The sequence below is a fragment of the Arvicola amphibius genome, chromosome 12 (assembly GCF_903992535.2).
Source record: "Arvicola amphibius chromosome 12, mArvAmp1.2, whole genome shotgun sequence".
NCBI lineage: Eukaryota > Metazoa > Chordata > Mammalia > Rodentia > Cricetidae > Arvicola > Arvicola amphibius.
In genome coordinates this window covers 14,673,032-14,728,031 of record NC_052058.2, presented here as the reverse complement: position 1 = coordinate 14,728,031, position 55,000 = coordinate 14,673,032, and the positions used below count along the sequence as shown (strand labels likewise).

Genomic DNA, 55,000 nt, shown 5'->3' with positions numbered 1-55,000 from the left:
TTGGCCTGTGCTCGGTCTGTTGGCCCAAGGGTTCCGAGTGGGGTCATAGTAAGTTACCTTGAAGAAATCGTGGTGAACAGAAATGTCGCCAGAAGGCTAAAGAGGCCTGCATTGTCAACTTGATTGTTGAAAAGACGACAAAATCTGAATCTTAGAAGTATCCACTGGTGAACTAGACATTAACATGGAAGTGCTCTAAAGAGATGATTGGATGAACAGACCCGAATGTTCAGAGGGGTGAAAACCGACCCCTAAGAGCCAGGATGTCATCCAGGGGAACTTTGTTTCCTCCTTTTTAAAAGAGTTAGCTTTAACAATATCCATATTCTTACTAAGTTTATCCTATGTAGATAATTTAAAGCTTTGTAGAGGATACAGGTCCTTACACACACGGATAAACACTAGGGAAACCAGGAGAGTTAAACACACATGCTTGTCTCTTTAAAGGAAGGGTATGTCTACATGTCTTCTTCCAGGAATGTTGGCAACAGATGTAGTTTACAACCTGGTGATATTTTGCTATCTATAGGGCCAGGCTTTACCCGAATCCCCCAGACTATTATGTTTGTTTATCCTAAACTATCCCCTTCTAGATCTTGAGCGTTGCTTCTCAGTCCATAAACCCATTCTTATGAAAGATATCACTTGCACTTTCCAACAGCCTAAGTGATTTCTGTGTTATCTTAGGGCCAGGCCAATCCTGACTCCCACACGCACTGTTTGCCTCAGTCATTCTCCCTAGACCCTTCTCTTGAGCATTGTTTCTGAGTCAACAGAACCCATCTTGATGAAAGAAGCCACATGTACTTTGCAAAGAGTTTCAGTGCTAACATGTCTTCAGCTTTGTTGTACACACAGGACTGAGTTAATTATCATCAGGAAACATTTTCCCAAAATTGTGCTGTGTTTAAGTATGGCTAAAATAAACTGCCTGGTGTCAGACCCCAGAAGTTTGAACCAGCCTGCTAACTAAGTCATACTGAACTAGATTTCCTCTCTGCCTCTCATGGACAGTTTCTCCTGCCCACTGTACCCCCACAAAAAAGGAAAAAAGTTATTTTTGCATAAAAAAGTTGGTTGTATATTTATTCATAACAGCAAAAATGTTAACCTAAAAGTCTAGTAGTAAATGAATGGTTATGAAAAGTATTAATCATTGATGTAGTAAACTATAATACAGCCTTCAAAGTTACTTCTGTAGATGTTTAATGACACAAGGGGTTATTTATAGTGGGTTGGGGAGAGGGCTCAGCGGGTAAATGAAAGCATTTGCCATTGGGCTGGAGAGATGGCTCAGAGGTTAAGAGCATTGCCTGCTCTTCGAAAGGTCCTGAGTTCAATTCCCAGCAACCACATGGTGGCTTACAGCCATCTGTAATGGGGTCTGGTGACCTCTTCTGGCCTGCAATCATACACACAGACAGAATATTGTATACATAATAAATAAATGCAGGTGTGAAGAAGACCTGAGTTCAAATCCCAGAGCCCATATGAAGCTGAGCACAGTGCACGTCTGTAACGGTAATGCTCCTATGGTATGGCAGAAGGTGGGGACAAGAGAATCCCTGGAAGCTCATGGGCCAGCTAGCATACACACAGTGAGGCTGTGTCTCACCGAGGTGGAAGGCAAGGTCTTACTGCCAAGATTGTTCTCTGACATCCATATACATAACATGATATGTGCCCACACTCACATGTAAGGATCATATACAGACATATGCAAAAGACGTTTATGAAATATCATCAATGAAAAAAGAAAACACTAAAGAGAGGTTCAAAACTACCCCAGCAGAGAATATATCTGAAGAAAATGGAATTGGCTGCCTAAAGCTCTCTCTCTTGTTAATCGCAGCCAAGAAATGGGTACAACCTAAGTGCCCATCAGTGAATGAATGGCTGGGGAAAATATGGGATATACATACAATGCAATGCCCTAAAATAAAGCAACCTTAGCAAGAAGGAACTCTTATAATTTTCTGTAATATAGCTAAACCTGGGAGACATTGAGTTAAGTGAGCCAGGCACAGAAAGACAAATACCAGATGATCTTGCTTATGTGCGGAATCTAAACAGGTTGGATTTAGAGAGGCAGAAAGCAGAGCAGTAGTTAGCAGGGGCTGAGATGGGGGGCCAAAGGGTATAAAACCCCACAGGACAAACTTGTACAAGACAGCTATTGTACAACATAGCGATAATACTTAAAAACAGTACATTCTTTAAGGTGGCTAAGCGTGGGGCTGGAGATAGAGCTCCAGCTAGACCTGGAGATAAATACTGGTAAAATGCTCGCCTGACATGCACAACAGTCCTGGATTCAGTCCCTCAGCACTGCATAAAAATAGGTGTGATGGTGCACACCTGTAACCCCAGCACTTAGAAGGCTAAGAAATTCAAGGTCATCCTCAGGAACAAGGCAAGTTCAAGGCCAGTCAAGACTACGTGAAACCCTGTCTCAAAATAGAAGTACATTTCAAACGCAGCACTGGGCATAGCCTGTTGAGCCCTTGCTACCATCCAAGCACCGACTTAATCTCTGTAGATGCCTTCTGCTATATGATTCTCATAGCTCTGTATTATTATTGCCTCTGGCAGTAGAGGAGACAGAAACTCTGATGGGGGAGGGTCATCTGTCTATGTGTTACTCTCATTGCTTAATTAATAAAGAAAACTGCTTGGCCTGATAGGTCAGAACATAGGTATGTGGGGAAGACAGAACAGAATGTCGGGAGGAAGAAGGCAGTGAGGCAGATGCCAAAGCTCTCCTCTCTGAGATGGGCGCTGGTTAGAATCTTCCTGGTAAGCCACGGCCTCATGGTGCTACACACATTAATAGAAATGGGTTAATCAAGATGTGAGAGTTAGCCAATAAGAGGCTGGAACTAATGGGCCAGGCAGTGTTTAAATGAATACAATTTGTGTGTTGTTATTTCGGGTGTAAAGCTAGTCATGCGGGAGCCGGGCGGGACAAAAAGCAGGCCTGCTCACCTCCTCACTACAAAACTCAAAGTTAGGCCCCTTGTCCTGGCCCACACAGCTTACATATGGTAGAAGCAGGACCACAACATTGCCTTGACCTTCAAAGCCTGCATTAGCAAGGACTAGTGATTTCTATGTATCACTGGGGTGACCAACCCTGGTAGTGAATACCTAGAGGGGTGGGGAATCGTATGGAGGCCAGACCACGGTGATGGAGAAAGAGATGGAGAAAGAGCATGGACCACAAACTGAGCAGGGTGGGACTTGGACCCTTGTCTTGTGACTTTGCTTCTCCTGGCCCTCATTTGAGCCAGCTCACTCACACTGGGTTGCTTTAAGGCTGTTTGGATAAGTCTCTAAGGGGAAGCTAAAAGACTGCCTTAAGTAGCCGACAATCCCTGCTTCCCGTTCCTAGAGAGCCCCATGACTTGTTCTGGAGTCAACATGAGGCTCTGGTTATGGGTAAAATTTCACCTGTTCCCTCTCCTTCTACCTTCACCCGAACCTGGGTAAAAAAAGGCAGGTAACATGCCTGCACCTCCTCTTCCCTCCCCACGTCTACTGCCCCATGTGTTAAAGTAGTGGTTCTCCACCTTCTGAAGGCCGTGACACTTGAAGCCAGTTCTTCATGTTGTGGTGACCCCCAACCATAAAACGATTTTCATTGCTACTTCATAACTGTAATTTTGCTATTGTTATGGATGGTAATATAAGGATATCTGATATGCCGCCCCTGTGAAAGGGTCATTCAATCCTAAAGGGCTCACAGCCCACAGACTGAGAACCACTGGCCAAAATTCTTTCTCTCTAAATATGTTTGCTGCCAAGTCTCAGACCATAGATTCTTCTGCTCAGATGGCTCACCTCATGGCATGGTAGTGGCCTGTCTGTTCTAATCCTGGAAGGTGGAGCATTGCTGGCAGCCACAAGGTGAATAGAGTTCTCCCATAGCACCCACGTTTCTGCCAGGATGCACTGTGCTGTAACGAGCCCCAGAGCAACAAAGCAAGCAAACATGGACCAAAGCCGCTGAAATCACAATCCAGAATAAGGCCTGATCTCTTAAACTCAGGTACTGTCACTGTGATGGGAAACTCGCTAGCCCAGGGCGATTAACTGTGTGCTATTGAACACTGTGTGGTCCAGGGTGCTCTTCCAGAAGACAATTCCCACAAGAACCAACACTTTCAGGTCAAAGTTAAGACTAGAGAGGGGCTCTAGGACCCGTTCTGTCACACTGAGCTAAGGCGGCTTCCCCAAATATTCCCAGCAAAGTAGCGAGGCTCTTGCCTGATCCCCTGGACCAATCCTCCTTCAATGCTTCTCCAGGGATATAGGTGGGAAACCAGGGCTAAGTCTCCCCCGTGCAAGGCCCCAGTTATGACTTTGTCCAGCACCTGGGCCAGATACTGGAAGAGGCTGGAGGCAGCAGGACTTAGTGAACCCCTGGGGTGAAGGCCTGTGGAGCTTGTGGCAGAATCTGCTGCCCTCCTGTGGCATGCTACTGTGAAGCCAGCAGAAAGGACACAAAGAGTGAAGGACAGCTTCAAAACCACCATGAGCGCAGCAGCCTTCTTAGGGACAGCAGCCCTCAAAAAGGAGGCTGTAAGCAGCCAGGCGGGTGCTGGGGACCAAACCCAGGTCCTAGGTCCTCTGGAAGAGCATCACTCTTTCTTCTTCTTAATTTTTTGTATATGGGTCATTTGCCTGAATGTATATCTGTGCACTATGTGCATGCCTTGTGTCCAAAGAGAAAGGCATTAGATCCCCTAGAAATGGAGTGACGATAGTTATAAGCTGCCGTGTGTGTGTGTGTGTGTGTGTGTGTGTGTGTGTGTGTGTGTGTGCTAAAAATCAAACTGAGTCCTCTGGAAGAGCAGTTAGTGCTCTTAAGCCATGAGCCATCTCTCCAACCCCACTCTTGCAATTTTTCTAAAGTTCTTTTTAACATTTAATTATTGTGTATGTATGCACACAAACATGTGTGCACATGCAGGTACATGCCATGGCACATGTATAAGGGTCAGAGAACAACTTATATGAGTCAATTCTCGGTGTCCATTATGAGGAACCCGGGAATCAATCTCAGGTCACCAGGCTTGGCAGCAAGTGCCTTTTCCCAACGAACCATGTTGATGTAATTGTCTTTTAATAGAACAGAATAGTCTTCCAGAAGACAACTGTGCTCCTTTCAGCACTCAGTCCCTTATGATATCCTGTATCCTACAGCTTCTGGGAAACCTGTGTACTCTGGGAGAGAAGGAGAAGGGGACTCCAATGTCACCTGACATTACTGGCATCCTTTTACCTCCCAGACCCCTTAGACCACATTTTGAAAGTCATTGCCACAGAGTTTAAGCTAGGTATTGAGCAGACTGAGGTTTCTCCTATCAGGTCGTCAATTCCTCAGGTAGTAACAAGCCTGGAGCAGAGGGCCCCAGGCAGGGAGACTACCCAGACCACTGAGGAGTAAGGTTCACCTGCAGCTGGGGAAAGAGCTGCCGTGTCCCAACCCCCCCCCCACTTCACCCATCTCACCCATGCTGAGGCTGGGCAGTACCCCAGGTGGCCTGCCTCCAAGGGGAAGCTTCCAGCATGAAGAGTAGAGCCTGCCAATTGTTTTTCTCTCATGGACTTTAGATGTGGGACAGAAAGAACTGGGTAAGAGCCAGCATGGTGGCATATGCATAAAATCCCAGCATTTAGGAGATAGAGGCAGGCAGAACTGGAGATTAATGTCATCCTGGGCAATAAAACCAGACATTAGCCTGGACTGTGTGACACCCTGCCTTGACTCTCCTCCTAGCTAACTCTGCCTCACACCATCCCTCCCCACAAAAGAAGAACTAGATGGAAAAACTAGAGAGGAACGGGCTGACATGGTATTTCCCCAACAGGGCCATGGGTTTGAACTCTGTAGGCTGATGCTGGGAGAGGGGAGTAAGACATAGGCAGAATGAGGTACGGTTCCAGGTCTCTAGGACTGTAGGCCCATTGTGCTCTTCTCTCTCTCCAGGTTTCTAACAGGCCAGTAGAACCTCAGGCAATAGAGGGAACCTGTCTGTCCTGCCTGGGACCCTGGGGGATACAGGCTACAGAAGACCTTGTCAGCCCTCCATCCGGGACTCAAGAACAGAAATGTCCACGGGGGGGGGGTGGTGGTGGTGGAGGAGGAGGCCCCCAGAGACCCGTAGGTTTCCTATAGGCCTGGCAAGTGGAGCCCTCCCTACGTCCATATAAAGAGCCCAGAAGTCAGTGGATGGGGAAGGAGGGGGTAAACTAGAAGACCTACCATCAGGTAAAAGAAACATGGTCTAGATCTTGAGACCAGGAGTTATCTTGGCCACCACTAAAGCAGACAGACAGTAAACAATTTGGAAAAGGCCTAAAAAAAAAAAAAATACTGTTGGCAGTCACATTGAAAAAATAAAATGTGCCGGGTGGTGGTGGCACATGCCTTTAATCCCAGCACTCGGGAGGCACAGGCAGGTGGATTTTTGTGAGTTCGAGGCTAGCTTGGTCTACAGAGCTAGTTCCAAGACAGCTGGGGTGTTACACAGAGAAACCCTATCTTGAAAACCAAAAAAAGAAAAAAGAAAATGCTTAGGTTATAAACTTAACAAAAAAAAAAAACTACTTGCATATTAAAAACCACAGAAGATTGCTAGGAGAAATAAAAGATGGCATGAACAGGACGGCACCCTGAGTCATGGATTCGAAGACTTCATACCAGCCAAATCGGCCTACACGGGATTTCAGTTCAGGAAAGGGTTTAATTCCTTACACTTTATATCACTGTCCGTCAGCAGAGGAAGTCAGAGCGGGAACTCAAACAGGGCAGTGATGTAGGTGGGTCTTCTTTCTATGTGTTACTTTCATTGGTTAATAAAGAAACTGCCTTGGCCCTTTAATAGGACAGAAAATTAGGTAGGCAGAGTAGACAGAACAGAATTGTGGGAGAAAGAAAGCAGAGTCGGGCAGACGCCTCAGGCAGACGCCATAGCTCTCCTCTCCAAGATGGACACAGGCTAAGATCCTTCCTGGTAAGCCACCACCTCGTGGTGCTACACAGATTACTAAATATGGGTTAAAGCAAGATATGAGAATTAGCCAATAAGACGCTTGCACTAATGGGCCAGGCAGTGTTTAAAAGAATACAGTTTCCATGTAATTATTTTGGGTAAAGCTAGCCGGGTGGCGGGAAGCAGCCCACTGCTCCTACTACAGGGCAGAAGCCTGTAGGCAGGAGCTGATGCAGAGACCATGAAGGAACGCTGCTTACTGGATTGCTCAGCTTGCTTCCTTATAGAACTCAGGACCACCTGCCCAGCGGGGGTCCACCCACAATCGGCTGGGCCCTCCCCCATTAGTCACTAATTAAGAAAATGCCTTACAGATGGATCTTATGGAAGCATTTTCTAGACTGAGGTTCCCTTCTTTCAGAAGACTCCAGTTTATGCCAAGTTGACATAAGACTAGCCAGCACAATAATCAAATAATCTCCCACAAGAGAACCTCATCCACTCCATGAAGAAAGACGGCTTCCTCGATGAATAGTGATACGAAAACTGAGAGCAAAATTGCAGTCTGTGGAAAGGGAGAAAATACTTGCAAATCGTGTGTGTGTGCCTCACATGCACAAAGAACATCCACAGCCCAACAACAAACTGGTCTAGTGTAGCATGAAAAATAAAAACCCAGAGACAGATATTGCGGTTCAACCTGAAGATCAGAAAAGCAAAGCAGCCAGCCACTGGCTCTTACCACTACCTCATAGCAAAAATGGGCAAGATCCTGTCTCCAAGAATCCTGAAGACTCCACACCACAGACTCCACACCCCACTCAGTTCCTGTCTCTTCCCCTTTATATTCCTCTCTTCACCCAGCCATATCTCTCCTATCTCCACCTCCCTAGTGCTGGGATTAAAGGCATCTGATCCCAAGTGCTGGCATCACCTTTGTGTGAGCTCTGTTTCTTTTTCAGACAGATTCAATCTTGTGTAGCCCAGGGTGGCTTTGAACTCACAGAGATCTGTCTGCATCTGTCTCTCAAATCCTGGGATTAAAAGTGTGTGCCACCACTCCCTGGCCTGTACGGCTGACTAGTATGGCTGCTTTGCTCTCTGATCTTCAGGCAGGGTTTATTTATTAAAACACAAATAATATACCACTATAGTCTGGCTAAAAAATAAGGCGCAGGAAAAATGGTGTTATTGGGCTCTCTAGTGGCCTGCCTCTTCATCAACTATCCACACATGAAAATAGTTTTCCAATGCTAAGAAAACCAGCTACCGAAAGCCTGTGGCCATGAGTTCACACTGCATTTTGGTCTGAAGCCTGCCATACTGTTTGTGAAGATATAATTGGTGAAAGACACCCTGCTTGACCTTAGAGAAGTGTACTCTAGAAAACACACTGTCCTAGTGAGCCAAAAAGTTGACCTGGAACCTGTAATTCTTTTATTTTAAAGATTTATTTTTGTGTGTCTATGTATGTGTATGTGTGTCTATGTGTGCACTGGCAGAGCGTTCACAGGCAGGTGAGAGACCTTGGGGGGTTGGCAGCCCGAGGAGCCGCAGAGGGTAAGAGACAAAGAGAGACAGAGACAGAGAGGGGGGAGGGAGGAGAGGAGAGGAGCCATGGCAGCAGCCACCTCTTTTAAAGAGGCATAGAAGGGAGGGAGTGGGCGGGCTTGTCTCTTAATGGCACAGGACTGACCATTAGAGTGCATACTTGCAGGTCCCCACAGAGGTCAGAAGAGGGTCCCAGGTCCCTGGAACTGGAGTTGCAGGCAGTTGCCTGGTGCTGGGAACCAAGTCATGGTCCTATGCAAGTGTCCTTAACTGCTGAGCCGTCATTTTCAGTTCTCGTCATCATCAGGACAAGATAAAAGATTCATGACTCCCTTGTGGCCCTGCAATGATGCGAAATGGGAGTGTGGAGAAGTGCATGCAAGAGGAAGCCTGCTGCCTACAGAGGAGTTTAGAAGCCCAATGGCCTCTCGTCACAACCTCACAGCCTTCTTTCATCCCGAGCTATGATCTGAGCAGTATGATCTGTGCAATGCAGTCAGTGCAGTGCAATCCCTGCAGTGCAATCTGTGCAGTGCAATCCGTGCAGTGCAATCTGTGCAGTGTAATCTGTGCAGTGCAATCTGAGCAGTGCAATCCATGCAGTGTGATCCACACAGTGTGATCCATGCAGTGTGATCTGCTCCATTTTTTTTCCCAGAAAGTTTTCACTGACACACATGAGAATTTTCTTGACTAAAAGTGTCATAAGCCACACGTTGGGGTGACAGCTGTCATGGTCCAGCCTCAATGGGTTTGTATGTTCCAGACAGAAATACAAAAGAAATACGGAGACATAGGATAATACTGGGAGAGCAACTCAGTGAATACTGAATACTGAATGTGCCCGCATTTATTTGCCATACATTTGTATACCCCAATCCAAAAAGGGGGAAGGCAGCAAAAGACCACTTTACCATGACACAAAGGACAGCAGAGCAGTTACTCGCTTCAGTACTTGAGACATTAGCCATTGCTTCCTGAGTTAGGCATTCTGATGTTTGGGGCAGGATATGCAGCGAAGACACCCTAGAACAAGTATCCTGTAGGCAGCTACTTACTATGTCAAACATGTTTTTTTTAAAGGAGCAGGATAGGCTTGAATTCTTGGACCTTTGGTCAAGGTGAACCGGACCCACCTCTATGGGCCATCTTAATGTCCAAAATACCAAGTAACCACACCCTAGGTCAGGACACCTTGATTGTAGCCACACCTGCTGTCACCAACTTTGAAAGAGTAAAAACAAGCTTCCACTCTCTGACCTTTAGTCAAGGTGGACAGGACTCATACCTGTGCACCCCCATATGGAAGGAAACCTGAAATGAACGTCAGGATTACGAATTACCCACATAGCCAGGACTCCAACTCCTTCCCTGCTTTCCCCGATTATCTCCCAGGGATTCACAACAGAGCTCTTTTGGAAAAAGTAAATGAACACCAAGAATCCCTGGATATTAACAACACTTATTGTTATGGTTTAAGTAAAATGCTGCAGATCCCCAAAGGACTACAGCGGACAGCAGGTCATGATACCATGCCGCAGGTCCCCAAAGTGGTGGCAGGCAGCAGGCAGCAGGTCCCAAGAGCAGCCAGTCCCAGGCAGGGATGGCGCAGTTCCCCAAGTGGTTGCAGTGGGCCACGAGTTCCAGGCAGGGAGCTGCGTGGCGGGTGAGAGATCTCTATGGGGCAGCCAGTCCCATGAGAAGAGACAGACAGATGGGTATGCCACTAGACCACACCACAGCTCTTCAAAGATGGCTGGTCCCCAGCAGGGAGCTACGTGGCAGGCGAGAGACAGAGACACACCATGAATAGGCACACCATGCAGAGGGAAGTTGGATATTTATTTAGTGGATTAAGGAAGGGGAAAAGTAGGGAGAAGGGAGAGACAGAAGCTGCCTCTTTGAGATAGAGACACAGAAAAGAAAGGACTCTGGCTGCAAGCAGGAAGAAAGATCTGCCTGCCTTGGTGGTAGATGGGGGAGGGACTGGGCAGGGCTTGTCTCTTAAAGGGACAGGACAGACCATTACACTTAAGACTGTACCAACTGTGTTCCAAAGGGAAAAATGCAACAGGAGAGACAGGACAGTGGCTCAGCAGTTAAGGACTTGCCACCAGAGCCGATGACCTAAGTTCAATCCCCAGGACCCACAGTGGAAGGAGAGAACAATTCCCCCAAGCAGGTCATCCTCTGAGTGCCACACATGCACTGTGGCATGCATGTCCCTGTGCCCACCCCCCACATATGCTAAATGTAAGAAGAAATCTTTAAACCGCAACAAGAGGAGCACAATGAGCAGCATGACACCGTGTTGAAAGCGTCGTCCACCATGAGTAATGTGGGTGGGGGTGAGGTGGACACTGGCACAGGGAGTCCTGCCCCCCGGCAGACACCAAGAGTCAACATGGAAGATCCTGAGGGACACGTGGGAGATGAAAGTCACGCAGATACCACAGGACATGGTATCCAAAGACATACTGACCAAAGCCTTATCACCCTACTGCACAAGGTGACCAGTGATGTGAATTTAGTGATAACCTTGTCTCCAAGGACACAGCGAAAGGAACATTTCTGACTGTGGTGCTGCATGACAGTGAAGAATCTCACAGCCGAGAGATGTGTGTGACCTGGCACTTTCTGCATCAGAGTGGCGGCTTGAAAGGTGACTGTCCTGTGCCTTTCTCGACAGGAAGGCCGTGTGAGGGGGAAAGACCCTGGGCCAAGCTGAGCTCCCTTTATCCCTGACCACCGTGACACAGAACTTTAATCTGAACCCTCTGACTGATCCAAAGGCCAATGACACCACCTTCGCTGCCAACTCGCTGGCTGTGCTCTAGGGATAAAATGACAAAGGACTTGAGTAGATAGTTCTCTAAAGAAGGGCAAACAGCCTAAAAGCATACAAAAAGATTCTCAAACACAAAACAGTCAACATGATTCATGCATATCGGAATAGCCACCGTCAACCAAGCAGGGTAACAAGTGTTGGCCAGGATGTAGAGAACTCAGACACCCCAGGAGTGCAGGTAGGAATGAAAAGTGGTGCAGTCCCTATGAGAAACAGCTCCTCGGAGAGTCAAGAGTTGGAATATTGTAGGAGTAGGAATCCCATTGCTGGGGGTGGGGGTGTGTCCCAAAGGCCCTCAAACAGATATATGGGCGCCTGTGTTCATCCAGAACCACTCGAGATAAGTCTCACCAGATGGCCCAGAAGGTAAAAGAGCTGGTTGCAACACACAGGTAGACGAGAACTGACTTCCATGGGTTGTCCTGTAACGGCCATGCATGCACCATGGTATGTGCAGTCCCCCCCCACCCATGCGACAAGTAATGAAAAAAATGTAAAACAAAACACAACTCACAATATCCAAGAGGTAGATGCAAGCCAAATGCCCACCGGTAGAGGACTAGATAAGGAACAAGCGGATGCTCAGTCGTTTACAAGGGGTGACAAGCTCTTTACATTCTGCAACAATACCCTGAGGACACTGTGCTAACTTAAATGAGCCAGAGACAAAGTTACAAACACTGCATGAACTGGTTCATAGGACAGAGCTAGAGAAGTTAAAACCGTAGAGACCGCTAACAGGTTAGTAGGTGCAGGAGCCTGGGAGCTGGGGCAGGGGGCGGGGGTTGTTTAATGAGTACAGAGTTTCAGTTTTGCAAGATGGGAAAGTTTCGGAGCTCTGTTTCGCAACAACACAAATGCTACCAGCACTACTGAACTGTACGCTTAAAACTGGTGAAGATGGTTACGATTTGTGGTTTGTGTCTTTTCTCGCACTTGTGTACTCACACACACACACACATTCACACACACACACACACACCATACACACTAGAAAGGTGTCAACTGAATCCCACATGTACCCACTAGATCCCATCCCCCAGTGCTGCTGTCACACAGGCCATAGGGACAAAGAAAAGGATAACCCACAAAACTGAGTTTACTAGGAGTTAGTTGAGATTCTAGTTATTGGAGCAGTTAGCTATCCTCTTCCCTACCATTTCTTCCTTACTAACTGAACTCTGTTTTGTATGTTGGTGTCCACCCTTCCCCCATTAGTTGGTCTAGGCCAGCCATGACCATTCATGTCCATTAGCGGTGGTTGGTTTAGGCATGGGATATGATACAATTCTGATCAATGAGGTTCAAGGGGCTGGGGGAACTGCCTGGGAGTTTCTAAGAATAGTTTTTATTGACCTTAAAGAGTGGTTTCACTCATTTTCCATTGCTATAGCAAAATACCTGGCAATTCATGAGGAACAGAAGTCTGTCTGGCCCATGGTTCTTGAGGCCAGGAGATCCAAGAGAATAGTGCCTGCATTTTTTAGCATCTGGTAAGGACTTTCTTGCTGCTTCATAACGAAGTGGGAAGCTTCCCCTGTTGGGAGCTGTGAACCCCCAGATCCTGAATTTCTTGTAAACAACTTGTTTTCTCCTGATCTGAGTGCCTACAGCTGCTCTGAGCACGAGCCCCCCAGAAGTTCCTGATGGCATGGGAATGGTTTCTGGTGCATTTGGCTGGGGAGTGGCTATCCTCATATAAGCTGCCCCTGGACACAATAAAGGGGACATTTTGGGGGCATTCTGGCATCAAGGATGACCTGTGTCTCTGTCTGTGAGTCTGTGAATCTCCAGCCCCTTGCCCGGCTCATGAACTGTATGGTAGCGCGTGGAGCGCAGACAGGCATGGTGCGCCACATTCCCTGTAGAAAACACAGTGTCAATCAGGCAGGTATTCTTCCTTCCTAGGTGGTTGCAGCCTCTCAGTTGTTCCTAGTGTCCACTCATGGATACTTGGTATCAAACCATCCTGCTGTGTAGCTGGCTGGGGTCCCCTCATATAATCCCACCTGAGCACAGCACACTTGCATCCAGGCAGTTCTCCTTTGTCTATCTTGTGCTTCTGAAAATGGAAACATCTTTCAGAAAATCAAAGCCCAAAGCTGTGAGACCCAGGCTCTGTCTCCATGCTGCCTGGAACACACCAGGTAGATGGCATCAAGTTCCCGTGTGGAGGGAGGACTTTTGACCTCGATTCAGAGCTGATCAGCTCAGGTCCTGTCTGTGGTCCCTGGTCATGAAGTCACTCAGCTGCACTAGCCTGGGCACTGCCCTTAACCCACGAGGCCTGCAATGCCAGTGTCTGGGGCCTTCCTCACTCCCTAGCTGTGTGCAGTATATCTGCTCCATATCTTGGTCTAGAGAGGAGACTCTGCTGCTGTCGTTAGGAAATAGCTTGAGTAGTTCTATCATAGCTTTTAGAGCCACTGAAATACTATTTGGCTTATATCTGTACCCCTCATTCTCCCTTTTTAAAAGTAGCCCTGGAGACTGAAGCCGGGGTCTTTAAGTTGCCCATACTGGCCTTGAACTTGTGATCCTCCTACCTCAGCCTCGTCAGTAGCTGGGCATGAGCTCTTAAAACCTGTAGATTGGGGATATGCAGTCCATATTAAATGCTTCACTTTGTAAACATAAGAAACCGAGGTCCAGAGAGATGCAGCAGACATCTGCCCACAGCTACCGGTAGAACAGAGATGAACTTTGTGGGAACCCCACAGTTCCATGTGCTGGGTACCCTTTCCTGTCCTTAGGAAGATACAACTTCTTAAGTTTATGGGCTGTAAGACAGCAGAGGGGCTTTGGTTAACCTGGACAGGTGTTTCCAGCAGCAGACTTGAACCAAGACTGGGTATACCAAGTTCCTGCTCACCATGAAGCACACTCAGAAACAGGGCTGGAGAGATGGCTCTGTGGTTAAGAGCACAGGTTGAGGACTTGGGCTCAGTTCCCAGCACCCACATAGCAGCTCACAACCGCCTGTAACTCCAGTTCCAGGGGTGGCGAGACTAACAGGAGAGGCAATGTCAGGAGAGAAAGCAGGACATAAACAGGAGAATCTTCTGAATCGCAAAGATGCAGACATCCAGACCGAGCAGACAGAGGTGTGCCAAGCACCGTGGTCGGGCAGAACCACATCCTCACCAAGACTCCCATAAGCCCCCTATTCATTCTCATCACTGCCGGCTGGATGATCTGACCCAAGGTTAGGGAGGTGTCCTAGACAGAGTTATTATGCCATGATGACACATCATGACTGAAGTGACCTGGAAAGGAAAGGGTTTATTTGGCTTACACTCCACACTGCAGTGCATCACTGAAGGAAGCCAGGGCAGGAACTCAAACACGGCAGGACCCGGGAGGCAGGAACTGAGGCAGAGGCCATGGAGGGTGCTGCCTACTGGTTTGCTTCACATGACTTGTTTAGTCTGCTTTCTTATAGAACTCAGAACCATCTTCCCAGGGAGGACACCACCCAGAATGGGCTGGGCCCTTCCCCATCAGTCATTAATCAAGAAAATGCCTTACAGCCAGACCTTGTGGAGGCATTTTCTCAACTGAGGTTCCCTTCTAGCTTGTGTTAAGTTGAGGCAAAACTTGACAACAAAGAACGTTGTCTTTCTTCTCTACTGAGGTCATAGCAGATTCTTCCCTAAGAATTATTCCGCAGAGCCATCCAGCTCCCACTGCCTGGCCAGACCTTGTGTCAACAGAAGCCAAACAGGGCTCATTTTTCTTAAAAGATAATTGGGGTTATAAACAGTTTATGTTTAGTGGATGTCACAAGGTCATCTAAATGGCTCGTTCCTCCTAACCAACTGAAGCTAGGATCTGCTACCAGGAGTGGGGTTGCTGGAGACAAATCTCCAGAGGTCATGTCTATCTATAATGCCCTGTCTGCTGGGGTGCATGAGAAGTTCCTCGTTTAGGAGACAAAGTTCACATTCATGACGACGCATCAAAAGCCTGCCTAGCACATAGTCGCAGACCTTTCCTGTGTTTCTCTCCTGTGTACCCGAGCTGCTGCTTCTTATCATGGCTTTTTCTAAATAAATAAATAAATCTGTTTGATAAGTGTGTGGGCAATCTGCTAAGACCAGCACTTTGGGGTGGTGAACACTGGCAGAGCATATGGGGTATTAGGTGGAAGGAGGAGAAGGGAGCGGGGGATACGGAGGAAGAAGAACAAAGTGTGAGCAGGAACATCTGACATAGAAACACACTTGGAAATTAGATCAGGGTTGCATTTGACTTTATGTCCTAGAAACACAATAATGGTTTAGTCAGAGAACGATTTTTTTTTTAAAAAAAATAATGTAACAAGGCTGTAGGAAGCTAGGGCAGCTGCTCGAGGAAGTCACTAAGTTTCCAGCTTCCTTGTAACTCCTTTCTCCATATGCACACTTTGCTGTCAGCTTTTTGTCTTCCCAGTCACAAAGAGGCCCTGACAGCTCCAAACATCATGTTCATGTCCCACCAAGAAGAGAATAAGAAGGCATAAGGCAGATTGCCATCCAGGGTGCTCTTACCTACCCCCCTTTACATCAAGAAAACAGCTTCTCAGGACTCACCGCTGGACATCTGCTTATCCCTCAATGGCCGGAGCTGAGTCAGATTTCCACAGTGCTGGGGGTTGAGGCCGTGAGTAACAGAAAACCGGCACTCGGGACAGTGAGAACAGAAACTGGGGGAGGCAAGAAACAGGCAGAAGTCATGTGCGTGGACCAATCACACTGGGTGACAGAGTCAACAGAAATGGGGGGAAAGAACAGTCTCCCCCCGAAAAAACCCACATTTAAAATAAAAGTAGAAAATGGTCAAAGAAAGAATAGGGAAGGGGCTGATTTCTAAATAAAAACAGAAATGGGTTTAGCAGGGTTTTCAGTCTATTCAAAAAGATCACTTCAAGGCAGGAAAGGATGCCACAGATGGGTGCTCGTGAGTAAATGCCAGTCTGGAACCGGCCTTTTCTTTTGTAGGGGGCTAAAGATGGTTAGAAAGCTCAGGCTGGCAAGTAGGGAGACTGGGCGCAGTTCTGGATTGACCTCTCTCTGCCTCAAGGTCCTGGTGTTGGGTGCTCTCAGGAGCACCATATTCTCTCTTCACCAGAGTTCTGTGGCTTCGCTCACCTGGCAGACCCTGGTCTGAGAGACCCAGTGCCAGGGGACAGAGCAGAGTCCAGGAGTCCATTGCCTGCTTATGGAAACTTGGCCTATCTTGGGAGAGTTCCGCAATACACCGGACACCTGGTTACAGAGCCAGGAAACCTGTTAGCTCCCTCCTAAACACAACCATAAAAATCTCAGCGGAATTCAAAATCGTACCACCAAAAGAAAAAAAAAATGCTACACTTTAGAAAACCCTTGAGGGTGCAGGAAGATTTCATAAGATTCAAAGGCACAAAAACCAAAAGCAAAAGATACATTAAGCAATGCATATTTTAAAGCCAAAATGGGGGCTGGAGAGGTGGCTCAGAGGTTAAGAGCACTGACTGCTCTTCCAGAGGTCCTGAGTTCAATTCCCAGCACCCACATGGTGGCTCACAGCCATCTGTAATGAGATTTGGTGGCCTCTTGTGGCCTGCAGGCATACATGTAGACGGACTACTGTATACACAATAAATAAATAAATCTTTAAAAAAAATAAAATAAAACTAGTTTTGTATAGCAAAAGCCCTCTCGGGGAGGATAGCAGGGTCAGCCACAGTCACATAAGACAGTTTCCAGCCAGGTATCATGATGGACAGCAAAGTACAGGTAGGGACAAGTGAGATGACTCGGTCCATAAAGACCATTGCCACCAAGTCTGATGGTGTGAGTTCAAAACTCTGGGACTGATACAGTGAAATTCCTACATATTATCCTCCAACTTTCAGATGCGTGCCATGGTGTGCAAACACACACACACACACACACACACACACACAGAGAGAGAGAGAGAGAGAGAGAGAGAGAGAGAGAGAGAGAGAGAGAGAGAGAGAGAGAGAGAGAGAATAAATGTATAAAAATGAAATAAATAAAAGAGCATGCTGACATGATTTTGTTCATCGGTCAAACATCATAGAACACACTTGGTCAAACGGTGATGGTGTTGAAATAATACAGTTGGTTTGTTACTGCCTGAAATGTCAGTGTGCTGTGGTGACTGTGGGTGACAAGAGGCTAGCTAGTGCCTTTCCGGGGTTGTTTTGAGAGACATGGATGCTGGCAAGATAAGGACAAACGCAAAATGGGCAAGGGATGTGAGCACAGAGCTGGCAGAAGACGAAAACTGTGCAGCCACACGCATGAGGACGCTTCACCTCACCGCAGTCACCAGACTAAAAGACGCCCATCCTCTAGACCACAACGAAAGCATGTGCCACTACCAAGCGCTGGCAGAGCTGGGGAGGAGGGGACTCCGAGATTATTCCTGGGGATAGCAAACAGACACAAGGCACTAAGGGAGCAGCAGGGGTCTCAAGGACATACCTGAATTCACAAAATGTGATGGCACTGCAAAAGCCCCCAGTGCCCGCCAACAGAGGACAGACAGAATCTACACACAATTCAAACACCAGAGCCGGAGTTCACAGACATGTCTCTGGGATATAATATTTGTTGGCATCGAGGCACACCTTGGCTCCACCCCTTGGGAACTGGCACCATGTGTCACACCCTGCACCCATGCACACCTGCATGGAGGCAGCTTTCTATCTCTCTCGTCTTTCTCTTTCCCCCCTCTCTCTCTGCATCTGCCTCTCTTTCTCTCTGTCTCTCTTCCCTTCCCCATTCTTTGTTTTGTTGTTTTTTTTCGAGACAGGGTTTCTCTGTAGTTTCTAGAGCCTGTCCTGGAACTAGCTCTTGTAGACCAGGCTGGCCTCGAACTCAGAGATCCGCCTGCCTCTGCCTCCCGAGTGCTGGGATTAAAGGCGTGCGCCACCACCGCCCGGCCCTTCCCCATTCTTTTTATCTTGATAAACTCAGAACACTCAAGCTCTGTCTGTCTGGTGTTTGTCTTTCTTCCTCTGTGGGACCAAACAAGGTTCCAACTCATGCAATAAACATAGCAATACTGAAGTCATCAGGCTAGGAGTGCAACTCAGTGGTGTAGTGCTTGCTTAGCATGAGACTACACATTCATCCATACCATTGACATGCACGTGCCCTTGCATACATGTACATTTACACACACACACACACACACACACACACACACACACACACACACCAGAACATACCATTTATATAGTTTTTTTTTTTTAAAAAAATGCCAACATCTGTAATAAAACCGCCTAGAATACAGACTGACTTCCGTCCTGTCAACAGTCCTTCATGGATGGGTGACGGCTGTGCAAGGCCCCACCCTGTTGTAAGGAAACCACTTATTTGTTTTCTGGCTACCCAGACTTCTGAAATAATCACACAGAAATCATATTATTTGCAATACTGTTTGGCCCATTAGCTGTAGCTTCTTATTGGCTAACTCTTACATCTTAATTTAACCCATCTCCATTAATCTGTGCATTACCACAAGGTCGTGGCCTACCAGCAAAGTTTCAGCATGTCTAGCTCTGGTGGTAGCTCCATGGCTTCTCTCTGACTCCATCTCCTTTCTCCCAGCATTCGGTTTAGTTTTCCCAGCCTAGCTCTACTCTATCAGGCCAAGCCAGTTTCTTTATTAACCAATGGTATTCACAGCATACAAAGGGGAATCCCACATCACCACCCCTCACAACTCTGTAGCCACCAGTAATTTGCTCTTACTCAGGTAAACCATCCCTCACCCATGCTCATGCCTCAGCCCTAATTAAACACAGTGAGCCTCAAGCAGAGAATAATACCAGGCATGAATTTAAGACGGGGACTTGGTGGGAAGAAGGGTTATTGTGGGAAGGGAAGGAACAAGAGGATAATAAAGGGGAAGATGATTAAAGTATATTATGTATGAAATTGTCAAAGAATTTTTAAAAATTGAAAAAATTTACCCAAAGATAGGGACAAGCAATAGGATTGATATATTATTTTTTAAAATAACTTATTTACTTTAATTCTATGTGCATTGGTGTTTTGCCTGTGTGTGTGTGTGTGTGTGTGTGTGTGTGTGTGTGAAGGTGCCAGATCTTGGACTTACAGTTGTTAGTGTTATACCCAGATCACAGAATCCCCCCCCCCCAAAAAAAAACCAACAAGGAGACCAAGTCCTGTTTGTAAAAGCAAAGAGCCTTTATTCTACACAAGTCTGCAAGCTTGGACTTCCTATGTGTCCAACGTATTAGAATGACAGGAGAGCCCCCAGCTCAGCCGGGGTTGGGTTCTTATAGTAGCAAAGGTGGGGGCGAGGGATTTCTAAGGTTCAGGACCCCTGATTGGCTGACATTTGTCTAGGGGTGTCCAGGTGAAAAGCAATGGGTGTGTGCTGGCAGGTGATCCTGTCTACAATGGTTGGAAGGTTCGGAATTTCCTTTGGACGGTCTGTTCCTGGGTGGCACCTGAGTGGTCTGTTTGTAGTCTCTCTTAGAACCAGGTATTGCCTTAGTGTAAACTGCTGAGACTCAGGCCTCTATTGAGCTTGTCGTTGCTGGGTCCTACAGTTAGCTGCCATATGGGTGCTGAGACTTGAACCTGGGTCCTCTGGAAGAGCAGTCGGCGCTCTTAACCATTGTGCCGTCTCTCCCGCCCCATGTATTATTTTTAAAAATCACTTCAAAACCCTGCAGTTTTATTTCTGAGACAAATAAGGAAGCTGTTAGCTGACTGGCTCCGCGGGAACAGGTATAGGGTTTGCAGACCATCCCCTTCGGAATGTTGGAATCTATCCTGTTTTCTTTTCCGTCATGGTGCTGGGTCCTGCTGGGAGGACATCAGTTTGAATGTATTCGAGGAGCTTTCCTTTCTCTCCTGATATTCTTCACTTTCCTCACAGGAAGCACTGGGCCCTTTAGGGACAGAGAGAGTCTCACTCCCTTGGTGTCAGCATGTTTACACGGTGGTGGGGACACACCTCTACTTCCACTTTTACTTCTGCCTGTGGCCTTGTCCCCAGCACACCCCCTTCCCCCCACCCCCATATCTCTTTAAGCTAAATTTCTCCTTAAATGGTCCAACCCCAGAGCCACTCTGTGGAAGATAAACATTTCCTTAACTGACAAATGTAATAAACTTTCCGGCTTTTTCCTCCAGCCCCTGGGAGCTTTTTCCACCAGGGATGAGCTCAGCATCCACGACTGCTCCCTGGTCTCTCAGGCTCAGCACTGTCTCAGTCCCAGTCACGCCCCAGCTTCCAACCACCTCCCACCACCGCAATATGCGGCCTCTGCTGGTCTTCTTGGATCTCTGCTGTAGCGTGGCAGTCGGGCGGCAGTGGGAAATAATCAAAACTAGCCTTGTCCGAAATAATCAGCTTTAATAAAGGAAGGAAGTGGGGTAAACTTACAGAGCTAAGGTTCCAGCGAAGAGCAGCGAACCAAGAGGGTGGAGCTTACCCAACCCGGTTCTTTTTTTTTTTTTTGGTTTTTCGAGACAGGGTTTCCCTGTAGTTTCTAGAGCCTGTCCTGGAACTAGCTCTTGTAAACCAGGCTGGCCTCGAACTCAAGAGATCCGCCTGCCTCTGCCTCCCGAGTGCTGGGATTAAAGGCGTGCGCCACCACCGCCCGGCCCAACCCGGTTCTTTTAAAGGTATTTTTTGCCCTGGAGCGGCCACGCCCCTCAGACAAGGGATTGGTCAGCCTCCCCAACACTCTGCTCTGTCTCAGCAAGTAGCTCAGGGGGAAAAAATCTCCCATCAAACACCCCCACACCCCCCACACACCCCACACACACCCACACCCACCCCACCCCCCCCACCCCCCCCACCCCCACACCCCCCCACACCCACACCCCACACACAACCCCCACACACATACACACCCACACCCCCACACACACACATACACACCACCCCCCCACACACACACACACCCCACACACACCCACACACACACACCCAGCTTATCCCTCTTTCACTAATCAGCAGTCCACGGGTTTCCCTCTGGAGCAAAGGACAGAACTAGCAACACCTGGATTTTCTCCGCAGCCCCAGCAGGGCAGCAGCCTAGTCAGCAGCTTCTTTTGTAGCCTCATGTCCCCACCCAGAGGCACTTCTGAGACTCTGCAACCTTTGCCAGGCTGAGGAAGGGCAAAGCTGGCCTGCCTTTCACCATGGGCAGGGACTGGGAGCAACTCTCTGAGCTCAGGGGGCCCCCTGGTTCAGGGCTTGCGGGCTCCTGAGAAGAGACTGCTGTCAAAGGAACCACTCCCTTCTCACATTTCTGAGGCTATATACAACCTGCCAAGGTCAGGGCTCTATGGGGTCCCAGCAGGCTTCTGTCCCCGTGCCTCCCAATGCCCTGATGTGGAACTTTCTAAAGAATTGAGTGCAGAGGGGCAAGGTAGTTAAACCTCTCTCCCCGATTCCCCAATAATGGGTTAAATCCCTCCCTCCCCAGTACACAGTGCACATCACCTCCCCTCTCGAGAGCCCCAGGATGTAGGGAAGGGGCAATGTTAACAAAGGGACCAAACGCCAACATTCCAACAGGAGCATCTATTTATTGGTATTGATACTAAGCCACCTCCAGCAGTCACTGCTGTCATAAGAACAGGACTCAGCTTCTAAAGGGACTAAAGTAACAGAGACATCACAAACAAAGCACTGGGGACATCCATGACTACAAACTGGCTCTTTTGCCTCTGGTCAGGGTGATGGCACTTAGTGTCCTTCCTGGCCATGCCTCCTGGTCCCCACTGATTTGCACATGGTTCTTCTGTTCTACTCCAGAGGATAACAGACCTGCATGAGGCCTGCATCCTCCCCAACCTGCTCCGCACATGTGACCTCATCCCTGAAGATAAACACGCTGAGCATCCCACCGGGGCCAAGGATGTCCCAGCAGGAAAGCCACAGTCTGGTGACAGGACAGCTAGCACCAAAGAGCAGCCTCTGTTTCCTCGTCACGAAGTAAACACGACACTTTTTTTAAAATTCTTTTTTCTTTTTTTTTGTAAGGAAAGGAAAGTTGCGTTTTTTAAAAAATATATGGCACTAGAATGTAAAACTATACACCTGCATCCAGAGATGCATCTTACAGTCTCCCGTCAGATGTAGAGCTGGTGAGAAGCCAGAGTGTCCATGAAAGGACGCACCAGGTTGTCCGTGGAGAAGTAGAAGATGAGCCCAAAGGTGATGGAGATGGGGAGGGCAGGCAGGGCCTTCTTGAACACGGCAAGCAGCAAGAGAGTCAGACACAAGCCCTGCAGGGCATCAAGGGGAGAGAAGGCGGTGACTCTACCATGGTGGCTGGTGCCATCCCTAAGGCTAGCCTGAATGGCGACAGGCACGCAACTGTCCTTTCCAGATATGCAATAGCCCCTCAAGGTGCATAGGGCAGGGTCCTCTCTCTCACACACCCCTTAGTCAGGACACCTATGTGCTGGCTAAGGTCAGGCCACGTGGCTTCTCCATCTGGGGACAGCAGTCACATAGGATGGCAAGAGTTTCTCTAAGGAACATGAATTCACAAGAGACCCAGATGAGTGCAAATGAAAGCCTATGAAGGTGCTCAGCAGCAGACACCAAGGAAACCATAGATACCATGCAATCCAGCCCTTTGAAGCAAGCATGGGGGTGACCCTTTCTACCTCCACCCTTGGTCTCCAGGGTGGGGACAAGGCACCAAAATACCTGCCCTGTCCATGGGACAACAGGTATGACAGTATGGTGGGGAGGAACCTGGAGTCTGTCATTCTATATGGACACAAGCAAACTCTTCAGGGCACTGGAAAGAGTGCCAGCTTTAACTGTGCTCTCTGTCGCCATACCCAGGGTTTCCACCCCAGGGCAGCACAAGTGGTGACAGCCCTCTTGGGGACTCTCCCAACATCTAAAAGGAAGCATTCTCTAAGATGACATTGCAGGATATGTCCCCTGGCTTGAGTAGCAGCCATCAGAGCTTCCAGACTGCACTACTGCTGGGGCTGGAGAACCCAGGATTCAGCATTCTGTGGGGTCCTGGCAGCACAGAGAACAGGTAGCTGTGGATGGGAGGGGTATCCTTTCACACCCCGCCGTAGCTGTCTCATAGGCCTTCAGCTATGACATCTCCCATACATCTCAGACAATCCAAGGACTACGGGATCGGGCCCTGAGGCTTTCACCCAAACCCTAGCAGTGAGGTACATGTGGTCATTGCAGTCAATGCTTCTGCCTCTCCAGGTACCCTCTTCAGGTGGGAGCACATCTTGGTGACCACAGTCTGGGTTTGGCAGCTCTCCCCTCACTGCCTTTGCCCCTCAGAGGGAAGGCAGCAGCTGTAAATGCCCTCTGAGGACCCCAGGTGAAGCCCCCCCCCCACCATGCAGCCCACTCACAATGAGGATGGCGATGAAGCAGGCCAGTGTGGTGTTCCAGTCTCCGTTGCCGGTGGCTGCCGCCTTGCCCACCAGGACGCTGTAGAAGATGAAGTCTCCCAGGCCAAGCTTCACACCCCCTATAAGGAGAAAAGAGAGAGGCCCCTGTCCAATCCCACTGCTGAGAAACTTCAGCAGGAAGCAGGAAAAAAAACCAAACAAATAAACAAACAAAAAACAGAAGTGTAGGGCCAGGACACCAGTCAAGGGACCCAGCAAGAGGGTCAAGGGGCAAGATGAACGTACCCCTCAGTAGCACTACTGCAGCAGACTAGGTGTAAGATGGACTCCCTAGGAAGAGATGGGGGTGGGGGGGCTAGGACCGAGTGCCTGGCAGCCTAGGCAGAAGCCTGGGATTTAGGCAAGCCACTTGGTTAGAAGAGAAAGAAAGGGACAGTTGCTGATTATCGGGGCTGCAGGCTGCTGTGTTGTTCAGCGTGGAACCTGACTGCAGGTATTTTTAAGTAAGTTTAATGCCACCACCCTCTAGAACGTGGATGCTGACAGGAGACTTGAGGAGCCCCAACCCTGCTGCCCTATGAAGCAGGCCATCTGAACTCGGCACCTTACTTTCCTCTTCTTCTTCCAGCTCTTCCCCTGGGTAGCCAGGAAGGGGGGTTTCAAAGGCTTCAGGGTATGAGGGCTCCCCAAAACTGTCATAGGAGTCTTCTTCTGAGCATCCGAGAAGAAAGGACCACCGTCATCACACACGGTGGGGTGTGGCAGGGAGAAACGAAGGCTGGTCAGAAGGTACAAAAATCCAGCAGATTCCCCAGTTACCCTCCCACCTCAAGGCTCCCCACCATCACCCCCCAACAACATCCAACAAAACTGAGGTGAACGCTGGGCAAAGGGTGGACAGTCCAACTGTCACTTACTCTCTAAGTCGGGTGTCAAAGTCTGTCTATTAGTGTGACTGCCATTCTGAACCTTAACCTACAGAGGGGCCTGGCCAAGCAGGGTGCAGATGAGGATCGCCCCTGAGACAAGACAGTGAGCCCTATACTCACCCATCTCCGGGTCATAGGGGAGCTGCAATGCTCCCTGAGAGGAGGGATCCGGCTTTGCCATGCCTACAGTCCACACCATGGCAGCTACAGAAAGAGCAAAGGGACATGACCTGGGGAAAGCAGAGCCAGTCCAAGTCCCCAGAAAGCCTGCACAGCCCCTTCATTCTGCAGGGTGCTCAGGCTTGGCTGGTAGAGGCTGGGGGGGGGGGGGAGGGGCAGAAGCCCAGGGTCACTGGCTGGGTGGGGATGATGGAGAGTTCCCTTTTGTCCTCTTGCCCTCCTCTCAGATAACAATGGCAACAATAACAATGACCAATGGGCAGCCTGCTGGACTGTATCTTTTTAAAAACTGCCTTTTATCTTATTTTTAGGTTTCAGTTTATCACAAAAAGGGAGACATGGCAATTATTTACACACAGTGAAACGGCTCAGAACGTCAGTGGAACAGGCAGTTTCTTGGGGCGCCATTTCAACAGTGATTTCGGTCCACAGACTTTCCAAGAATGTCACCATCTCTAAATGAGAAATAATCCTTGTGGTCCACAGCTGCTGTGGCCTCCGTGTTCTGGGAGATGACCTCGTCTTCAGCATTCACACGACATGGCCCAATCCCTTCCCCCTTTCCTTTAGAGATGGATACTACTGCGGCTCGCAAAGCTCTTCCTGGAGGTTTTTCTGAACGCACAATGCCGCCTTTGGCTGCAGTTTCAGTCGCCCTCCTTTGCCAAACAACAGAAGAAACCTTGGGAAAGCCTGTCTGTCGGGATTCTTGCCACTGTGGCTAGAACCTAAATTCTCAAAAACAAAACAAAAAAAAACAAAAAAAAACCCACAACCACGAGGGGCTGGAGAGATGGTTCAATGGTTAAAAACACATATAGCTCCTGCAGAGATCCTAGGTTCCTTTCCCAGCACCCACATGCCGGTCACAAGTGTCTGTAACTTCAGCGGCAGGGGATCCATCGCCCTCTTCTGGCCTTCATCGGTACTGCATGCATGTGATGCGCAGCTCCCCACACAGGCCAAACACTCTATACACATAAATAAAATAAAGACAAATCTTCTAAAAGACAATTTTTAGAACTTTAGTCCTGAGGCTGGAGACTGGCTCCATGGTTAAGAGAACCTGCTGCAGGATCGTGAGAAGCAGAGCTCCTTGAACAAGCTCGTGGTCTTGTAAACGCCCGATTCCAGCTTCAAGGATGCTACGTTTCCCTTCTGGCCTCCGTGTACACGGGGTGTACACATGGTCATATGCTCACACAGACACACATGCACACACAAAATAAATATTTTAAAACGCCATGTCTGAGCCTCGGTGGCACTCTCTGTATTCAGATCTGTAAAACTCACCCTGCTCTTTTCATCTTACAGGGCCGGAACTCTGTGCCCACTAGATGGCCCCCGTGTTCACCACCCACTCTATTACATGTCTATAATTTTGCCTACTCTTGATGGGACACGGAATCATACAGTCCCTGTCCTGTCACTAGTGCAGGTCTCTTATCCCAGTGTCCCCAATTCATCCACATCACCATCTCGGTCAGAATCTTCTTTGGTAAAGGAAAAGTAATACTCCATCGGATAGGGACACCATATTTTGCTGTCCATTCATCCTCTGATGGACACTTGGGTACTCCCAGCTCTGAACTACTATGAATGGCACTGATAGGGATACAATGTACAAGCACCTGTTTGTGTGCCTGCTCTTGATCCTCTTGGGGTCCATGGGCACCATGGAAACGGCTGCATCACATGGTACAGGCTGAACTGTGACTCCCCTCAGAGTTTATTACTCCATGTTTCTGCTTCCCCAGTGAGATTTTCACACTTGGTACAGAGCGAAGCCCAGATTCAACACCCCCAGCACTCGTCCTTCCTGCCTGCAAAAGGCTGTGGGTCTTCCTTGTTGCTGGGACACAAAGCACTGCCATTAACCTGGACTCCACCTTGCAACCCTGGTGAGTCGGGCTTGCAAAATGTCTCAGAATGTGCTTCCCACAGTCTCTACTGGTCCCGTCTATAAGCCCTGCTTGCCCTTCATCTGACGCTGGATCACGCTGCTGCCGTGGGTATTCTGCTCTCCACTTAGTAGGCAGCGTGATCGTGTCAAACAGTTGGCCCAAACCTTCCAGGAAGAAGGGCCAATGTGTCACAGTGCACTCTGCAGGGCTCACACTGTCAAGACCCCCCCCCCCACACACACACCATTCTCTCTTCCCATCTGCTCTAGCCATGCTGGACTCTGGGTGCTCCCTAAGCACACCTACCTCAGGCCTACCTCAGGGTCTTTGTATCTGTGGCTGTCCTCCTTACCCCAAGTGCTGACCTCTAGACTTCCACCTAGTACTAACCCCTACCTAAGTCAGGGCTCTGGCCACACGTGACCTATGAATGAGGGTTCCCTGGCCATCTTTTGCAAAATGGCCCCCTATGGCCCTGAGGTCCTTGGTCCCTTACTCTCCTCTAGTCTTCAACAGAGCATTTGCTACCTCCTGGCTTACATGTGTCTACCTCCTTAGTTTGTGTCCACCCGTGAATGAATTTTCCATGGACAAGGAATCTCCTTTGCACACAGGGGAATGCCCGGCCTCAAGCACTCAGACTAACCAGAACCATCCGTCCTCATACTTAGAGCATTCTGGGATGTGCTTTCTAACTCAGGGCCAAGCTGCTTGGCAATTCTCCATTCTAAGCTTGACTTCTCATTCATTATGATGACCCAGATCTGTAGATGATTTCCTGGGTACCTGAGGCATCAGAATCCAGAATCACAGGCTCTGTACTTAGATAGACCCACTGTCAACAGAGAGTGGCTGCTGCCACCATAGGGTGAGAACTCCGTGAACTGCAGTTTACATAATCTTGTTTCCTGCAAGATCTCCATGTCACACGTAAGGCCTAAGTAGGGACTCAATATAAAGTGGTGACTTCCGTTAAATAGATATATAAACCCACATTCTCTGACATGACTCCAAGGCTAGATGCCCTGAGTCTTCCCTTCAGAGATGACCAACTTCTACTGCCAAGCTGCTGCCTATAAACCCCAGAGAGAACCAGGGGCCCCTGCCCTCCAAAGTCTGCAGGATTCAGTGGTGCTTACACAGCTCTAAAAGCAGCAGGTTCATGGGGATGTGGTCTATACCCAGTGCAGGCTGTCAGATGGTGGACAGAATGGAGCCACAGGACTGTCCACATCCTCCTAGTAACCGCCTTTCAAGCCAGATTTCCAGACCTCTTCCTGGGCAAGACTCAGCCCACCAGAGTCTCTAGAAGTAGAACCTTCCTGAAGGTAGTGACCTTCACAGTGTTATCATGACTTGATCCTCGCCTTTTGAGATGGAATACACATCCTGCCAACTATCAAAACCATGGCCAACTATCATGTCTCCACAAAAGGCTATCTGCTGACCCCCCACAGTCTAGCAGAGGCATGGGACCACTCACATGAGTATATCAGGGCAGGAAATATGGGCTCATTTCTCTCCTGGGCAGTTTCCACCAGCATCCTCAGTGGCCCCTTGGGGCATAGCACAGCCACAAGATCTGGGAAAAGAGATATCCTTGTCACATCAAAGAGGACCTTTATTCCCAAGCAGTGCAAAAAGAGGCACCTCTCCATCACCAGGAGCCTAAGGGAGCTTCAGGGCACACCATGCTGCTGGACTGGTGTTCCAAGCCCACCAATCTAGAGTTTGCACTGGCTGGAGCCAAAGCAAGTAACCACAAAGTAGGGAGAGCTAGGTGCTGAGACCGACAGAACGACCTTGAAAGTCCTACTTCCCTGTGTCTCAAAATTTTTATCCTTAAAATGCAAGTTGTAGTACTGGCCTGGCCCTAATGTTACTTAAACAGCAGCTAGCAGCGAAGGTCGCAATAGGCAGCAGGCACCGTGCGCTCAGACTTGTCCCGAGGCATCAGTGATTCCTGCACATCCACACTTGATGAGCACATTGGCAGACGCAGGCAGTAAGAGTGGTCACTTTGCGGTGTGTGCCCCAAACATCACAAAGGAAGAGTCTGAGCCTGGTGGTGGTGGTGTGATACACGCCTTTAATCCCAGTACTCAGGCGGCAGAGGCAGATGGATTTCTGTGAGTTCGAGGCCAGTCTGGGTTACAAAGTGAGTTCCAGGCTCCAAAGCTACATGGAGAAACTCTGTCTTGAAAAACAAATAAACAGGACGTCTGTAGGAAGGCCTTCTCAGGTCAGGAGGTGGGTGCACTGCGTGCCTTCTCGTCTATTATCATTGGAATTGGAAATGTCTGCTAGAGGCTCACGTTTCGAGGGCTTCATCGTTACCTGGTGACACTATGTTAGAAGGCTTTGGACTCTTCAGGAGGTGGGACCTAGCTAAGGGATGCAGATCACTAGAGGTGGCCTTTTGAAAGTGAGACCCAGGCCCTGGCTCCCCCAAACTTCCCCTTCCTGGTCCACTGCAAGAAGCCTCCTAATAAGCCACACCCACCTTTCCTCCCCTCCTATGATGGACGGACCCCTCCAACACTGAGCCACGCCCCCTTTGCCTCCCCTCCAATGATGGACGGACCCTTCTGACACTGTGAGCCACGCCCCCTTGCCTGAACACCCTCCATCACTGTGAGCCAAAATAAATCTTTCTTCCCTGACGCTGATCCAGTCAATTATCTTGGTCACAGAGACAAAAGGGTGACTAAGATACTACTGCATCCGTGAGGCAGTCACCCGGGTTCCCACCAGGCCCGAGCTACCTACCGTACACGGAGATGGCCCCCAAGATGACCCAGGCGGACCACTCCGGCAGGTACTTGATGAACACCAGGGCCATGAGCGCGCTGATCACGATGAGGTAGGCCTGCTGCAGCACCAGCGGCCCCTTCCAGTGGATGCACACCATGCCCACTGCCCCGAAGTTCCAGACGGCCAGGAAGAGGGTGGGGTAGTCCATGGCCACGTTGTAGGTCTTGAGCACTTCTCTGTGGGCCCAAGGTGGAGCAGGGTATGGAACACTGGGGTGGGGGTGGGGAGAGTGCCACCCCCTATGCTGTTTGACACCCTCGGCTCCTCAGCCATTAAGTCCCAATCTGGATTTTATTTACAACCTGCCCATCCTTCATTCCCATAGGCCCCACTTCTAACCACTCAGTACTTTCTGAAATGCGGTAGGGAGTAGATCAATGGCTGGGGTGTGGGTCACACAGCCAAGTGGTGGACCCATCTGGAAAGCCCTGTGCAATGATGGGATCATTGAAAAAGTGTTTTTCTTTGAGCCTCTGGGTTAGGCTGATATCCAAAGTCAAAGAACAAAAGGGCAAATGAACTAGGAAGTCCCCAGATGCAGCTAGACCCCATCCCCAAGTAGAAGATAACATGGAGAGGTTCCCACCTGCTAAATGTCCTGAGAAGGCTTTACCATGCTTGCTTTGCTCGTTTTAAATCAGGAATCAGAAAGAAACCTGTGACCTACCCGGACCCCACTCCTGTGCCAGAGCCCGGAGGCCTGGCTCCTGGAGCAGCGGACACTGAGGGTGACCACTTTCCCTGCCCACGTCCCCCTTATCCAGCTGTGCCGCAGGGAGTGGCTGCTCACCAGCTGGCACTCACCCGAGGTAGATGTAGGTGAACAAAAACAGGAGCATCAGAGAGGACATGATCAGCCAGCCATGGATGAACTGACAACAGACACAGAGGGCCATTAGTGGGATGAAGATACTTCTGAGAGAGAGATACTCTCACCTGTCCTTCTGTTTGACTACCAAAGATGGCACTGGGTAGTAGTGACACATGCCTTTAAACCCAGCACTTGAGAGGCAGAGATAGGTGGATCTCCAAATCTGAGGCCAGCCTGGTCTACATAGCGAGTTCCAGGACAGCCAGGGCTACACAAGAGAAACACTGTTTCAGAAAACAAACAAACAAAAAACTACCCCCCAAAAAATGGACCCCGAGGAATTAAAATTTCCCTGGAATATCATGCTTTCAGAAGTAAAACAGTGAAGCTTGGTGCTAGCCAGAGGACCTGGCTTCCAGGAGTGAGTCCACACACTCTGATGGTGTATCAGAACGAAAGTGAAGCCCAGACAATAACCGGCAGGCCCAGGCTTTGACAGTTTGGCTATGCAGATCTCTTAAAACCCTACCCTCGTGTTAGGACAGGAAGATGGACCTGATGGGGAGTCACTGGATTTGGGGATGGGGGCCCTGGATCTCTTTCTCTCACTTCCCGAATGTGGGCCACACTGAATAAATCTCCTTTTTCTGCTGTTTTACGATTGATTTTACTTTTTAAATCTGACTTATGGATGACAAGCAGCCAAGCCTGGCTTGCTAGGGGCTGACAGAGGCACAGGTTCCAATGCTAACTCTGGTAACACATTTGTAGAGTATCTCCAAAACCATGAACTGGAGCCTGGACAAGCTTCTCGGTTAGACCACGCTGTGCCTATTACAGGAAAGGAGGGCCAGGCCCCGTAGGGAGTTCCCTAGTCACCTAGAAGTGTCTGGAGGAGATGAGAGTCCTAAGAATCTGCAAGACCCCTGCTGTGCTGACCCACCTCTGCATGCTCATCACGTGCAAAGAACATGCTGGCCATCTTTACCCCCAGATAGCACCCTAACTCCCTGGAGGCAGCCCGCAAAGTTCCCACCAAAAGGCATCACAAAAACAGACAACAATCAGCAGGTAAGCTGAGGGTCAATCCAGACAAAGAGTCAGGGGACAAACTGGTTGTTGCTTAGACTGAGTGACCAGGGCAAGCCTCTTGATGGAAGGGAAATCCCTTCCCAATAAGGAGTTCCAGACAGGTCCTCAGGAGAGCGATCTCTCCTTTCCTAGCTGAGCATGGAGGGGTCAAAGACAATACTCAGCCATCAAGGGTAAGATGGTGCCACTTCCTCCCAGCCTCTTTTCACGTCTAAGAACTACCCTTGGTCACCAGCTCAGCCCACTGGGTCTCCAGAGACCCAGTCTACCTGGAGGAAGGGCTAGGGTTGGACTGTACACGCAGCCTTACAGGAGGAGAGGGTGTGGCCTCTGGAACCTACTTACAGTTTTCCCCCAACTATGGCGAGCTGCGCTATGTCATCTTGGAACTTACCAAAGATCCTGACTGAAGGGATGGTCAAGTCACTTCTATGGGACTGGCCACATGACACATACTGACCACAGTAGGGTCACTGCCCATGCTATTTCTAGCTTGTTGTCATGTTTTCTATGACTAATCAGCCCTCTCCCACATTCCTACCACCTTGGCCCCTCCTTCCTCGTTAGCACTTATGGAAGCCCTGCCTCATTTACATGGGCAATTGTTACTGCCAATCTAAGCTTTGGTTCAGGAACCATTTCCTGACAGCCCCTCCCATGGTTCAACCCCATATCACCAAGATGAGCCAAGGGCTGGCTCCCTCTCTGCACCAAGGCCTCCTCTTCTCTTCCTGCTCCATAAACACAGCAGCCAGAGCACAAAGGACCATGCTATGCCTGTGGCAACAGTTTTGAATAGGTAATGCCTGGCTCAGCTTCCTGTTAATCCTTCTGGTTTCAAAGCCTACAGCCTAAATCTGGGGTCTAGAAGTTGATGGCACAGTTAGGCCCAGTAGCACGGGTCTGTAACGCCAGTCTAGCTGGTGAAGCTGAGGGAAGAGGATTGCTCAGCCATCTTAGCAAGACCTTGTCTCCAAACATTATAGAAAGTGGGTGGGGGAGACAGTCCGAGGGTAAAGGTGCTTGCTGCCAAGCTGAAGGCCTGAGTTAATCCCTGGAACCCACGTGATAAAAGGAGAAAGCTGACTCCTGACTGCAGCAGGCTCCCTCCCCGCTTCCAACACAAAAGCACTGAGGGCACATCTTGCAGTATAACCTTTGAGTAGTGTATGCAAGGCCCCAAATTTAATCCCCATTGCAGGTCTTGGGGCAGGGAGCATGGCATCATTGGGAATGATGCTGTCTATAACTGGGGTCACATGGGGTGTGACTCTTCCAGTACTCCATGAGGAGGCTCAAGGTCTACAGAAGAATGCAACCCAAAGGCTGCCGGGGCCAGGAGACCTTCACAGAGCACGTGAGCGCCCCTACCTAAAGGGAGATGGAAAGATGAAAATAAACCTAGAGAAAGTCTTGGGGTGAGGGAACTAAAGCAGAACCTCGGGAGAAATCAAATTAACTTCAGAGCAGGGGGTGTGTCAGGAAGACTGCGGTGAAGAGCTCAGAAGACAGTGGGTGGGGTGGGGGTCACACGGTTTCCAAGTCCGCACTAGGTTGTCTTCCCACAGTGTCAGAGAGCACCAAAGAGCAGCCTGCTCTGCAGAAAGGAGGAACCTGGGCAGGGTTTTAGAAAGGTGCCACGCGCAGTAACTCCTTCCACATCGCAGTAGGGGTGGGGTAGGGGAGGGCAGGGCGGAGGGGGAGGAGAGAGGGTTGTGGGCCTCACCTTGTAGCATCGATACTTGTAGAGGGCCACCAGGAAGATGGTCATGACCACGATGACACTGATCATGATGAGGGTGTTCAGCACAGAGTTGAGGAGACGCTGGCCCACCGAGGGCGTGTCCTCAGTGAAGGGTGTGTAGATCCTGAAGAGGTCACCGGAAGAGCCTCAGTTAGAACCCCAGCACTGGCTGGGCCCTGGTGGGGCCGGGGCTCTCTGTATGGATGGCCCCTGCCTCTAGGGCCAGTGACTTGTAGCACTCTGATAACTGGACCATCATGACAGAAAGGACAAACTGTACCCCACTGAGACCTGGCTCCTCCGCTTGACTCTCCCATTCCAGGCCCTCAGCTCTCGTCCCTACCAACAAGACTGGCTGCCTGTTTCCTCATGGGATGATTAATTTTGCCTCTGGACAGGTCTGTGAGGGCATTCCTGGGCAATATGAACCCTCCATGCTGGGCTGCTCCTTCCATTGGCATCCCAGGTGGAAAGAGGTTGGAGGGAAGCCATGCTGCTTTGCCTACTGCCTTTGCTGCTCCTTGCTAGTGCGTGCATCTACTCTGCTGTTGCTGCTGTTGCTACCCCTTCACAGACAGCAGAGCCTCAGCCTTCCAGTGTGGACTAAAAACCAGCGGCTCTCTGAGCATCTTCCAGGTGTTTAGCAACAGATTGGAATGCTGAGGTATCCAGTCTTATGGTCTAAGCAGCTATGGGGTTCTCAGCCTCTTTAATGTACGAACAGCCATTGCTGGACTACCTATTATTGGATAAGCAGACCTAACATATCCCTTTACACTATTTTATTGTACAAGCCAATCTAATATATCCTTTTCCATAATACACACTCATTGGTTCTGAGCCCCTAGAGAACCCAACAATACACTCCATTGACATTCAGCAGCCTAAGACTCCCACACCCTCTGCCCCATCCCCAACTGCAGTCACAGGTACTGCTCTGCTCCGGAGTCAACTCAGACTCCTTGACCTTTTCATCTGGTCTGCCAGGAGCTATGCTGGCCCTGTCCTCTCTAAGCCTTCCATGTAGCTACTGTGAGTCCCCCAAAGGCTACAAGCTCCTTAGGAACTTTCCTATTTCTTCTTTTCTAAAAAATATAAAGGATTCAAATCCAGAGTGAACAGTAAGTCTGGAAAGGCAAAGACGTTGAGGGTGTGCTCAGAGGTGAGGAGCCAGGTAGGGGCGAGGAGAGGGGAGAGGAGAGGGCTGAGGTTAGGGGGCTCTCAGTTCTCTGTCACATTTATTAAAGTAACAGAAGGGTCCGATAAGTCTTCTGCTGGAAGTGTGCTAGGAAATCATGGGGCCCAACCCTGTCATTTTGCATCTTAAGGGAGCAGTGACCCAGACAGGATGCGACTCATCATCTGCAGTCACATGGTGTTTGAGACACAGGGGACCAGGACCAGGTCCTTGGTACATGAAGCTCAGTGCTATGGTACCAGCGCCGGCCTTCTGTGAACACTGCGAGACCTTTCATGCAGATTAACCCGCTTAATTCTCCAATTCTCCAGGCCTCCCCATAATTAAACCCGTGATAATTAAACATAATTAAACAAACAAGGAAATGGAGGCCCATTGGTCAGATGTGTCCAGACAAGTCACATGACAGGAGGCAGTGAGTCAGGATGTGAGCCCAGAGTCTTCATCACTGCTCTCCTTGCAGCAAAGAGCTACAGGAACAGTAGCTGAGGGAGCCTATGATCCCCTAAAATCAATCACCACCCCAGCCCCCCAGTGCCAACCCAGCCCCCGACTCACAGCTGCCCATTCTTCTCTGTGTAGAAGCGCACGGACTTGATGGTGGCCACCACGACGATCATGCACAGCGTGACAGGTACAAACAGCATGATCACATGCTTCGCCCCGTACTTGAGGGTCAGCTCTTCCTCCAGGCCCGACGGCCGCCCAGGAACCCCACTGCAGGCATAGCGGTCTGGGTCCTCCTCACAATCCTCCTCGCTGTCCTGGCTCCTCTACGGAAAACCAAACAGTGAGGGCCACAGAGGTCCCCGTGGTGAGCTGCTCCTGCAGGGGCTTCTGGAAGCAGAACTGAGAAGGCTAAACGCTTTCTGGACATGAGAAGTGTGAACTCCGATTTGGATCTCGGGACATACAAAAGGCTTAGGACAGTGGGGGAGAAGGTGTACAGCCAGACTACACAGCCATAGAAGGGTACACCAAAGATCCCTTGCTCTTCCCAAGGACGAGAACCAACATAGCCACGCTGGACAGGCTGGGTAGAAGGAAAACTGAGAGCAAACATTTTGCTTGGCTAACCATAAGAACCAGCATGGAGAGGACTTTCTTTGAGCTTCAAAAAACATGGTTCCTTATGTACCAGTTCTCTGAGGGAGTGCTCGAACAAGCTGTTCACTTGAGACCAAGGAGAAAACAATCTAGCGGACAGGAAACTAAAAGGCACAAACATCCAGGAGATAAGAGGAGAAACTGGAGAACCGGTTGGTAGTGACCTTCAGCTGTGAGAATCTACAGAGGCTCAGAGGCTATGCTTGCTGAGAACGAGGAGAAATGGGCTCAGATTTCAAGGTTACGGATTAAGGGTGGCTGGCGGAAAAAGAGGCCTCTGGGCACGGAGAGGTTTTTAAGGACTACAAGGAATGAGATGGAACGCGACCCAGGCGGCCTCAGAAGCGGTTTGCAAACCAGGAGGGAGATGGCCAAGGTGACTGATTCTACTGTTATCCAGGCCTGAGGTAGCAGTAAGGATCACAATGCAGCTGCCCCTCCCAGCACAAAAGCCAAGCTTAACTCAAGCCAACTTAGCTCATGGCTACCCTGGCTGGCTACCTACTCAAATTCGTCCCTTCCACTAGCTTTTGTTCGATCATCTTAATGTCTCTGTGCCATTGGCCTGTCCCAAGCACCCAAATTCATAGTACCTAGAGACAGCAGCCTGCATTTGAAAGGCAGGTGAGGAGTGGGAGATGAAGAGAGATGTGCCAGCATACACACACACACACACACACACACACACACACACACACACTGTAATTGTGTAGTCAACTACGAAGCCCTTACAGATAGAAGACACAGATGTGTCATGGCCAGTATACACCACTTTGGCCAATTTTTATGTTTGTTTGTTTGTTCTTCCTGAATGGAAGAATGCCTGGTTTCATCCATGGGTTAGTGAGCTTTCTTTCTCTAAGAAACACCTAGGATAATTTAACTTATAAAAAAAATGGTCTAGAGGTCTCAGGTCTAGAGGTGGATTAGCCCTGTTGCTGTGGGCCTGTGGTAACCATTGTGTGGCAGAAACCATGAAGAGGTGCAGGCTGTTCACCTCATAGTCAGGACACAGAAAGAGAGAGAAAGAGAGGAGGTGGCTGGGAACCCACAAGTAAGCTCTTGCCCAGCCCCCCACCCCATGACCCAAAACTCTCCACAAGGTTCCATTCCTTAAAGGTTCTAATGCTTCCCAAGCATAGCACACTGGGACCAAGTTTTTGGTACAAAAGTCTTAGGGAGACATCTCAGATCCAACTGTAGTAACCCATAGGAGGAGCCCCACAGGAGGGGGCTGGAGAGATGGCTCAGCCGTTAAGAGTACCTATTGCTCTTATAGAAGACCTGCGTTCAGTGGCTAGCCCCAGGTCAGGAAGCTCACAACTATTTCTCCAGCTCCAGGGGATGTACTTCCTGCTGGCCTCCATGGATACCTGAGCTCACATGCATATACATCCACACAGACATACATTGATACACATAATTAAAATAAAATAAATCTTTTTTTTAAAAAAAGACATAGGAACTTCATGGCTCTGTTTTGTTTCAGTTTGTGTTTGTTTGTTTGTTTTGCCACAATGGCTCTGCTTTAAGGCCGACAATTGCTGGTAGGACCTACCCACTGGGCAGTGTTTTCTCCATCCTCTGGGCCTGGCCTGCCCTCCTGGCAGGAGCGTGACGTGGGGCTCTCAGCCGACATCAAGGATGTCCTCTCATCACACACCTCTTCCTCACTGTCAGATGCCATGAATGTGAGCATAGTCCTGCCTCAGAAGCACCTGGAAAATAAGCACAGGGACCTTGTTCCACTTCCCTGACAGGCAAGGGCAGTGGGGGTGGGGTGGGGAAGGCTGGGTGGCTTGAACACCAGGCACGGGTCTTGCCTCTAACAAGCTCCTAGAGAGACATGTCAAACAAAAGCTGAGAACAGGAGCTCCAAAAGCCAGCAAGAGGCCACGGCAGCCTTGTTTGAGTCTGGCTTGAGTAGACTCCTATCACATGGAGCAAAAGGTCCAATCAGAAAAGTCCAAGTCATTCTGAGATGTCAACATTTGTTCCATCAGTAAACATCTGTGGAAAATCTGCTGTGCTTGGCTCTGGGGCTTTAAACTTGAATAAGAAACACTCACTCACATCCCATAAAAACAAAAAGGAAATCATCCAATATGACAAATGACTTATTATCAAGATGATGAAGAGATTGTACCTCAGTGGCAGGCTTTCATGCTTCCTAGAGAGGACTCATGTTGGAGGTAAGCTCTTGCCAGTGGGACATGGGCGGATCAGGCTACGGCCACACCAAGGAGGCCCATGTCATCTCAAGGAAAGCTGGGTATTGACAAGAGTCCATCTAGCTGGTTACTGTGAGGGAAAATACGAGGCCAGGAAGGAGTATCTTGATGGGGGAAGATGTTCTGATGGGGGAAGGGGCCTGATGGGAAAGGAAGCCTAAAAGGAAGACAAGCCTGCTGTGGAGTAATCCTTCTGTACACTGTGAGTATGTATTACTCTCATTGATAAATAAAGTAGCTGACTGGCCTATAGCAAGGCAGCATAAAGTTAGGTGGGATAATCAGACTGAGGATGCTGGGATGAAGAGGGGTGGAGTGAGGGAGACGCCAGCCAGTCACCAAGGAAGCAGGACATGCAAAAAAATGAGGTAGCAAACCATGAGCCACGTGGCAAAGCATAGATAATAAATATGGATTAATTTAAATGTAAGAGTTAGCTAGCAACAAGCCTGAGCTATTGACCAAGCATTTATAAGCAATATTAAACCTCTGAGTGGTTTTTTTAGGAACTGGCAGACCAGAGAGAAACATCTGGCTACACACGCCTGATAGGAGGTAGTTATAATGGGGGATAGTATAGAGGATAGAACCTAAAATATTGGCCAGGCTGGACTAAGATGAGAAAATGGCTGTTACCAAGGAAGACTACATGTGATCCAGAAACCCATAGTGTCTTTGGGTTGAAAATGGAACACCATCTAAGGGTTCACAAGTGTGGGATATATGTAGATTAGAGTCTTAAGTTCAAAAATGGCAGCCAAATCCCAGGAGCTGCTCAGCCAGTAGGGGGACATGACCCCTGGAAGTACCCACACTGAGGGACTGAGGGAGAGGGAGCCTGCCCCCGCCCGACTTCTGTATGGTTCTCAATGGATTCCGATACAGCAGCCCCTATGGGACCCAGTGACTCCAGGTCCCCACATTTTGGGTCGGGGCACAACCTCTGGGAGGATGTGACTGTGCCCGTGTCTGGACGGGCACTGCCACTACCAGCACTGTCGCCTCAGAGTTGAGATCTGTGCCACTGAGCTAGGAGCAGGCCTGATCTCGGCTGAAAACTTATTTCCAGATAAGTCACTCTTAGAGTTCGTGTGGTCTTCAAGCAATCAGACCGGGTCCTTCCATGAAGGCGGGGCCTGTGGCTGCTGTTCTGAAGACAGCCACACTGGCTGATGTTGGCCAGGATAATTCCCACAAGGACTTCTGCTCAACCAGCCATTACAGAGATGATACAGGGCATGCTTTTGTTTACCTCTCTGATTGGGCCTATTCCAAAGGTGCCCTCTGCCTTCACAGGATTTGCAAAGCGAAGAAACCCAGAGCCCCCAGAAGCAGCCTCTCTGGTTCTCCCAGACGCTGGGGATGGAAACACAGTTGCAGAATCTCACAGGCAAAAGAAGCAGGTGTTGAGAGCCCTGCACTATCCAAGTTCAGAGGAAACAATGTGTCACTCTTAGAACTGGACAATCTTGGGTCCTGAGGACTGAGAGGGACAGAATGTGGGGCAGAAAGGTGCGTGAGCTGAGACTGAAGGAGGCAGAACATTCTGGAAAGAGATAAGTATTCAAGAATATGTACATAACATGACCTTTCCTCAATACTGCCAAGGGACTTGTGGTGGAATCAGGGTAGACCATCCCAGGGAAGGGACCATGGGGAAGGGAGCTTAATTCAGACCAGGCATCTCCTAGGCCAGAAGAGAAGTGTCCTTTTACCTAGGCTACAAAGAGCATATCCTAGGTGGATGTGGTCTAGTGCCCTAATACCTGGAATTCTGGAAGCTCAGCTGAGCCCAGGGCTTCAGGGGAGTAGTTCTGTTTCCTGGAGGCTGGGCCTTAGAACCAACAGTCTATACAAGAGAACTAACTCAGTTTAAGGGGACACAGCTTCACAGGTCAACTTGCCATGAGATCTAGGGCAAAGTCTTAGCCAGGTAGGGTCTATAAGACTGTAAGGTTCCTGTGCTTTTGTCCTCTTTGAGGGCTGGCTATCTGTCCTATCTTAAAGACATACTCACTGGACCCAGGAATTCTTCTCACTCCCCCTTCCAGGGACTGTGAATTCTCTTGCTCACAGGCATCTAGATCAGGGGTATGCCTCGGTGGTAGAGTTTAGTGGGCTTGAGGTTCCATGTGCACGAGGGGGGTGCAGAAAAAAGTGATGAAACTCACAGTGGCCCTTAAGTATGGGTGTTCTGTTTCTGGTCTCTATGCTAGGCTATTATCTCAGCTCTGGTGACAGGTGCTCTGACAAAACCACTCAAGAGACAGTCTATCCTGGCTCACAGCTCAGTATGGTGAAGTCGCGGTGGGAGGAGCTTAAAGCCGCTGAGCAGTCTGGGAACAGAGAGCAATGAATGACTGCTCTGCCCAGGTCAGGTGGGAGGAGCCTGAAGCCGCTGAGCAGTCTGGGAGCGGAGAGCAAGGAATGCTACTGCCCAGGTCTTTTCTCCACTTACACAGTTCAGATACAGTGCCACCCACAATGGTCTTGTCTTCACACCCCAATTTAACAAAATCAAGATAACTTTCCCAGAGGAGCCTCTCCCGGGTGACTGTAGATTCTGTCATTCACAATTAACCATCACAGCTGTAAATCAAAATCCCAGAACTCTAAACTGCGCTCTAACCCTGTCTGGGCAGCGGGTTTTGCGATGGGGACTCTGTACACTCATGCTCCCTGGGGTGGGCCTGGCTCAGGAGAGAAAGGAGCCTCTTCACCCAGTACCTTCCCACTCCCAGGTCCCGCACTGCTTGACTTCAGGAAGCAGGATTGAAACTGCACAACTCTTTGTCCTGAACAAAGGACCTGGTCAGACAGAATTAGGAAGGAGTAAACGCTTCTCACACTAGCAGAGTCTCCAAACAACACCGAAGGAGGACTGGAAGATACGGGTGTCCCATGCTGGTGTGTGTGTGTGTGTGTGTGTGTGTGTGTGAACTACACTTACAGTACCAAAAACAGGAAAACCTCAACACTACACAACGATTCAGACCTTTTGATCCGGAAGTGCTACTCCTTGGTATTTTATCTAAGAAAAATAAATTCATACAAAAATAAGTGCTGGAGTTATTTGCTATCAGAAAAGTAAAAATGACTGAAATTTCTGACTCTTTTCTCTGGCACAGGAACACCCCTCCCCTGACCCCTTATCTGCAATTCCCCTTCCTGTGGTTAGTTATCAGTGGTCAACTGTGGCCCAAAAATATGAAGAGGAAAATTCCAGAGTAATCAATTTATACGTTCTAAGTAGCTTTCACTACAGTATATTGTTCTAATTGCTGGTTTGCTCTTATTAATCTTTTGTTGTGCCCAGTTTATTAATTAAACTATTACAAGTGTGTATGTTCAGAAAACAAAACACGGTTTCCACAGGACTTGGTATTCATCACCACTTCAATGATCCATGCAACTGAGGACGGAGCCTCCTGGGCTTGTAAGAGGGTCCACTGCATGTTCATCTGATGGGGACTATTACAGGACCACTAAAGATTTACTTCAAACGATACTTAGCAACAACGAAAATGAAGTTAAATTTAACAGGATGTAAATGTTCTCATGATCATCTGAATTTACACTACACACATCACACACACACACACACACACACACACACACGCAAGACTGGTAAAACAATTACAAAACATTAAAGGTCATTATCTTTAGACCAGTGTGATTGTAGTTGATTTTGGGGGGGTTTGTATTTTTCTGCATTTCTCCATTTTATTTTTCAGACAGGGTCTCATGTCTCCCTGATTGGCTTCTGTCTTAACTTTGCAGCTAAGGATGACCCTGAACTTCTGATCCTCCTGCCTCCACCTCCCAGGCTTGGATCACAGGCCTGCACCACTACACCCAGTGTCCAGTGTATGCTGTGCTGGGGACAGAGCCCAGGGCTTGCACGCTAGGCAGGCACTGGAGTTACATCTTCAGCTCTCCTCTCTCTCTCTCTCTCTCTCTTTTTTAAATAATCAAGATGGGTTGCATCTTCAACCTACTCCTTCATTTCTTTTGAGATAAGGTCACACTATATAGCCCTGGTTGGCCTGGAACTAGATACATAAATCAAGCTAGTCTGGAACTAGAGTTCTCCTGCTTCGGGAGTGCTGGGATTAAAGGCCTGAGCCACCCACTGTACCTGACAAGCTACTGATTTGTAAACTGGAATAGGAGACATCAACACATAGGGCTTCTTCTTCCTTCTGAATCACTGGCTTGGCCTGGGGAAACAGATGAGAATCCAGGAAGCCACTGACATTTTCTCCAAAGCCCTGAATGACAACAGATGTTTCTCTGGCTCTCCTTTAGAATCCCTAAGGGCCTGGTCAGCGAGGCCTACCTCTCTGTTCTGAAGTCTAATGGGACTGAAATCCTCAGAGGGGGGAAAATCACAAATCAACTGCGCAGATAAACAACCTCACTGGATCTGCAACCACATCAGAATGAGGCAAAGAGCTCCTAGGGACCCGACTCAGCACAGGTGGAGATGGGGCGTGGCTCCCGCACACACTAAACCAGCTTCTCATGGGTGGGGGGAGTGCAGGGGACAGACTGTTCTGGAAGCCCTGCCTGCCCTGTGGCAGAGGGATTAGGCACCCGCTGCAGACTTTTACTAACTCACTGACTGGAATCAAAATGTTGATTAGCGGAACTCAGGGATTCTGACCCACAGAGGTTCCCCAACCCACTGGGTTCCTGCAAATATCACGGGAACCAGGTGACCCAGTTTCTTCAACCTGCTTCTCACGGGAGAAGCCCTAATGTTTAAACTCAGTGACCCTGGTAGGAAAGAGCTTCTAAAATGCCACAGAAAAGTCCAGCAGCTTATGGAAACTCATGCTCCAAAAGTGAACTGGAGACTCCACGGAGGGCCACAGAGAGGCTAGGATTTCCCACCTCCCCAAAGGGCCGGCAGAACAAAGTCCTTGGCTTTCAAAAAGTCACCTTCTTTTTGGTCACATGGCTACTTCCCAGAATTCCATGACCCCTGGAAAATCCCCTCTCTTCCTCTACACTAGGAAAGGGTTTCCCCCAATCCAGCAACACCCTGAGACATCTTCCAGATTCCACACCTACCTCTATCCCTTCACACGTGACCATGTATTTGGCTGGTCCACCTGGCACTTGCTGAATGGCTGGTTCTCCTGGACTTTGGGAGACCTCAGACAGGACTGGACTGAGTGCCAGACCCCAGACCCTCAAGTGGGGCCCTGTGACCTTGTCTTAACTTCTGGATTTAACTCCATTACCTATTTTCCTCTTGAGTACCTGGGCAATTTTCCTCATTTCCTGAAGTAGACTGGGGGAGGGACAGTTGGTGGGGAGACAGGACAGTAACCTGGGGGAGGGGTAGCTGGGGAAAGGACAGTAGTCTGGAGGAGGGGAAGCTGGGGGGGAAGTAGCCTGGGGGAGGGGTAGCTGGGGGGCAGTAGCCTGGGGGAAGGGCAGCTGGGGGGGGACAGGGAGAGAGCCTCTAGCCCACCACCTTCAAGTAAAAACTAGATTAGTTTTAAATAAGACACAGCAGCCAGTGGTCAGAGATTTATGTGCCATGAACAAAACATTCTGGACAGCTTCTGACCATGCAAGGTGACAGGAGGTATTTCCTCCTCTGTGAACAGCAAACAGGAGGCTTTGTAAGACTGCCACAATGGGTGTTCAATAAAGGAACTATCATGGAGACAGGAGGGACCTCTAAGAGGGATTATGGAAGCCAACTGGTGCCATATTAGGAAGCTAGGAAACTGAGAAACCACCAGAAACAAGTATAAAGACCAGGCCCCAGGGAGATCCTGTTTCCATCCAGCCTCAGCTGGACAATGGGAACGTTTGTCAAAAGGGCTCGTCTATAGGATGACGTTAAAGCTGGGCTGAGTACCTGAAGTAGCATCAGTGGGTGCCCTTTCATAGTTCAGGGAACCAAAGGCCAGGGTTGCTGGGGGCGAAGAGGGAGTAAAGGAGTCAGATGAGCACCAACTGTTTACAGGTCTCCAAACTGCCTGCAGAACGTCATTCCCTGTCCAACTAACCCCATCAGGTTCCTGCACACAGAGGCCAGGCAGCCAACCCACAAACCCACATCCTCAGGCTCGTTGGGAGCTCACTTGTGGATTAAGATGGCACGGGTCTGTCATGGACAAGGAGATATCTAGAAATGCCCCTCTGGCCACTCCCAGATGGTACCAGCTTACAGCCCTCAATAAAGTCTCTCTCGCATGCCCCCAAATCCCACTCCTGCAGGTCTGTGGAGCTTAGAGATGGCCCTGCCAACCCGTGGCAGTGAGGGAAGAAAACAGGTTACTGCTTTTCTGGGTCAGTTCAAAAGACAAATGGGGCCAGTAAAAGAAATCAAGACATTTTCATGGACTTGCCACACATCAAATCTGGCGGTATCCTGTTACTAACACAAACACCGGAGATATAATTTACATTTAAAAAGAAATGGTTCACTTTGCTTCAGGGCTACAACAAAACCCAGGGTCAGTTGGGCCTATGGCTTTGGGCTTGCAGTACAGCAAAACGACTCAACTCAGGTCCAAAAAGTAAGAAAAGTGACAGCTTCACACCTCCAGTGATCAGAAGACTTCCCACCAGGCCCCACCTGTGCAATGCCTCCAGAGCTCCGCATACTCATTCCTGAGCTGAGGGCACCGGGGTTTTCAGAATAAATATGTCTTATTTTTAAAAATATGAGGAAATTTCTGGCTAAGGTGTCACAGGAAGGTGGGAAGCCTTTAGGTCTCCTTCATCTGCAAAGAGGAACCAAACAAGGCGGGCGGTGGTGGCTCATGCCCTTTACCCCCAGCACTCAGGGTAGAGGCAGGCGGATCTCTGGGAGTTCCAGGCCAGTCTGGTCTACAAAGGCAAATTCCAGAACAGCCAGGGCTGTTCCACAGAGATACCCTGTCCCCCAAAACAAAAGAGGGAAGACAAAACAAAACAAACAACCTGTTCTCTCAGCCAGTGGACAGAGCACGCTCTCCCTGCATGGCACCTCCTCTTTCCGGAGGAATTCACTAGGAATCATTCTTTGCCCCAAGTGTTTGGGTGGCAGTGATGTCATCCCTAAGCCTGGGGAGGAGACTGCACGTGAACTGAGAACCACTCCCCAGTGGCCATAGCCCCACAACAGCTGGGAACAATGGCAGAAACGTTTGCTGTCTGCGGGGTCCCAGCTGAGCAGTGGCCTAACCTCAAAGCAACAGCTGAAAAACAGCCACAAAGATTTTTGTTAGCATGACCCATGTGACCCGTGCGCGCGCGCGCGCGCGCGCACACACACACACACACACACATGCGCGCGCGCGCACACACACACACACGGGGGGGGCGGTTGTTGGTTTCTTCTCTCCCTCTGTTCCTTTTGTTTCAGCTTTGATTTTCTAATGGGCGATCACATTATCACAGCCAGGATAACATTAAACTCTGGATCCTCCTGCCTCTCTACCTTCAAGTGCTGAGATCACAGGCATTTTGGTTTCTTTGGTGGGGGTAACTAAAGTGATGGTACTTATCTAGAATCAAAAGCCCTGGGAGAGAGAAGCTGAGGCAGGGGGATTGCCATTGCCATTAGCTTAAGCTCAGCCTTCCTACAGAAAGTGCACCAACCAGTGCTGCCCAGCAAGACCCTGTCTCAGAATACAAAACAAATTTGTTTTCTCCCAGGTTTTCAGGCAGTTGTTCATGAAGACCTCACAGAAACGTTCTGGGTAGCAGTGTAGACACAGACTAGAGGTAACCATGGCAAGCCCGTGTACAACTCCAAAGGTACACAATACGGGCAAGCAATGCCCAGATCCTGCCTGACAGGTGACAGAGCCACACAGCTAGGCAGCTGGGGTCCCCTCCGGCCACTTCCCAGAATGCAGGCCCCCTGACTTTAAAAGAGTCGTGTAACTGTTCCAGTGTCCCTTTAGCTTTGTTTGGTGGCTTACATTGTTGTTATGTGTTTTGTTGGTTTGCTTTCTGAGACAGTGTCTCACTATATAGCCCAGGCTGGCCTTGAACTCACAGCAATCTTCCTGCCTCAGTGATTATGACTGGAATTACAGACATGGGCTATTACATTACTTCTTTTAAAAAATCAATTCTATTTTCTGTGTAGGTATTTTGTCTGCGTGTGTATGTTTGCACAGCACACGGGCGCCTGGTGTCCAAAGACGCCAAAACTGGCCTGGAATTGGAGTTAGAGATGGCTGTGAGCCTCCATGTTGAACACAGGTCCTCTGGGAGTATAGCCAGTGCTGATAACTGCTAAGCCATCTTTTTGACCCATTATTATTAAGTTTTTATATTAACTGTGATAACTACTAGACAAAATGGCTTTTTATCATGAATGCCTAACTCCTAACACATGGGCATGTCACATGGTTATTACACCAACAACCCAGAGAGGCCAAGTCTGGCAAGAAACTCACATGGCAAACTGCTACAGGCCTGCGGGCAACCACAGAAGGGCCACTGGACAGGATACAGTCAGACCCTCGGCTCCAGGCCATTAGATAGAGCAAGCAGCAGCCTCTGGCAGCATCCCTCATCCTGGTTTGTGTCTCCCCTCAGGTAGGAACATTCATTTCCACATACAAACACATACAGTCTATATTTGGATATTAGGATGTAGTTCTCCAAATCTGGCACAGCTCCCATGCCATCCTGCATCCTCTGCCACCCCACCTCTCTATCCCTGCCAGCCTGATTCTATCCACTGTCCTGGGAGTCAGGGAATGAACCTGGATGGCTACCTCTGGCCTGAAGCAAGACACTGGCCCCTTCACCAAATAAAAACACAGGACCTGATACTGTTCCAAAGGGGAACCCGAGCTTCCCACACCTGGAGCAGCTTATGAGGAATCCTTAATTACTGCCAGAAGTCTTGGCAGAAGGCCTGAGAGGCCCAGGTGTCTACAGAGAGGCTGTATAGGCATCGGGTACATCCATTCTGGATGCCGGAGTCTCTGTTCCCAGCAGACTATTCTGGGGACGGCTGTCCATTTTGAGTTAAGTGGGTCTGCATCTGTTCTGATCTGAATCCTCCATCTGTAAACGGATACAGTTATTTCACCGACAGCTCGTCCCTTTAAAGACGAAGAACTAAGTAGAGATTCTAGGTCATTTCATCTAACTAGCAAAGGACTTGGGTCTGGACAGCAGGAGTAGAGGCCCAGGCAGCAGGCTGTAAGCCCGACTCTACTATCTTATCTAGGAGACCTTGGGCAACTGCACTTTTTAGTTCTGGGAGTTTGTTCTTCCCCACCCTCCCTTTCCTCCCCGGGCCTCGCGCATGCTTGGCCAGCACTCTACCATAGAACTGCATCCTCAGCCCTAGGAGCAGTTTCATCATCAATAAAATTCTGTGGCAGCTGGATCTTGCTTTTTGAGCCCCTTCCGCTTCAAAGGCTTGATTCTGGGCGTCTCCTCCACTGCTGTGAGAGACTTACAAACCATCCAAACATCGCTAGTAAAGAATGCCAACCTCAGAGCAAGCCTCGGACCTTATCCTGCGCCCCGCTCCTCACACAAGAAGTCCCCACTCCCTCGACATCTGTAGCAGAGACCAGGTGGACCACGACAGGTCCTAGGTAACAGGGACCAAAATGCATGGTCAATACAGCTGTGAGACCCACGTGCACTGGCCCTTTAACACCTCGCTCCGCGCCTACCCTGCCTGCGGCTTCCGAGGCAGGAAGGGACGCTGAGGACACCCAGACGCGGCCAGAGGCCCAGGGCCGCTTCCTACGCTCCTTCCTAGCCCAGGTTCTGGGTCGGCCACACTGCCGCCTCCCCGGCGCCTTCTCCTCGCCCCCGCGCCAGCCAAAGAGGCCGCGATCGCCGCCGGGGCAGCAGCCTGGAGCCGGACCCGAGTACCCCGAGGGGGCCGCGACCGCAGCGGTCAGGGGCATGCACAAGAAGGGCCTCTCTGCATTCGGGATCTCCGCGCTGCTGGCTATCCGCGACCAGTGACAGTACTGGGCCGCACGCACCCAGCCCCCGCCCTCGGCTCACCTGCTCCGCCGCGGCGTAGGGTAGAGTTTACGCCGCGGGCGGAGAGCCTCTCCCGGGCTAGCGCCGGCCCCGCCCACTGCCCCGTCCGCTCACGCCCAGGACACGCCCCCAGTAGGGCTACACCCATTGGTCTGGCTCCGCCCCTGGGCGGTGCCAGGGCCGTCCCCTTCCCCCTCGTACACTGGGCACCTCCCCGGGTTTAAAGAGATACTCTGTGTGGAGGAGGTCCAGGCCTGCGGGGTGCTTCTGGAGACCACGACATCATCCTGACATTGACATTTGAAGCTGGGTAATGCCTTTCCCTTTCCTTGGTGCCTGGCAGTGGCAGGGGAGCAGGGGTTGGATATTTGCTTTGTAATTTCAAGGTCCTCGGCCGCCCCTCCCCCAGGCTGCATGCACTTTAAAATGGAGTCTAAATAAAGTCTAAAGTAATATAACATCGTGAGCATTCTCCTGATTGATTTTCTAGAGTGCTTCAGAGACTTGGGGAGCTCTAGGTAATGGGAATGGGGATAAAATTGCATTGAGATCTGAGAATCTGACCAGGGTTGTGATCGCAGGATCTGGGGACTATGGAGTGATTTGAAATTGTTAGCAATTTGTCATTCTTGTCAGTATCTCAGTAGCTTTATTTCTCCTTTAATTACTGTGAAATTCACATACCATTAAATTGTCATTGTAGGGCTGGGGAACAGAGTGCTTGCACAAAGCCCTGGGTTCAATCCTCAGTACCATGCTTGCCTCTGTGTGTAATCCTGTCTCTAGAAGTTCAAGGTCATCCTTATCTATGTAGCAAGTTCGAGGCCAGCCTGGGCTATATTAGACCTTGCCAAAAAAAAAAAAAAAATGGCCAGGCAGTAGGGGGCACACAACTTTAATCCCAGCACCTGGGAGACAGAGGCAGGTAGATCTCTGTGTTCAAGGCCAGCCTGGTCTACAGAGCAAGTTCCAGGACAGCCAGAGATACACAGAAAAACCCTGTTTCAAAAACAGAAAATGTAGTCATTTTAATCCAAGGTATTTAGTGAATTCGGTTTGTACAGAGCTGGCTTGCATGGTTGCAAAAACAGTCCATCACTTGAAAAATAAAAGGCAGTTGTAGCCGGGCGGTGGTGGCGCACGCCTTTAATCCCAGCACTCGGGAGGCAGAGGCAGGTGGATCTCTGTGAGTTTGAGGACAGCCTGGTCTACAAGAGCTAGTTCCAGGACAGGCTCCAAAGCCACAGAGAAACCCTGTCTCGAAAAATCAAAATAAATAAATAAATAAATAAATAAATAAATAAATGGCAGTTGTATACATTGAGAAGCTTCTTTCCAGCCCCTCCCCATGACCTGCCAGCCACCAACCTATTTCTGTCTCCGTGGCCTTAACTCGGTATTGAATTTTTTTAACATGATTGAAAACACCAGTTCTACCTGGAAGACAGCATAGAATCGTGGAACCTAGATCTGAAATCTCCGTCTTCTACCTGTCTGTTGCAGTTCCTAACCAGGAAATGAGCCTCAGTCTCCTCATCTGTGTAAGAACAGTGTGATAGCCTTCGGAGGAACAGAGAACAGATTACAGAGGAAGAGGGGTGAAGGGATGGTACAGGCACTAATCAAATTGTAGCTGTTTTCCTTCCTCTGCCTTCCTTCTCTACTCGAGGTTAATGTTTCATTGTGTTCTGCTTGCCATAGAAATGATAGACTGTAGCACTCTCCACTCTCCTGCCCCTCCCACCCTTCCCATCATCCTTCTGCTCTACCCAGCACAGGTGGCCCTTATCAATGACAGCAACAGTGCCATCTGGAAGCTGTGACCAGAAGTACTGTACCTCCAGCATGCTCACCATACTTCAAAGAGCCCAGCTATGCTTTGTTAGTGGCTGCTCCATTGAACAGGACTCACAACTGACACATAAGGGCCACTGTCTCAGACTGTCTAGGCTGTTATAATGAACTACCAGAGACAGGTTAGCTTATAACAATAGAAATTAGTTTTCCCCCTGTTCCCAAGATTAAGACCTGAGCAGGCTTACTGTCTGGAGAGAGCTTGTGTTCTGGTTTATAGGTAGCACCTTATATGGTGCTGCTCCCCATGATGTCTACCTGGCAGACAGCATAGAATCAGGGAACCTAGGTCTGAAATCTACCTCTTCTTTTACAGGGACATTAATCTCATTTGTGATGGTGTGGGAAGTCCTGTATATGTGTTGCTTTTATTGGTTAATAAATAAAGAAGCTACTTAGGCCTATGGCAGGGCAGAATGGAGCAAGGCAGGAATTCCAAGCAGAGATAGAGGAGAAAAGAAGGCAGAGTCAGGGAGACATCATGCAGCTGCTGAAGGAGACAGATGCCCGATAACCTTACCAGTAAAATACAAAATAATAGGAAATGAGTTAATTTAATATGTAAGAGTTACTTAATAAGAAGCCTAAGCTAACAGGCCAAGCAGTGTTTTAATTAATATAGTTTCTGTGTGATTATTTCGGGTCTGGGCGGCTGGGAAATGAACAAGCAGTCTCTGCCTACAAAATGGTGCCCACTGTCTGGTGCATGGATCCACATAAGATCTAAAAAATGCTTAAGAAAAAAAAAAGAGGGCTTCTAGACCTACAAAAAATGGGAGCCAAATGCAGCTTCTTGGTGGCCACATTTTTTTCCAGATAGGTTCTGTTTGCTGGCAACAAGCAGAGGCACAGATCCTCTAAGAGAAGGCTTCCTGACTCAGCATTAGCAGAAGAACAAACAAACAAACCTGTGCAGCTGCTTTTAAAAACTGTGACTTCCTGGTTTGTGCTGGTAGCATGAACTCTGGCTCTTTCAGGAGCATTTAAATGGGATTTGTGAGCAGAGTGCTCCAAGTTGCTTAATGGCAACATAGACCCATTGTGTTCCTGTTCCTGGAGCTGGGATAGAGAGCATGGCTCACAGAGCTGGCTCTGCCATGTTGGACTGGGCAGGGCTAAAAGGCAAAGCAGCCTTAGTCCTAGCCATGCCTGCTTAGCATTTAGGAAAAAAAAAAAAACACTCCTGGTCAGAAATGATTACAGATACAAAATAAAGACAGATTCAGATGAAAAAGACCTCTGAATGGGTCACAGTGTTGGATAAATGTATGTAGGCTTGGGTAAGAGAGGAAAAAGAATATAGACAGTTATAAAAACAAGTAGATGGTTTTAAAAATAAAACAAATTCTTTAAAGAGACAGAGTATAGACAGTCATAAATTAAAGGAGTAAAGAAAAATAAGCCGTGTAAAGATGGAAAATACACAGAGATTCTGGATTATGTATATTGTTGTGTTTTCTTTGAATTTTTTGACTGTGAATGAGCTAATTAGAGAGAGACATTTCATTGTATGGGCTGCTAAACTAAACCAAAATATATATTTTAGAGGTATCTTGACTCAAAATTTGGGTCTAAGGATATGTTGTTTTGGAACAGAGACTCTGCTTTTGTTTCCACAGAGGATAGAAAGCTGTGGATTCCTTGCAAGCAAATATGGTTTGATCAAATAAGACACCCCCCACCCCCGAAGCAATGGCCCAGATGGTTCAACATCCATGACAGCTTCAGGGCTGCTGGCTGAGATGGACCTACCACACAGTTAAAATTTAGCATCTTATGGTTCTGGGCAGTGCTTTCTTTGTTGGACTTTTATAAACGTTTAGTGTGGAGATATTTGGTTTGTGCTATAACAAATAAAGCTTGCCTGAAGATCAGAGTGTAGAGCTAGGCCACTAGTTAGCCATAGAGACCAGGCAATGGTGGCACACGCCTTTGATCCCACCACACAGGAGGCAGAGGTAGATGGATTTCTGTGAGTTCAAGGCCACCCTGAACTACACAAGATTGATCCAGTCTCAAAGAGAAATAGAGCCAGGTGGAAGTGGGCCACACTTTTAATCCCAATCACCTTTAACCCAGTACTAGGGGGGTGGAGACAGGAAGGGATATGGCTGGACAGAGATAGGAATAGAAGGGGGGGAGGAGACAGAAGCTCAAGATATTCATTCTGAGGACTTGTAGAGACAGGATACCCCATTCGGTCTGAGGATTTCATAGAGGTAAGAACTAGTGGCTGGCTGCTCTGTTTCTCTGATCTTTCAGCTTTTATCCCCTAATATCTGACTTTGGGTTTTTATTATTAAGATCAATTAGAAATTGCACTAAAGTTTAATTACATATTTATATTTTTGGTGGCAGCTGTCTTAAAAATTAAGTACTTGTTTTCTTTTAAAAATGTTTAGGCTTTGTAGAAAAATATAAAATACAAAAAAAGTAGAAGAAAAGGCATATGTTCATTTTCTTGTTCTATTTTTTTTCTAGTACCCCTTTTGGGTAATTTTCTTTTTCTTTTGAGACTTCTGTAGGGGATCTCATTATGTTGCCAAGGCGGGTCTTGAACTCTTGACCCTCTAACCTCAGCCTCTCCTTGAGAATTTTATTAAATAGGGATTTGGAAGGAATGTCTGAAGATATTCATGAGACATCAAAGAAGAGGCAAGTAAATGGACCCTAGGAATAGTGGACGTTGCATTACCTGAAGTCCTTCCTTTTTATTTACACAGAACCACATTCTGTCAGAATAGACTGACCAGGAGGACTCCAGAGAGCCACACTGCCAGGATCCCCAGCCTTGAGCTAGACATTAGCCACGTAACCCTAGGTATCATCAGTCATGAAGGCAGATACCCCAAAGCGAGTCTTTCTTTGCTAGGGTATGGTAGCTAATCTTGGTTATCCACATCACTGCTGAGTGGTATCTAGGAAATCTGCAAAGCCTACTTCTGAGATGTGTCTTCTATGGTATTTCGGGAAATGATTTGACATGTGGACCAGTAAACTGAATTGAAAAGAACTACCCTGAAGGAGGACATCACTGTGCAATAGGACAGGGCCCTGAAAGGAACGGGAAGGCAAAGAAGGGGGCAGGCTCATCCATATGCGTACTCCCTGCTCCTGGAACAGCTATGGTTTCCATTGGTGCCTGGGAAATCCAACTCTTCAGTCTGTTTGTTTGTTTATTTGTTTGTTTGTTATGTATACATTATTCTGTTTGCTTGTTTTTTTAATTTTTAAAAAATATTTATTTATTTATATTATATATACAATATTCTTTCTGTGTGTATGCCTGCAGGTCAGAAGAGGGCACCAGACCTCATTACAGATGGTTGTGAGCCACCATGTGGTTGCTGGGAATTGAACTCAGGACCTTTGGAAGAGCAGGCAATGCTCTTAACCACTGAGCCATCTCTCCAGCCCCCAACTCTTCAGTCTTTGAAGGCGGACTTGCACTAGCTGCTCATCACGGCCTTTCCAGTCCTGGGATGGGGGCTGCATCATTGGTCCTTCCCTTCTTCTAAGTGCTGCGACCCTTTCCTCACGTTGTGGTGACCCCCAGCCATAAAATTACTTTCATTACTGCATCATAACTGTAATTTTGCTACTGTTATAGAATTGTAATGTAAACATCTGTTATGCAGAGTATCTGATATGTGACCCCAAAGGGGTCAAGACCCACAGGTTGAGAACCACTGTTCTAAGCCTTCCAGTCTAAGCAGCTGCTGGTTTCCTTGGCTTTCCAGGCTTTCCAGCCTGCAGACAACTATTGTAGGATTACCCAGCATCTGATTCTATAGGTCAGTCTACTAAGTCCTGCCTGTAATTATGTGTGTGTGTGCATGCATGTGTACATGTATATACACATGTATGTATGTGTCCATGCGTATGCATATTTGTACATTAAATATACATATAAATAGATGGTAGACAGATAAAATCAATTCTATTTTAGAGAAACTTGTCTACGTCCATAGGGCTTTGCCAGTAACTGGTTTTTTTTATTTTTTTATTTTTTTGGTTTTTCGAGACAGGGTTTTTCTGTAGCTTTGGAGCCTGTCCTGGAACTAGCTCTTGTAGACCAGGCTGGCCTCAGACTCACAGAGATCTGCCTGTCTCTACCCCCTGAATGCTGGGATTAAAGGCATGAGCCACCACTGCCCAGCTGCATTCCCATCATTTTCTCCACACAACTGGATGTTTTTATTTCTCTGTGGAAGATGGCTCTATTCTTTTAAGTAGTCCACTCTTGTCATTTTAATCATTCAAACCAGCAATTCTCAAACTATTTGGATTGACAAATGGCTTGCTTTCTTAAAACAAACTGAGAATAGCACAGATACATTTTGCTCGTGTGGTTTATGGCTCTCCATACTTCCCACGTGTGCTAACCAGCTTTCAGGGGCTGTGAGAAAAGGCCTGTGATGATTAGCCGCAAAAGAGGACAGTTTTATTTAGGTTCATGATTTCAGAAATTTGAACCCATAGTAATTTGTCCTTGAGCCTGTAGTGAGACAGAACATGGTGGCCAAGACGTGACAGAGGAGACCTGTGCCACTCACTCGTGGTGGTCCGACAGCAGAGAGAGAGGAAGAGGTGGGTATTCCAGCGTCTCCCTCAGGGTGTCCTCAGTGACCAAACTTCTTCTCATGAGGCTTCACTTCTACTCAGAACACTTTGACACCAACACCCAATTATCTGACCATCTAGACACTAACAACTGTGATGTTCTACACTCGGGTTCAATTCTAACACTACTCCCTGGAGTTAGTGCAGATTCCACAAATTTAGGGCTTGGTCCCCTGAGACCTACCCCCTCCTTCAGAGACAGTTTCAAATCTCTAATATTTTCACCTCTTGAGTACAAATGGGGGGGTTCCTGGTCTCTTAGGGTTTGAAAACTGGTGAAAAACAGTTCGTGGGATGCAGAGGGGACCCTACATTGCTTCTTGACTTAATACAAAGAGGATAACAAGGGGTAGAGAGTAACATCCAGGTGAGGGTGGGCAGAGGGCTGGGCCTGCCATGGGCCTGGGCCCAAGAGTCTTGCTCTGTACCCTGTTCCTGATGCATGAATGCTCTCACCAGCCTGGAAACTCTCCAGACTGTGCAGGTTGAGGATTTTTTTCTCCTAGTGCCAAGGATTCAATGGCCTCTCACACACTAAGATGTGCTCTACCCAACCACTAGTCAGAGCTCCTGAAGGCAGACTGGGTTTTCATGAAGGCTTCATCCCATCTCCAGCTCCTTCCCCTTGCTGGATGGGCCAGGGACAGAAGTCCCAACCCCTAACTGCAGTCAGACTGCAGCATCCCTCCACATGGATGCAGCATCCATAGCTCCTGCTTCAAGTTGCTCTCTCAGTTCCTGCCATGACT

General features: G+C 48.7%; 2 protein-coding genes across 4 annotated transcripts in view; both read right to left on the bottom strand.

Moving 5' to 3' along the window:
• Positions 1–16,093, bottom strand: part of Coq8a (coenzyme Q8A) — a 64,363-nt gene extending 48,270 nt beyond the window's left edge. Inside the window, exon 1 of the mRNA XM_038350210.1 lies at positions 15,969–16,093. The gene's annotated coding sequence lies outside the window, so the exon portion shown is untranslated. The remainder of the gene's footprint in view (positions 1–15,968) is intronic.
• A 5,852-nt stretch (positions 16,094–21,945) lies between these two features.
• Positions 21,946–47,875, bottom strand: Psen2 (presenilin 2). Of its 3 annotated transcripts, none has more exons than XM_038349254.2 (11): positions 47,796–47,875; positions 37,121–37,280; positions 35,014–35,228; positions 33,240–33,381; positions 30,415–30,482; positions 29,566–29,786; positions 28,280–28,378; positions 24,833–24,916; positions 24,393–24,494; positions 23,784–23,902; positions 21,946–22,667 (listed from the first exon to the last, which is right to left on the bottom strand). In XM_038349254.2, the coding sequence occupies exons 2-11, from the start codon at positions 37,259–37,261 to the stop codon at positions 22,512–22,514; spliced, it is 1,347 nt and encodes a 448-aa protein (XP_038205182.1). In that variant the 5' UTR covers positions 37,262–37,280; positions 47,796–47,875; the 3' UTR covers positions 21,946–22,511. The 3 variants fall into 3 exon arrangements, with proteins under 3 accessions (XP_038205182.1, XP_038205184.1, XP_038205185.1); XM_038349256.2 differs by having other exon boundaries at positions 24,393–24,491; XM_038349257.2 differs by lacking the exon at positions 21,946–22,667 and having other exon boundaries at positions 24,388–24,494.
• Positions 47,876–55,000: the final 7,125 nt, after the last annotated feature.

Coding starts and splice junctions, on each gene's coding strand:
- Psen2 (XM_038349254.2), bottom strand. CDS start 37,261: ATGCTCACATTCATGGCATCTGACAGTGAGGAAGAGGTGTGTGATGAG. Junction 35,229..37,120: donor GAGAAAACACTGCCCAGTGG/GTAGGTCCTACC, acceptor GGTTTTCCGTAG/AGGAGCCAGGACAGCGAGGA. Junction 22,668..23,783: donor GCTTCATCGCCATCCTCATT/GTGAGTGGGCTG, acceptor GATGCCCTGCAG/GGCTTGTGTCTGACTCTCTT.